Raw genomic sequence first — 72,089 nt, 5'->3', positions numbered from 1 at the left:
GTTTCCTCCGGGTGCTCCGGTTTCCTCCCACAGTCCAAAGATGTGCAGGTAAGGTGAATTAGCTATGTTAAATTGCCCATAGTGTTAGGTGCATTAGTCAAAGGGAAATGAGTCAGGGTGGGTTACTCTTCGGAGGGCTGAAGGGCCTGTTTCGGCAATCTAATCAACTGTTTTGTAGAAAATTCACGAATAAAGTATATTTTTGCGAAGGAAAAGATCTCCTTGTGGCTCAGTGTCTTTTGTTTTACCTGTGAGGAACCTTGGAATATTTCATTCTATTAAAGAGGCTACGTAGGTAAAGTTTGTTTTTACTGTTGTTATAAACCTCTCTGTCTCTCCACTACCCTCCTCCCCCAACTTTTTGACTCTCCTGCCCAACATTATGGCTGTTCTGAAAATTTAAATCTTTTAGAGTATACTAGTCATCACCCTGACTCTCTCCTTATGTGTTTTGGTGTCACATTCTGTCCAATCCCACCACTGGGAAACACCTCGCCATAAAATGCGTTTGATGCAAATGAAATGTCAAGAACTCATGACTGACAAACATGTGACTTGTGCGACTGTGATTTCACCATCAGTAATGATAAAGGAAGTTGGTTACCCCTGTGTCAGACAGAAGTCCCATTTCATCATGTTGTTTTCTCACAGATTGGCTGAGTGAATAGAAAAAATGAGGTCAAAGTGTTTCACAAGTTTATTTTTCAGGGCTTTTAACATGAAAATGCTTCATCACTTCCTGCTTTCTGAACGTCTCTTGCACGGACAGTTGAAACTGTAAAGCTCACATTTAAACAGTTTCTGTAGCCAGTTTGTGTCAGGCGAAGGCCTTGAAATGGTGCAAGCATAAAAACATATAAGAACCCAGCTGCGGTCTCTGGAATTATTGGAGGAGATAAGTGAATATGGGCAGACAGCAGAGGTAGTCTAACGTCCAGCAGCCCATGTGCAAGGTATTGACCCCAGTTGGGCGAGTCTTAAACAGTCAAAATTAGAGTGATGCTGGAAAATCGCAGCAGGTCAGGAAGAATCTAGGAAGCAGGAAAATCGACGTTTCAGGCCAAAACCCTTCATCGGGAATGAGGCTTTTGCCTGAATCATCAATTTTCCTGCTCTTCAGATGCTGCCTGACTGCTGTGCTTTTCCAGCACTACCCTAATCTTGACTATAATCTCCAGCATCTGCAGTAGCCACTTTCTCAGTGTCTTAAACAGTGTCAATTGTAGGGCAACACTGTGGCACAGTAGTTAGCACTGCTGCCTCACAGCGCCAGGGACCCAGGTTTGATTCCAGCCTTGGGTTACTGCCTGTGTAGAGTTTGCACGTTCTCCCCATGTCTGTGTGCTGTGCTGCGGTTCCCTCCCATAGTTCAAAGATGTGCAGGTTAGATGGGTTGGTCATGCTACTTTTCCCTGCAGTGTCCAGGGATGTGCAGACTGGGTGGGTTAGCCATGGAAAATATGGGGTGAGAGAATAGGGTAGGGGGCTGGCTCTGGTTGGAATGATCATTGGAGGGTAGGTGCAGTTTTGATGGGTCAAATGGCCTCTCTCCACACTGTAGGAATGGGGATGGGTGGTGGTGGGGTCAATCCCCCTGCTCCCAGCTTATATCAACCGCAGACTTCCCCAGGCTTGAGTTCAGATACATCCATGATTGATGGTGAAATTTGAATTCAATTTAAAGGGCAGCATGATGGCTCAGTAGTTAGCACTGCTGCCTCACAGTGCCAGGAACCTCAGATGACTGTCTGTGTGAAGTTTGCATATTCTCCCTGTGTCTGTTTGGGTTTCCTCCCACAACCCAAAGGTGTGCAAGTTAGGTGAATTGGTCATGCTAAATTTCTCATAGTGTTCAGGGGTGTAGGTTAGGTGTATTAGTCAGGAGTTAATGGGGAATGGGTCGGTGTGGACTTATTGGGTCAAATGGCCTGTTTCCATACTGTAGGGATAATATATTTTTAAAAGTTGCAATTAAAGAAAGCTGGCCCAATGGTGACCAGGTAGCCATTGTTGATTGTCATAAAAACCCATCTGGGCCATGTAAACCTTTTAGGGAAGGAAATCTGCCATCCTTACCTGGTCTGGCCTATGTGTGACTCCAGACCCACAGCAATGTGGCTGACTCTTAACTGCCCTCAGAAATGACCCTGGCAAGCCATTCAGGTCAACAGGCAATGAAGAATGGGCAATAAGTATTGACCCAGTTGGTGACACCCACAGCCCATATGCAAATAAAGCAAAAAGACACTCTGATTCAGCAAACCTTGAAAGTATTCACAAACTGGGGATGTATTTGGAGGTGATAATAACATGCTGACAAACAGGCATGCCAGCAAGAATACAATTCAATCATAGAATTATAAGTAGTAGAGATGGTGGTGAAAGATTAGGCAGTATCCCTGTCTCTGAGCTTGAAGCTCCCACTCTAGGAAGAAGGATACAAACCAAATGCTAGCCAATGGGACTAGGTTAATTTAAGATATCTGGTCAGCCTGGACGAGTTGGACCAAGGGGTCTGTTTCTGTGCTGTACAATTCTATACTTACATGCTTTTATGGTCAAGGAAAGTGCATTCAGAATACCGCCAAATAGTCCCAGCTTACAAAATCTCTTCAAGCCACACCAATGGTGGGCATTAGGAGAGGGAGAGATTCCTGGTCAGTCAGGTGATGGAAAGAAATTGGAGCCTCCACCATAACAGCATAGGAACATTGAAATTAGGAGCGGGAGTAAGCAATTCAATCCTTTCAGCCTGTTCTGCTCGTTAATATGATCATAGCTAATCTTATCCCGGTCTCAACTTCACTTTCCCACTTGCTTCCTATAGACCTTTATCCTGCTTTTCATCAGAAACATATCTGTTTCTTTCTTGAATCTGTTGATTGATTCTGTCTGTCCTGAAGAAGAGTTTCACCCGAAACATTGAATTCTCCCCCTTCTGATGTTGCCTGGCTAGCTGTGTTCTTCCAGCCTCCTGCCTGTCTACTTTGGACAATAACATCTGCAGTTTTTTTTGTCTCCCCAGGGCAGTGAGTTCCACAGATACACAACCCTCTGAGATAAGTAGTTTCACCATCACTGTCCACAGCTCTGGAGTGCAGGATGCATGTAAAAGTGCATATTGCCAGAATACCAGAGACTCCCTGGATGGGCAGGTTAATGTGGATGAACCAATTGGCTGGACTACTAGTGTGGAGCAGATTGGTGCCAACAGCATGGGGCTTGATACCCATTTTAGATGGCATGGATTTGGCATTGCTTCCTTGCCATACTCGTGGTGAAAGTCATGTTGCTGTGGTTTGGACCGCCTTTGGGTCGAGAATTGAAGAAGAAATGGTAGGGCACAGTCAGAGCCCATTCTGAATCCTTTCTCATTATACTGAGCAAGATCTCACATGGATGCAGTTTGAATTCCATGCTGCAGAGGATAAACTCCTGGAGTGAGTACAAGTTAGATTATTGAAGGACTAAACTGAAGAGCCATCAAGGGACTGAGCTATTTTTGACCTAGTATAATACAATGAGAAAGCACTAATTAATAATTTTACTGTAAAGGAACCTTGGCAAAGAGTGATCATGACATGATAGAATTGTGCATTAAGTTTGAATGTGATTTAGTTCGACAGAATCCAATGTCTTAAATCTGAACAAGGGAAACTAAGCTGACAAGAGGCAAGTGGCATTATGCCACATAAGTGCCAAGCAATGACCAACTCCAACTGGAGTGAATCTACCCATCTCCCATTAATGTTCAATGGGATTGCCATCACTGAACGGAGTTATTAATGAGATATTGAGTAGGGCCAGCCATATCGTTATCATGGTCACAGGAACAGCCAGAAGCTAGGAATCCTGTAACAAATAACTCACCTCCTGACTCTCAAAGCCCAGCTACCATCTATAAAGCCTTGTCAGGAGAATGATGGATTATTTCCTACTGTCTTGGATGAGATTAGTTCCAATAACCCTCAAAATATTTGACACCATTCAAGCAAATTCAGCCTATGCATTTGACATTACATCCACAAACATTCATTCTCTCTACCAACAAGTAGCAGCAGTGTGTACTATTTACGGATGTACTTCACCCAATGAAGGAGCAGCGCTCCAAATGCTTGTGATTTCAAAAAACCTGTTGGACTATAACCTGGTGTCTTGTGACTTTTGATTTTGTACTATTTACAAGCTGTATTGTTGAAATTCACCAAGGCGCATTTGACAGTATCTTCCAGACACATGGCCACTATTGTCTAGAGGCAGTAGATACATGGGAACATGATCAGCTGCAAGTTCGCTTCAAGCCACTCACCATCCGGATTTGGAAATATGTCGCCATTCCTTCAGTGTCACTGAGGCAAACCAGAGCATGGACTGCAAAACAGAGCAAGAAAGCAGCTCACCACCACTTTCTCCAAGGTAATTAGGGACTGGCAATAAATACTGGCCAAACCAGCAAAACCCACAACTCATGAAAGAATAAAATGGGCAAGTGGCCATTGTGGAATGGTGATTGTGGAAATGAACTAATATATATGATATTCAACAGGCATTGGTTTGTATTTACCTCGAGATAGTCTCCCAAAAATTAACATTCCTGTCAGGCAGAATCACTGAATAGGAATGGTGAATGAGTCGTAACTAACCGAAAGTAGTTAAAGATTGCATTTGACTAAAAAAGTGCCTGATAATGATGTCAGAAAAAATGGTAAGCCAGAGGATTGGGAGCAATTTTGAATTCAGCAAAGGATGACCAAGAAACTGATAAAGAGAATGGAAAAAAATATGAATGCAAACTCGAACGAAACATGAAATGTTTCTTAGATATGTAAACAGATAAAGAAGATTGGCTAGGAAAAATGTGGAACCATTATAGGTGGGATCAGGAGAATTTAGAGTGGAGAATATCAAAATGGCAGAAAAACTAAGCAATACTTTGTGCCTGTGACAATCAAAGGAGATACAGAAAACCTGACAGAAATGCCAATTGACCAAGGGGCCTGTGAAACTGAGAAATTGAAAGAAGTTAGTATTCATAAGGAGTTGAATTCATGGAAGTATTAAGGCACAGAGAGAGGCCATTCAGCCATCATATCCACACCAGACTTGAAATGTTTACTGGAATGAAGATTGATAAATCAATTGGACCAGATGTGCTAAAGCCCAGAATGTTGAAGGAAGTATCTGTGAAGATAATAGATGTATTCCTTCAAAATGCTACCGATTCTGGAAAGGTTCTTGCAAACTGCAATTGACAAATGTAATCCTGATATTTAGGAAGGGAAGGAGAGGGAAAATAGAGTACTCCAGGCACGTTTGCTTGACGTCAGTAGCAGGGAAAATGTTCAGATTTATAATAAAGGATGTGATAACTGAATCCATACAAACTAATGTTAAAATTGAGCAGAGTCAATCAGGATTTATGAAAGGGAAGGTGTGCTTGCAAAACCTGTTGGAGTTATATAAGAATAATACTAGATGTAGAGTAATTTCAGAAAGCTTTGATAAGGCCTTACACAGGTTCGTAAACTAAATTAGAGTGTGTGGGATTCGGGATAGTTTTCCATTGTGGATTGGGAATTAGTTAACATACAGAAAGTAGAAAGTAAAAATAAACAGGTCATTCTCAGGCTGATAGGCTGCTACTATTGTAGTTCAAGGATCAGTGTTCAGACTAATGGGTGGCACAGTGGCTCAGCGGTTAGCCCTGCTGCCTCACAGCTCCAGGGACCTGGGTTCAATTCCAGCCTCGGGTAACTGTCTCTGTCGAGTTTGCACGTTGTCTGTGTGGGTTTCTTCCCACAATCCAAAGATGTGCAGGTTAGGTAAATAGGCCATGCTAAATTGCCCATTGTGTTCAGGGATGTGTAGCTTAGGTGCATTAGTCAGGGGTAAAATGTCAGGTGGGTTACTCTATGGAGGATCGATGTGGACTTGTAGAGCCAAAGGGCCTGTTTCCACACTGTATGGATTCTACAACTGCTCAGAAACAACATCAAGGATTTTGATGAGGAGAGCAGTCGCAATATTTCCAAATTTGCTGAAGACACCAAAGTAGCTGGGAAAGTAAGTATAATGATGATGCAAAGAGGCTTCAAGAAGACTTGGTCTGGCAAAGGAATGGGACAAACTGTGGTAGATGGGATATATTGTAAATAAATATGGAGCTATTAACTTTGATAGAAAAGATACCAGAATACACAAGCATTGGTGAGAGGCCAGGTGTCCATTTACAAGTCACTAAAAGGTAGCATGCAAGCACAACATTCCAATAGAAGGCTGAGTGGTATGTTGGTCTTCAACACAAAAGGATTTGAGTAGTGATTTAAAAAGTGTCTTGCAGATGTTAGAGCTTTTGTGAAACTTCACCTGGAGTAACCGTACAGTTTTGGTCTTCTTACCTAAGGAAGGATATACTTGCTAGGGAGAGAATGCTCACCAGATTAATTTTACAGATGGCTAGACTGTCTGTATGGAGATACCGAGGGAACTGGATAATCATTCTCTAGCGATTTGAAAAATAACCGCTAATCTCACGGCAAGTTACAAAGTTCTTAGAAGGCATGGCAGGATATACAGGAAGGATGGTTCCCTTGGCTGGTGACTCTAAAATCAAGAGACACAATCACAGGGTAAGGGGTTGGACACGTAATTTGAGATAACAAGGAGTTTCTTCTTTCCGAGGGTGGGGAGTGCTTGGAATTCTGCACCACAGAGAGTTGTGGAAGCTCGATCATTGAACAGGTTCAAGACAGACAGAGATTTCTGGAGACTCGTGCCATGGAGTGGTCTGGAGATAATCTGGAAAAGTGGGATTGAGACAGACAATCTGCTGTAATCTAATTCAGGCATCAAAATTATCACATGGCAGGCAGAGAGAAGTGATGGTTACCACAGCAATAAACATGGACTTCATTAACAAAATCAAAAACAGGAAATTGACCATTTAAACGATTCATAGAAATTGACCATTATAAAAAGTGCCAAGGGACAGAGATTAATAATTAAGCCACTTTTTGCAGATGCAGAGCTGGTGGGAGAAAAATCGTAATCACAAGGAAAAGGATGGTGACTGGGGCCACTCTGTGGGATTCGATTTATCTAAAGTTGGCCTTATTTTGCATCTGATTTGGGCACATTGTTGGCAGATGCAAGTCGGGTCAGAAGTGAGTTGACTTTCAGCCGATAGTTTCCTCCTTTAACAGCCTACTTCCTCGCTTTCCCTCCATGTCCCCCCAAACACTCTTATCCCTCTCCCTCTTTCTCTCTCACCCCTTCCTCCCTTTCTCTTACCTCTCTCATTCTGTCCATCTGCTCTACCCACCTTAAATTTTAAAAAGTCCGTGGAGATTACAGCTCCAAAAATTTCCACCAGCCCATCATAATGATGGGGAAAATAGTACTGGAGTAAATAGGTGTTTGATGACGAGTCAGGCCATGATGGGTCAAAAGGTAATCTTTTCATGCTGTAAAACTCTATGACCATTTTTTAGGCCATGGTGAGTCATCTTGAACTGTTCAATGGTTGTGTCATGAGGAAACTCTCAGTGCTGTTCAAGACAGAGTTATTGCGTTTGGGAGCAGTGAAAGCGACAGAAACAATAATATATTTACATGTCAGTATGGTGTATCATTTGGAGGGGAACTTGCAGCCATCCTCCTGCTGCCCTTGTCTTCTAAATTGAAGACAGCCTGGGTTTGGAAGCTGCTGAAGAAGGAGCTTGGATGTGTGGCTGCAGTGGACCTTGTTGAAGGGATACATTGCTGCCACGGTGAGTCAGTGGTGCAGGGAGTGCATCCTGAAGTGCATTTGGTGCTAACCGAGTGGGTTGCTTTGACCTGGATGGCATTGAACCTTTCAAGTATGGCTGGAGTTGCATCCATCCATTCAAATGGGGAGCATTCCAGCACACTCCTGACTTGCGTCTTGTAGATAGTGGACAGGTTTTGGAGAAACATGACGTTAATTGCCTGCCGCAGTTTTCCTGACATACTCTTGTAGCCACATCCATATACAGAGGAATCTCAATTATCCGAAGGACATAGGTGGGGCGTATTTTGTTTGGTAATATATATATGGATGATGCAGTTCACTTGCTGGTCAATGGTAACCTGCAGAATGGTTGTCATGTCATCTCCTATTCTCTTGACAATAGCTTTAAATCTATGTTGACTAGCTTTCAACCCTAATGGAAATCATTTCTCCTCATTTATGTTACCAAATTCTTACATGATTTTGAGCACTCTGTCAAATTCCCTCTTGGCTCTTTTGGTCTCCTCTCAGGGCAGCACAACCTCCCATCAATCCCCAAATCCTGGCCAAAATGTGCATTCTGAACAAATAAAAACAAAAAAAAATTGGAAAAATTCAAAGACTGCTTCTGTTGAGGGAAACAGAATTTTCATTTTCTCTCATTGTTTACATTCTAGCCAACATGCACACATCAACCAACATCATAAATCCAGATGACATTTATTTTACTAACATGGAATCCTGACAGTGGAGATAGAGGCCATTTGGCCCATCAAGTCTGTTGCTGGATTTATGTGCTGGAATTCTCTCCCTCAAGGCATTGTGGGTCAGCCTACCATGCAGCAGTTCAAGAAGGCAGCTCACCACCACCTTCTCAAGGGCAACTAGGGACAAGCAATAAATGCTGGCCCAGCTTGTGGTGCCCATGTTCCACGAAGGAATAATAAATAAAATATTGACATTTATGGAACCTTGCTGTGCACAAATTATCTGCTATGATTTACGACTTTGCAACAGTGACAATGCACTGGGTGTATTTGTTGTAGTATATTTTTGGCATCTGAGTTATGTGCTATACAGTTGCAATTTTTCTGTTTTTCTCTCTCTCTCAGCAGATTATATACGTATTTTTGGCTTTAATTTCAAGCCGTTTAATAATGAAAACCTGAGTATCTATGTCCCATTTATTCCACAATAATGTTCACTGACGTGCAGCTAATATCGTTAGTTCAGCTCAAAGAATTCAGGTCAGTGTGTCAGTGGCCCAGGAACATCCTATCTTGCTGAGGTAAAAACAGCGAGCCTGACTTTCCGCACTCCTTCTGGCTTCTCCTTTCAAACCTACACTCACCAGTCAGTCAATCATACACATCAGGAAAAAAATTATCGAAACAACTGTAGATGCTGGTAATCTGAAACAAAAACAGAAACCACTGGAAAATCCCAGAACATTCTGAGGAAGGGTCACTGAACCCAAAATTTTAACTATGATATCTCCCCACAGATGCTGCCAGACCTGCTGAGCTTTTCCAGCAATGTTTTTGCTGTACATCGGGAATCTATTCCCTATAGTGAAGGACAACATAGGTTGAAATTGTGTTACAAACCATTATAGCACATACAAAGTGCAAGGACATGCACTTGAGATGCCACAAATTAAAGGAGATCTAAAAGTGCGATTAGACTGGAGGGCTACTTGTCTGCTAGCATGGACATGATGGGCTAAACAATCTCCTTCAACACTGTCAATCTCTAAGATGCTATCTGAAACCCACAAAATGCTGGGTGACAAGATCAATAAGCAGAGGATTCACCAATTATCTCGTGACCGTGTTACAATTCTTGAGAGTGTGAAGCAGGATGCCAATCATATACAAAAACAGAAGTTGCTGGAAAAACTCAGCAGGTCGACACTGTGGCTTAGTGGTTAGCGCTGCTGCCTCACAGCGCCAGGGTCCCAGGTTCGTTTCCAGCCTCAGGTGACTGTCTGTGTGGCATTTGTACATTCTCCCTGTGTCTGCGTGGGTTTCCTCTGGGTGCTCTGGTTTCCTTCCACAGTCCAAAGATGTGCAGGCCAGGTGAATTGGCCATACTAAATTGCCCATAGAACATAGAACATAGAACAATACAGCATTGAACAGGCCCTTCGGCCCACGATGTTGTGCCGAACATCTATCCTAGATTAAGCACCCATCCATGTACCTATCCAATTGCCGCTTAAAGGTCGCCAATGATTCTGACTCTACCACTCCCACGGGCAGCGCATTCCATGCCCCCACCACTCTCTGGGTAAAGAACCCACCCCTGACATCTCCCCTATACCTTCCACCCTTCACCTTAAATTTATGTCCCCTTGTAACACTCTGTTGTACCCGGGGAAAAAGTTTCTGACTGTCTACTCTATCTATTCCTCTGATCATCTTATAAACCTCTATCAAGTCACCCCTCATCCTTCGCCGTTCCAACGAGAAAAGGCCGAGAACTCTCAACCTATCCTCGTATGACCTATTCTCCATTCCAGGCAACATCCTGGTAAATCTTCTCTGCACCCTCTCCAAAACTTCCACATCTTTCCTAAAGTGAGGCGACCAGAACTGCACACAGTACTCCAAATGTGGCCTAATCAAAGTTCTGTACAGCTGCAACATCACTTCACGACTCTTGAATTCAATCCCTCTGCAAATGAACGCTAATACACCATAGGCCTTCTTACAAGCTCTATCCACCTGAGTGGCAACTTTCAAAGATCTATGTACATAGACTCCAAGATCCCTCTGTTCCTCCACCTGACTGAGAACCCTACCGTTAACCCTGTATTCCGCATTCTTATTTGTTCTTCCAAAATGGACAACCTCACACTTGGCAGGGTTGAACTCCATCTGCCACTCCTCAGCCCAGCTCTGCATCATATCTAAGTCCCTTTGCAGCCGACAACAGCCCTCCTGACTGTCGACAACTCCACCAATCTTCGTATCATCTGCAAATTTACTGATCCACCCTTCGACTCCCTCATCCAAGTCATTAATAAAAATTACAAACATAGTGTTAGGAACATTAGTCAGAGGGATATGGCACTGGGTGGGTTACTCTTCAGAAGATCAGTGTGGACTGGTTGGGCCAAAGGGCCTGTTTCCACAATGTAGGGACTCTAACCTAAGGTCTGGCAGCATCTGTGAAGAGGAATCAACATTAACGTTTTGATTCTGATGACCCTTCCTCATAATTTTCAGAGGAAGGGTCACCAGACCCAAAACATTGACTCTAATTTCTCTCCACAGATGCTGCCTGACCTGCTGAGCTTTTCCAGCAACGTCAGTTTATGTTCCTGATTTACAGCATCCGTAGTTCTTTTGGTTTTTATTTAGTGCCAATCATATAGCTTATTTCAAGCAGGAGGTCACGGGAGAGCTGCTGTAAGTGTACAAGAGGAGCAACAGCTATTGAAACACAGGTAATCAATTTGAAACCTTGTAGAATTGAGACCGAGAAGGATTTAGATTCAGGGTCAAGGCCGGAGAGTACAGGAGAACGAGCATGTCTTGTAATATGGTACACCAAATAAACATCTTAAGTCACTGGCTCTGATAACATTACTCCACAAATCCCTGCTGTGGAACCTTTGGTTGGCGAACTTACAAATATACTTGAAAATTAATAGACCCAGGGAAATAAACCCACATGCAATTGTGAAGAACAGAATCACAATATGGTTCAACTTGTCATGGGCAGGATAAAATCCAACAGACATGATGTAATCAAGCATCACACCAAGCCCCAGACATTACTGCAAATTACACTTGAAAGTGGTGCTATCTGTATCAATCCTAATCATTGCCTCTTTTCACAGACAAATCATTCACTCCACAGTGGTATTGGGAATCAATCTTTGGAAAAGCCATTATGAAAATATGCCTTCCAGAAATAATGATAGCAATTTAGATGCTGAAACCAGTAATGTGCCATTCTGCTACTTTAATGCAATTGAATGAACTCAAAAAAATTTCCAATATCTAAACACATCGCTACAATATAGTGCATCTGATCTATTTATCTCTCTCACCTCTCCCTATTTCTTTCTGTATATATAGTGTATATAAGATACATTTATCAAAAATGTCAACTTTGAAGTGTTGAAAGCATAAAAAAAAGGAAAACAGGCATTGCCTGCTGGTTTCCTTACAGTTGGACCAGGGAACTTATAAGCAGCAGTTACTTCATTAACCCATGATCTGTGCCATCTCGAAGGATACGGGTAGCAGATAAATGAGAATACCATCACCTGTAAGTTCTCCTCCATTCTGACTTGGAGCTATATTACTGTTCCTTCACTGTTGCTGGGTCAAAATCCTTCCCTAACAAGAATGCACAATAAATGTTGGCCTAACCAGCTGCACCCACATAACAGGAGCAATTCACTTTTCACTGTATTATAGCAAAATATACATGACAATAAGTAAATAAATAGAATCAAATAATAAATAAAAGCATGATTCAATGACTCATCGTTCTTAGAACCTATTGTCTTAATGGTACAGGCCAGGTTACAGATGACTGAACCTATCTTGCTGCAGTTATACAAGGCCTTAGTGAGGCCACACAATGAGTCTTGGGTGCAGTTTTGGTCTCCTGAACTGAGGAAGGACATTGTTGCTATTGAAGGAGTCCAGCAAAGATTCACCAGACCGATGCCCGGGATGGCAGGACTGACATGTGAAGGAAGAGTGGATTGACCAGGCTTGTATTCACTGGAATTTCGAAGAATGAGGGGGGGGATCTCATAAAAACAAGTAAAATCCTGATGAGACTGTACAGGCTAGATGTGGGAAGAGTATTCCCAATGTTGGGGAAGAAGAGAACAAGAAGTCACAGTCTAAGATTAAGGGATGAGCTATTCAGGACTGAGATGAGGAAGAATTTATTCACCCAAAGCATTGTGAACCTGTGGAACTCTTTCCCACAGGAAGCTGTTGGGGCCAGTTTGTAAGATATATTCAAAATGGAGCTGGACAAGGCCCTTGTGGCTAAAGGGATCAAGGGGAATGGGGAGAGGGCGGGAATAGGATATTGCGATTGCATGATCAGCCATGGTTACATTGAATGGTGGTGCAGGCTCCAAGGGCTGAATGGCCTACTCTTGTGCCTATTTTCTGTGTTTCTACGTAACCCTGGCATTACAGGCAGGTATGTCAGGTGACACATGGGGTGAACCTTCTAAACCTTATCAGCTGACTTATCAGAAAGAATACAAGAATAAAGTTGTTCCAGTGCTCTTTTGAAAATTAGGAAGGTTAAAGCTCCTGCAAAATTTCACCTACTTGCTTGGTCAAGCCGTAGTTACCCAATACATTCATGCCACCTGTCTTTTTGCCATGTGGAGTTATGAAGAAGCGGACTGGTACTGACTCCCTGCCAACACTTTCTCACTCCTAACTTTAGGTTCTTTACCCAAGGAATGGAAACACCTCTGGAGTGTCAGCATTTATTGAGCAGAAGTGGGGGCTGCAAATGCTGGAGATTAGTCAAGATTAGAGTGGTGCTGGAAAAGCACAGCAGGTCAGGCAGCATCCAAGAAGCAGGAAAATTGATGTTTTGTGCAAAAGCCTGATTCCTGGTGAAGGGCTTTTACCCAAAACGTCGATTTTCCTGCTCCTCGGATATTGCCTGACCTGCTGTGCTTTTCCAGCACCACTCCAATCTTGATTTTCAGCATTCATTGCCCATCTTTAATCGCCCTGAAGAACTTATGGTGCTACAGTCCACACAATGTAGGTACGGCCACAGTGCTGTTAGGGAAGGAGTTCCAAGATTTTGACCCAGTGACAGGCAAGAAAACATTCTAGATTTCCAAGCCAGGATGGTGTGTGACATGGAGGGTCTCTTGTATGAGATGGTGTTCTCTTGCATCTGCTGCTCTTGTCCTTGTAGGTAATAGTGGTCATGGGTTAGTTGTCATATAATAGACAGCCCACTCCCCTCCCCATTGTTAACCTCGCCCACTTCCTACAGCTTGGCAATTCTGTCCAGTTTTGGAACACATCACATGAAGAATGTACTGCTGAGACTGTATAGGATTCAGGCCAGACCACATTTGGAATAGGGAGTTAAAGGTAGGAGGAGCTAAGATGGTGGATAGATCAGCCATGATCTTAATGAATGGCGGAGCAGGCTTGACAGGCTAAATGGCCTACTCCTGCTTCTATACTAAGATGTTATGAATATTGTGAGCAGTTTTGAGCCCTGTGCTCAGGTAAGACATGCTGGTATTGGAAGGGGGTCCAGAGGAGGTTTACAAGAATGATCCCAGGGATGCAGGGTTTGTCTGATGAGAAGTGGTTGAGAACTCTGGGTCAGTACTTGATGGATTTTAGAAGGAGGAGGAGGAGGGATCTAATTAAAACCTACAGGATACTGAGAGCTGAATAGAGTGAATGTGGAGAAGATGATTCCACCAGTAGGAGAGACTAGGACCCAGGGGCTCAACTTCGGGGTGAAGTGATGACCCTTTAGAACTGAGATGAGGAGGAATTTCTTCTGCCAAATGGTGGAACTCTGCGCAACTCATTGCCATAGTGTGTTGTGGTGGCCAAGTCATTGAGTATATTTAAGACAGAGATAGGTAGGTTCTTGATTAGAAAGGAGATCAAAGGTTATGGGGAGAAGACAGAAGAATGAAACATTTCATGATCAGAAGGTAGAGCAGCCTCAATAGGCTGAATGACCTAATTCTGCTCCTATGTCTTATGGTCTATGGTCTATTCTGTTGGAATGGAATATTTGCTACATTATTGAACCTCACTACGACATCCAGTAAACCACAAACATTGATCTCCAATAGCATTAACAGGGAAGTGGAGAACATTATTTGTTTACATTGGAAAATTTTTCCACAATCTACAGCAGCAAACCTTTGTGTGAGCTGGATGTAGATGTTGCCCATCTCATGTCGAGTCAGAAAGTCACAGGTTCAAACTCACTACAGTCGATAAAATGTCAAACTTTTAAAATGTGTTGGCTGTAATATGATTACATTGCCAACACTTTAAGTGCTATTTCTAAAGCACAATTTTTCTATAATGTGGGGTTGGACAAGAACACATCTATTGCGATGTAAACATAGAACATCGAACATGACAGCGCAGTACAGGCCCTTTGGCCCTTGATGTCACGCCAACCTGTGAAACCAATTTGAAGCCATATGTTGTAGAAGAACTGACTGTAATAGAGTTCTCTGAAGTGAGTCTGCAACAGACACAGAGATGAGGAACGGAAAATCTTCAGTAGTGAAAAGCCGGGGGATTCATGAAATGAAAGAAAACTTTCTCCCTGCTTGCACATTGAAACCAAAATCTTATTGGGTAAAACCCATGACGTAGTTCCATATATATATATATATATATATATGTATATATATATATACAGGTTACTCATCCAATGTGTAAATGTTCTCCTGGTCCCCTTTCTTTCTTGGAGGACATGCCTCATTGTTCTTCTTTTTCTTGTCCAGATGTTAATCAGGGTGCGGTGAGGTTTACTAACTGTTTCAGCTTTTTAAATTCCCCTTTTTTGTTTCAGATTTTGAAGTTTTTTTAACGTCTTTTCTTAACTCGTGGTTATTTTCATATTTTGAAATTGGACTTTGTCCACAGACTGGGCCAAAATATGGAAAGGCCAGTGGTTTGGAACACCTTTAGGCGCATTAACCCAACAGAGGATCAGTGGAAGCCGATGGTGCCTCTCCATTGTGACTTAGTGGTTAGCACTGCTGTCTTGCAGCACTAGGGTCCCAGGTTCGATTCCACCTTTGGGTAACGAGGGTTGGCCATGCCAAATTGCTGACAGTGTCACAGGGATGTGTAGGTTAAGTGGGTTAGCTATGGAATAGGGATAGAAAGGTGAGTCTGGTTGGGATGCTCTTCAGACGGTTGGTGTGGACTCAATGGGCTGAATTATACCTCTTCCCACCCTACTTCCTGCCATCCCGTATTCCCAATTCCTCCGCCTCCACCGTATCTGCTCCCAGGAGGACCAGTTCCACCATAGAACACACCAGATGGCCTCCTTCTTTAGAGACTGCAATTTCCCTTCCCACGTGGTTAAAGATGCCCTCCAACGCATCTCGTCCACATCTGACACCTCCGTCCTCAGACCCCACCCCTCCAACCGTAACAAGGACAGAACGCCCCCGGTGCTCACCTTCCACCCTACAAACCTGCGCATAAATCAAATCATCCGCTGACATTCTGCCACTTCCAAGAACACCCCACCGTCAGGGATATATTTTCCTCCCCACTCATTTCCGTCTTCCACAAAGATCGTTCCCTCCGTGACTACCTGGTCAGGTCCACGCCCCCCTTCAACCCACCCTCCCATCCTGGCACTTTCCCCTGCCACTGCAGGAACTGTAAAACCTGCGCCCACACCTCCTACCTCACCTCTATCCAAGGGCCTAAAGGAGCCTTCCACATCTATCAAAGTTTTACCTGCACATCCACTAATATTATTTATTGTATCCATTGCTCCTGATGTGGTCTCTTCTACATTGGGGAGACTGGACGCCTCCTAGCAGAGCGCTTTAGGGAACATCTCCGGGACACCCGCACCAATCAACCACACCGCCCTGTGGCCCAACATTTCAACTCCCCCTCCCACTCTGCCGAGGACATGGAGGTCCTGGGCCTCCTTCACTGCCGCTCCCTCACCACCAGGTGCCTGGAGGAAGAACTCCTCATCTTCCGCCTTGGAACACTTCAACCTCAAGGCACCAATGTGGACTTCAACAGCTTCCTCATTTCCCCTTCCCCCACCTCACCCTAGTTCCAAACTTCCAGCTCAGCACTGTCCCCATGACTTGTCCGGACTTGTCCTACCTGCCTATCTCCTTTTCCACCTATCCACTTCACCCTCTCCTCCCTGACCTATCACCTTCATCCCCTCCCCCACTCACCCATTGTACTCTATGCTACTTTCTCCCCACCCCCACCCTCCTCTAGCTTATCTCTCCACACTTCAGGCTCACTGCCTTTATTCCTGAGGAAGGGCTTTTGCCCGAAACATCAATTTTGCTGCACTTTGGATGCTGCCTGAACTGCTGTGCTCTTCCAGCACTACTAATCCAGAATCTGTTTTCCAGCATCTGCAGTCATTGTTTTTACCTCAATGGGCTGAATGGCCTGCTTCCACACTGTAGGACTTCTTTGACTGTCTGTGTGGCATTTGCACATTCTGGCTGTGTCTGCGGGGGTTTCCTCTGGTTTCTTCCCATAGTCCAATGATGTGCAGGCCAGGTAGGTATAGGATAGGGGTTGTGTCCGGGTGGGATGCTCTTCAGAAGAGTGATGTGGACTCGATGGACTGATGAAGGGCTCTGGCCCGAAACATCGAATTTCCTGTTCCTTGGATGCTGCCTGACCTGCTGTGCTTTAACCAGCAACACATTTTCAGCTCGATGGACTGAATAGCCTACTTCCACACGATAGGGATTCTATGATTCTAACCACTCACAAGCTCCTTCTGCTTTGTGTCACGTCATTGGTCAAAAAGGTCAACAATAGCAGCTGCATGGTGGCTCAGTGGTTAGCACTGCTGCCTCACAGCGCCAGGGACCCGGGTTTAATTCCTGTCTCAGGCAATGGTCTGTGTGGAGTTTGCACATTCTCCCTGTATCTGCGTGGGTTTCCTCCGGGTGCTCCAGTTTCTTCCCACAGTCCAAAGATGTGCAGGTTAGGTGAACTGGCCATGCTAAATTGCCCGTAGTGTTAGGTGCATGAGTCAGGGGTAAATGTAGGGGAATGGGTCTGGGTGGGTTGTTCTTTGGAGGGTCAGTGTGGACTTGTTGGGTCGTAGGGCATGTTTCCACACTGTAAATCATAGAGTCATAGATCTAATCTAATATTAGAGTTCAGCTTGTTGGTGCCAATTTGGAATCTTATGCTAATCCAGCAAAAGAAAAGCATTCAGCAAAAAAGAAAATAGCTGAGAGGTGTGGAGAAACACGTTTAACATTGTTTTGAATTTTAACAAAAATCAACGGAATCTCAATCTCTGGAAGTTGTGTGGAGGGTTTCTCTTCATGAGGCCTGATGAGCTTTCTTGTGCTATTCTCCACAGCTTGTCTCATTGACTGTGCACCACACCTCAATGGTGCCTCACTTGTGCTCTCATTCAGTCAGCGGGGGCAGACGTGCCATGCCATGTCTAAAACCCAGCCGTTTACCAGATCAAAGTGCTGCTGACCAGGAGGTGCCCTTCACATGGCATATGGTGTGATAGGCATGTGAAAGAAAGGTGGCATTTTGTTGTAAACATAAGCACACATTCATACATGTATTACTAGCTTCCATTATCCCCGACCTGATCGACAGAATCAAGTTCCACAGGCCACTCATCTTTAACAATACCCAATCTTGGAATTCAGTCTCTTCCTCTTTCTGTTTAATATGAGACCATTACAAACCGGGGAGCCTTCAAACAATTTGAAATGTTCACTTTTGTTTTAGTAGCTGCAAAAGTGAAGAAAAAACCAAACAAAAACAATGGTGCTTCTGGGACTATTTGCCTTTCAGTCAACAGCAAATTTACATCCAATGGATGATCTGTGGTCAGGTGACCAATGACCTCCAGGATTGTTACAGAAATATTAACATTTTTCATGAGCATGGATAAACACTCAAATGTGGAAGCCAAGTTTAAACTCAGCCAGATTCTGTACTATTCAAACCATAGAGCTGCGACAGAGAGTATTCACACAGCTGGACCTTAGGTGTCGAAATGAGACAGGCCAGGAACTGCTCGGCCAGGGGCTAATGACCACATTGTTTCAGAATGAACTGTTGTTTCCACCTCCAGTGAAGATGCTTTGTTAGAAGGATGTTACACAGACTGTGTGGCTCCCAGCTCAGGAAGAGGCCAGAGGTACAGCATGGCAATGACTCCCTAGGACTTTACCATTAAGTGTATAAGTCCTGCTAAAATTTACTTTACCAAAATGCAGCACCTCGCATTTATTTAAATTAAACTCTATCTGCCACTTCTCAGCCCATTGGCCCATCTGGTCCAGATCCTGTTGCAAGAGGAACAGAAATCACTTCTCTAGCTTGCCAGATAGTTCTCAGGTACACCTGATCAGATCCTGGGGATTTATCCACTTTTAACTGTTTCAAGATATCCAGCACTTCTCCTGTATAATCTGGACATTTTGCAAGATGTCACCATCTATTTCCCTACAGTCTACATCTTCCATATCCTGATGCAAAATATTCATTTAGTATCTCCCCCATTTTCTGTGACTCCACACAAAGGCTGCCTTGCTGACCTTTGAGGGGGCCTCTTCTCTCCTTAGTTACCCTTTTGTCCTTAATATATTTGTAAAAACCCTTTGGATTCTCCTTAATTCTATTTGCCAAAGCTATCTCATATCCCCGTTTTGTCCTCCTGATTTCCCTCTTAAGTATACTCCTATTTTCTTTATACTCTTCTAAGGATTCACTCAATCTATCCTGTCTATACCTGACATATGCTTCCTTCTTTTTCTTAACCAAACCCTCAATTTCTTTAGTCATCCAGCATTCCCTATACCTACCAGCCTTCTCTTCCACCCTAACAGGAATATATTTTCTCTGGATTCTTGTTATCTCATTTCTGAAGGCTTCCCATTTTCCAGCTGTCCCTTTACCTTCGAACATCTGCCTCCAATCAGCTTTCGAAAGTTTTTGCCTAATACCGTCAAAATTGGCCTTTCTCCAATTTAGAATTTCAACTTTTAGATTTGGTCTATCCTTTTCCATCACGATTTTAAAACAAATAGAATTATGGTCGCTGGCCCCAAAGTGCTCCCCCACTGTTACCTCAGTCACCTGCCCTGCCTTATTTCCCAAGAGTAGGTCAAGTTTTGTACCTTCTCTAGTAGTTACATCCACATACTTAATCAGAAAATTGTCTTGTACACACTTAGGAAATTCGTCTCCATCTGAACCTTTAACACTATGGCAGTCCCAGTCAATGTTTGGAAAGTTAAAATCCCCTACCATAACTACCCTATTATTCTTACAGATAGCTGAGATCTCCTTAGAAGTTTGTTTCTCAATTTCCCTCTGACTATTGGGGGGTTTATAATACAATCCCAATAAGGTGATCATCCCTTTCTTATTTCTCAGTTCCACCCAAATAACTTCCCTGGATGTATTTCCCAGAAAATCCTCCCTCACTTCTGTTCTCAGCTGTAGCCGTCTCAGATCAATCTCTTTCCTCAGTATCTTTCTGGGTTCCCCCTACCTCCACCCCCCCACCAACCACCTTACTAGCAAATTTCCCTGCTAGTATATTAGTCCCCTTCCAATTTAGGTACAATCCGTCCTTCTTCTACAGGTCACTTCTACCCCAAAAGTTGAAGGTTCAAATTCATGTTCCATGACCTCCAATTATAGAAAGTAGTCACCTCATTGGATCTGCCAATTTGGAGGGTTGGACCCTCTTGAATTGTCCTACCTTCCTTCCCACCTCTCCATTCTACCCTCTACTCCGCCATATCACCATCACTCCCCCCCACCTTCATCTACCTATCGCCTTCCAAGCTACCTCCTTCCCAGCCCCACACCCTCCTATTTATCCCCCTTGGGCCCCCCTCACATTCCTGCTCCTTGGATGCTTGCCTGACCTGGTGTGCTTTTCCAGCCCCACACTTTTCCAACCCCCCCCGATTCTCCAGCATCTGCAGTCCTCACTCTCTCCACCTCAGTGGACCTTCCTAACCCCTGCCCTATGCTAGTATTGAACAGAGGCCACAGAATATTTGCAAATGGTGCAAAGGGGGGATAAAAGGGGCAACTTGGAGCCCCCACTGGCTCTGCTTTTTGCACCTTTTCAACAGCATCTCCACTGACTGGAACCAACCTGCACAGCATCTCCAGTAACCTGTACCACATGGCCAGCGTCATCAGACTGACCAGACCCAGAGAGACCAACTCAGTAAGACAATGGGATTGACTGATTGATTCAATTTATTGTTACGTGTACCTAAGTACAGTGAAAAGTTTTGTTTAGGAGCAGTACAGGCAGATCATAATAAGCAAGGACACATGGATCATGGGGAGGAAAGAAACCTGCTCAGATTGAGGCACACACGTTAATTGCACCAGACATGCGCAAGGGAAGATCAACATTAACACGATCAACATTATTTGAAGTTAGAGAGGTCCATTCATCAGTCTAATAATGGCCAGGAAGAAGCTGTTCTTGAACCTGCTGGTGTATGTGTTCAAGCTTCTGTATCTTCTGCCCGACGGAAGAGGTTGAGGAGAGCATTACCGGGGTGGGAGGGGTCTGTGATGATGTTTTTCCAGCCTTTCTACAGCAACGAGGAGTGTAGATGAAGTCCATGGATGGAAGGTTGGCTTCTGTGATGGTCTGGGCTGTGCACACAACCTTCTGTAGTTTCTTACAGCCCTGGGTAGAACAGTTGCCGTACCAGGTCGTTACACACCCTGACAGTATGCTTTCAATGGTGCATCTGTTGAAGTTGGCAAGGGTCCTTTTGGACATGTCAAATTTCCTGATCTGCCTGAGGAAGAAGAGGCACCGTTGTGCCTTCTTGACTGTCGCATCTACGTGGGAGTACAGCACAGGTTGTTGTCACTCCGAGGAGATTGATGCTCTTCACCCACTTCAGTTCTTTAGTTCTGCCAACATTGAGAGAGAGGTAGTTCTCATTGCAACACGTCGCTAAGCCCTCTGTCTCCTTTCTGTATTCTGACTCATCGTTGTTTGATGCCCATCCCGCCATGATAATGTCATCAGCAAACTTGTGGATAGCATTTGGTCACAATTTGACTACACAGTCGTCGGTGTACAGGGTGTACAGTAGGGGGCTAGGAACACATCCCTGGGGGCCTCCAGTGATGAGCTTTATGGTGGAGGAGGTGCAGTTGTTTATCTTCATTGATTGTGGTCTGTGGGTCTGGAAGCTGAGGATCCAATTGCAGAGTGGAGGAGCTGTGACCAAAGTCTCAGTGATCAGTCTGGAGGGGATAACGGGTTGAAGGTGGAGCTGTAATAGATAAGCAGGAGCTAATGTAGGTGTCTTTGTTGTCCAGTTGTTCCAGGGATGAAGGTAGGGCTAGGGATATAGCATCCACTGTGGACCTGTTACACAAAGACAAGAGACAGCCCAAGGCAAGAGGGGAAGCCCAAATTGACAATCCTTTCTGTATTCTGACTCATCGTTGTTTGGTGCCCATCCCGCCATGGTTGTGTCATCAGCAAACTTGTGGATAGCATTTGGTCACAATTTGACTACACAGTCATCGGTGTACAGGGTGTACAGTACGGAGCTGGGAACACATCCTTGGGGATGTAACATCAGCCAATGCGCAAAGATGGAGGAACAGCCTGATTGAAACTAGCATTACCAATTCTTTCAAGCAAACAATTCACAGACGGTAGTAGGGACCTGTGAATAGGGTGCAGTGAGTCCTCCGAAGCATAAGCATTTATACAATTGCTACATTTAAGAGACATTTGGAGGGTATATGAATAGGAAGGGTTTGGAGGGATATGGTGCCGGGTGCTGGCAGGTGGCACTAGATTGGGTTGGGATATCTGGTCGGGCCGAAGGGTCTGTTTCCATTCTGTACATCTCTCTAACTCTATGACTCTATGTCAGAAGAAAATAGCTAGTATAGATTTGAAACTGTTTACTTAGAGATTTAAGAATATTTACTGGTGTGCTGTAAAGAGATTGATAGAGTTTAATGTACGATTGTAGAGGTTGATATTGTTGTTCCTTGAAGAATTGTTTAATAAAGTTGTTTTGGACCTTCCCCTGACCCTTGCCCACTTTGTCTATCTCACTGTGAAACTCACTTGAGTTAATTGGTCAAGGTTAGTTAGGGTACATTTACCCAGCGTTCGAACGACAACAGATATACCATAGGGTAAAAACAGTGACTGCAGATGCTGGAAACCAGATTCTGGATTAGTGGTGCTAGAAGAGCACAGCAGTTCAGGCAGCATCCGAAGAGCAGTAAAATCGACGTTTTGGGCAAAAGTCCTTCATCAGGAATAAAGGAATAAATAATAATATCGAATCTTTATTCCTGATGAAGGGCTTTTGCCCGAAACATCAATTTTACTGCTCCTCAGATGCTGCCTGAACTGTTGTATCTTTGCAGCACCACAGTCTCGACTCTAATCTCCAGCATCTGCAGTCCTCACTTGTGTCTCAATTCAGTCCTGCCTGGCATGATGCGCCCAAGGCTGTGCCAGTCTATCATTGCTGAAGTGATGTTGCTCCTGCTGTGTGGCCTCAAGTTTCTCCTCGGAGAGACCTCTCCTGCTCTCCCAGTCCTTCAGCTTCCATTACATACCCCTCTTTGCCTGTGCCGTTGTGCTCATAAGAAGTGACACACTCTGTTTGGGGTGTACAACCCAGTCAAACACCCAAACCTCATGGTCAGGAGATTTCCTGTTGTCTGCTCCACCCATGACCTGGTCGAAGAATGGGCTGCACTGTATTGACCTCAGTCAGGGGTTTGTATAACAGAGTATACAGCCAAGCTTGAACAGGGTTGCCTGTGATTCCCAGGAACCATCCTTGAAGGAGATCTGGTCTCCGAAATGTATCAGGAAGATGAGAGTTCTCAAAGATGGAGTTCCTGCTGTACTTGGTACAAGCTATGGTACTGATGATCACAGATGACTTATACATTGATGGAATGGAACTCTTTTCTGCTCTGCTAATGATATGGAGCCCACATGTGTACAGTCTATAGCACCCTGCAGGCAGGGGAAGCCAGCTGTGTTGGCAAAACTGACTGCTCTGGTCGCAGCACAGACTCTGTCACCGGGAGACCAGATGAAGCTGTGTGATCAGAAACAAACTGCATCCATAACAGCCTTGAAGCATTTGTGGGTTGAGGTTTGTGGGTTCATGGAAAGGATCCTTGGAAACAACCAGCTGCATAAATGTTTGGCGTTGCTGTAACCTTTCCAGCTACCAAGCTAGGGTGGGGGGTTGTTCACCCCTTCACTTCACAGGTCCCACGCTGCATTGTTCTATGACACCATCCCAGGACATCCTCAGTCTGTGGTAGCAATGACCTTTGCTCGACAGGAGGGAATGGCCTTGACGACAGTAGTCTGGGCTTTCTGTAGCTCCTCTGAAGGAATCTTCAGCTGCAATATGTTCATGCGTTTGGCTGTCTGGTGGCCACTGGAGGCTGCTGTTAGTCCTGGGATTGCCAGCTCATGTGTTCCTCCAAAATCTTTTGTACCTTCATTGATGCACAGCCACAGAGATGAGGGTCCCTTCAGTGGCTGGATCCAGTGGGCACGTCTCCATTGAACCTGTATGGGGAGAGTCAGAAATAGAACAGTTCCTTAGTAATGGTGCAGTCAACATTCATGTCACACACAGTTAACAGTTCAGCATACTCCATACAATCTGACATTGGAAAACTCTGACACAGAATGTTTGTGAATGGACATTTCACAAAAGAACTCTTTTCCGAAGAATGCAGAATAAGTCATGTCGTATACATACAGTACGAGATTACGGAGGTTGGAGTGCAGGTTCATAGCTCCTTGAAAGTAGACTCGCAGGTAGATAGGATAGTGAAGGTGGCATTTGGTATGCTTTCTTTTATTGGTCAGAGTATTGAGTATAGGAGTTGGGAGGTCATGTTGAAGCTGTACAGGTCATTGGTTAGGCCAGTTTTGGAATATTGTGTGTAATTCTGGTCTCCTTTCTATTGGGGGAATGTTGTAAAACTTGAAAGGGTTCAGAAAAGACTTACAGGGTTGTGCCAGGGTTGGAGGATTTGAGCTAGAGGGGAAGACTGAATAGGCTGGGGCTGTTTACCCTGGAGCATCAGAGACTGAGGGGGTGACCTTACAGAGGTTTATAAAATTATGAGAGGCATGGATAGGATAAATAGACACGGTCTTTTCCCTTGGGATGGGATGTCCAAACCTGGAGGACACAGGTTTAGGGTGAGAGTGGAAAGATTCAAAAGGGACCTAAGGGGCAATGTTTCCATGCAAAGGATGGTATGTTTGGAATGAGCTGCCAGAGGAAGTGGTGGAGGCTGGTACAATTACAACATTTAAAGGGCATCTGGATGGATATATGAATAGGAAGGGTTTAAAAGGACTTGGGCCAAGTGCTGACAAATGGGATTAATTAGTTTAGAAAATGGAGTCAGCATGGGCGAGTTGGACCGAAGGGTCTGTTACCGTGCTGTATATCTCTATGACTCTAGGACTTGCTCCACCCATTCACTGAAGTAAAACAGAAGCAGAAATAACTGGCGAAACTCAGGAGAACTTTATCAGTCCTGATGAAGGGTCACCAGGCTTGAAACATTTACTCTACTTTCTTCCCACAGATGCTGAGTTTTAGCAAAGTAATTTCTATTTTCCTCTCATTTAAGAAGGTGCAATATGAGCGAGGGTTAGAGCAACTGAGGAGTGCTGATGTGTGCCCTAATTGAATCCAGGAGGGGGGTGGTATTTGCACTTTTGTACAGACTGTCTTGGTACCAACATTACGGAAAAATGTGCTAATGCTCTCCAAAGTGCCGCACAGAATTGGAGAAGGGCACTGAAATGAGTCAGTGATGTGCCACGATGATGTGGTGAAGCTGGTGCATTCTGATGGCACCATCTATGGACTGAAGGTGCAAATGGTCACTGTCCATGAAGAGTATCCTGAGATGCTGGGGGCTTCTGTCCAAAATGCAGGCCCAGAGCAGCATAGGAGAGCTGAAGTCAACGATTCCAACCAGGAACTGGCATTGTCTAGTTTCAATCCAGAGCTTGAGAGACTAGAAATCAGCAGGTAAATGAAGGAATATTCAGAACTAATGGCACGGAAATGCAAACAGGCAGTTCACGCACAAGATTCTCGACTTGCCATTAAAAACATCGTTTCAGAATCAGACGTTTCTCATTGACATCAGGAATATTGTTTTTCCATTCTTGTCACATTTTCCCAACTCGATCTCACTGTTCATGGGTTGGAAAATTTCTGCACCTATTTGTTAAATCTCTCCCTGGATTTAGATGAGAAAGAGGTTGCATTTTTAAAGTTTTGATCCATCCAATCAGACCTCTGCGATCTCAGTTCCGCATTTTGAAAGAATGTTTATCTTAGCAAATCAAATTCTACTCACCACTTCCTCTTTGATTTTCTCTTGCACTGTTTGAAATGTCTTGCCTCTACTGTTTCTCAACTTTTTGTCTGCTGGGGCACCCTCTTTGATTCAAAGCCCAACTCCATTGATGAGAACAAAACATAATTTGGCACTGCCCACCCTATACTGCCAAATGCAGCACTGAGGGAGTGCTGTAGAGTCAAGAGAGGCTCTCTTTCAGATACGATCTTAAACATAGGCACCAACTATCCTTTCAGCTGGCCATAGAACACCCAGTGGTCCAGAGAGCAGGAGCAATCCATCAGAAAGGTTCTAGTCCACATCCGTCCCAAACCACATCAATGATAATCAGAAAACTCTTAATTAAGGGTAAAGAAGGGGTCAGGAAGGGAAGTTAGAACCATGATGAGATGGTGGGATTCATTGAAGCTACAAGACCACATTTTGAAGAAGAGGGATGATAATTGGCAAAAGGATCAGAAAGAAGGTGGAATCCCTTCTTTTTAAATGCAACAATTTGCTATTACCTTGAATATTCTATTTGTTAGAGCATTGGAATTATACTTAATAACTTCCAAAAGGGAATTGGTGAATATTCGAGAAGACAAAATTTATAGGGCTTCAAAGAAAGGACAAGGGAGTAGGACTAATTGGTTAGAATCATAGAATCCTCTTGCGTGTTGGAGGAGGCCATTGGCCCATTGTGGCCACACCCTCCCGCATCCCACCCAGACCCTGTATTTGCCACAACCAATCCACCTAGCCTGTGGGAGGAAACCAAGGTAACTAGAGGAAATCCACAGAGGTGCAGAGAGAACGTACAAACTCAGACAGACAGTAATCAAAGGGTGGAATTGAACCCGGTCCCTAGCACTATAAAGCAGCAATGCTACCTGCTGAGCCACCACTAGCTCTGCCTCAGAAATATAACAGGAACAATAGATCAGCCAGCTGCATGGTTCTATACATTTTTAATGTTATCCTTTTCAAACACTTAACCCATTTTATGTTTAAATAAGATTACATCCTCATACAAGCTCTTGTGCTATACAAAATTGTTATGGTTGCAATGATACACTTTTAAGAAAAAGAAAATTTTCCCAGTTTTTAATCACGAGTGGTGATCACCTTTTTCGGTGATTTGACAACTAACAGTTTCAAAAGCCTCAGTTTAGTTCCCCTTTAGTTTTCCCTGAAAAATATTTTTTGAGCTTCTCTTTATGACTGTACTGTCTGTATGCAGTGAGTTTTGTGACTACACCTCGCCATGGTTCGTTTGTGTCAGAACTTTCAACTTTGACCACAGAATGCTGATAAATAAGAGGAGATCAGAATGAGAAATCAATTGAAGGCAATGTTTATTTCATATCGGATGATGAATCTCTGAGCATGGTCAATTCTGCTAACACTAGTGACTAATGGCAGTATTATCTGTATGATTATTAGCTGACATTGCATAAATTTTGCTTCAGGACATGAAACATGACTGGTTTCCTGAGACTCTGACAGGATGACCAACATTTACGTCTGACTGGTGTGTCACTTGTACCGAAAGTGTTCCGATCCCAGTTCCTAAACTACTCTAGGGTGTGGTTCACTGGCAATCGTTGCTTGTAAAAACTGTTTCACAATGATTCATGGAGGAATTTTCAGTTAGAATGATAAAGGGCCTAGAGGATATTGCTAACAAGCTGTTTGATCAGTGGAATGTGTTTGAGCTGATTGAAAGCATGACTCATTCTCATCATTATGTTATTAGCACAGGGCCGTGGGATGTTTACTCACTGTGAATTTTTAAAAATTCTATCTGGATATGTGGGCCTTGTTGGCAAGGCCAGTACTTGTTTCCCATCCCTAATTCTCCTTGAAAGGAGTGGCTAGGCCTGGAAAAAAAAACAATAAGACTGACGATTGTGACATAGAGTGGTTATGGAAAAGCATAGCAGGTCAGGCAGCGCCTGAGGAGCAGAAAAATCAAAGTTTTGAACAAAAGCCCTTCAACAGAAATGAGACTGGGAGCCTCAGGGGTAAGGAGATAAATGAGAAAGGGGTGGGTTTGGGTGGGGGAAGGTAGCTGAGAGTGTAATAGGTGGATGGAGGTGGGGGGTAAAGGTGATAGGTCGGAAGGGAGGGTGGAGTGGATAGGTGGGAAGGAAGATGGACAGGTAGGACAGATCATGAGGTTGGTGCTGAGCTGGAAGTCGGAACTGGGATAAGGTGGGGGAAGGGGAAATGAGGAAACTGGTGAAGTCCACTTTGATGCCATGAGGTTGAAGTGTCCTGAGACAAAAGGTGAGGTGTTCTTCCTCCAGGTGTCGGATTGTAAGAAAGTGGCGATGGAGGAGGCCCAGGATGTGCATGACCTCAGCAGACTGGGTGGGAGAATTGAAGTGTTCAGCTATGGGTGGTGTGGTTGATTGGTGCGGGTGACCCAGATATTAGATTAGATTGCTTACAGTGTGGAAACAGGCCCTTCGGCCCAACAAGTCCACACCGACCCGCCGAAGCGCAACCCACCCATACCCCTATATTTACCTCTTACCTAACACTACGGGCAATTTACCATGGCCAATTCACCTGACCCGCACATCTTTGGACTGTGGGAGGAAACCGGAGCACCCGGAGGAAACCGGAGCACCCAGAGGAAACCCACGCAGACACGGGGAGAACATGCAAACTCCACACAGTCAGTCGCCTGAGGTGGGAATGAGGCAGCTGTGAGGCAGCAGTGCTAACCCCTGTGCCACCCACAATGTTCTCTGTTCTATATTCTCTGAAGTGTTCCGCGAGTAGGCGTCCAGTCTCCCCAGTGTAGAGGAGACTGCATCTGGAGCCTCTGAGGCGCTCTGCAAGTTGGTGTTCATTCTCCCCAATGTACAGGAGATTGTAACATGCTCGTCTGACTTGTTTGGAAGCACTAGCTTTCGAAGGACTGCTTCTTCATCAGGTGGTTGTGGAGCAGAAGATGAAGAACTACCTGATGAAGGAGCAGCACTCCGAAAGCTAGTGCTTCCAAATAAACCTGTTGGACTATAACCTGGTGCTGTGTGATTTTTAACTTTGTCCACCCCAGTCCAACACCGGCATCACCACATCATAATCTCTCTTGCGTTCTCTAAAATGGAGGACTGGAACCGCTCATTTTCAAAGATTACTGTAGGAGGCGAGATCATCAAGTTCATTGATAAGACCAGAAGATATAGGAGTAGAATTAGTCCCATCATTTGTCCCATCAAGTCTGCTCTGCCTTTCGATCATGGTTGATATGTTTCTCAGCCTCATTCTCCTGCCTTCTCCCCTTACCCCTTGATATCCTTACCGATCAAGAAACTATCTGTCTCTGCCTTAAAAATACTCAATGACTTGGAACCACAGCCTTCTGCAGCAATGAGTTCCACAGATTAATCACCCTCTGGCTGAAGAAATTCCTCCCCTTCTCAGTTCTAAAGGGTCATCCCTTCACTCTGAGGCTGTGCCCTTGGGTCCTAGTCTCTCCTACCAGTGAATTTGACACAAAAAGTGGTAGTGGGTGGTAAATAGTATGAAGGAAGGCAATATTTTACAGGACACATGTGCTGAAAATAGCAAATGGAGTTTATTCCTGAAAAGTGTGAGGTGATGTATTTTGGTAGGATTAACAAGGCAAAGCAGTACACCGTTGAATGGTAGAACCCCAGGAAGTACAAAGGATCTGAGGCACCCTGATACACAAATCTTTGAAATCAGGTAGGTGGATAAGATGGTTAAGAAGGCATATAGAATACTTGCCTTTATTAGTAGTCAAGGCGTTGAATACGAGAACGGGGGTATGACGAGCTGCATGTAACACTAGTTAGACATCAGATGGAGTACCGTGCACAGTACTGGTCACCACACTACAGGAGAAATGTGATTGCACTTGAGAGAATGCAAAGGAGATTCACCAGGACGTTGCCTAGATTGGAGTGATTGAGCTAGGAAGAGACACTAGATTGGCTGGAGTTGTTTCCCTTAGAGCAGTGAAGGCTGAGGGGAGGGGGAGGGGCTGGATGTATCTGACTGAGATGTACAAAGTTCTGAATGGGATTGAGAGGGTACATAGGAAGAACGTTTTCTATTTAGTGGAGGGGATCAGTAACCAGAGATGCAATTTTAAGGTAAGGAATGCAAGGTTACAGAGGCTTCGGTGCTTTTTATTTGTCACTCTCAGTTATTACGGGTATTTGGAACTCACCTGCCTAAACTCAGGCAGGAACCCTCAAGACATTTAAGAACCAATTGGATGAACTCTTTAAATATCACGTTTTACTAGATTATAGGCCAAATGCTGGTAAAATAGACTTAGACTTAGACTTAGACTTACAGTGTGGAAACAGGCCCTTCGGCCCAACAAGTCCACACCGACCCGCCGCAGCGAAACACACCCATACCCCTACATTTACCCCTTACCTAACACTACGGGCAATTTAGCATGGCCAATTCACCTGACCCGCACATCTTTGGACTGTGGGAGGAAACCGGAGCACCCGGAGGAAACCCACGCAGACACGGGGAGAACGTGCAAACTCCACACAGTCAGTCGCCTGAGTCGGGAATTGAACCCGGGTCTCAGGCGCTGTGAGGCAGCAGTGCTAACCACTGTGCCACCGTGCCGCCCACATTTCTTTTAAATTTCCCCCTTGAAGTAGATGTAAGAAGGAGATAGACAGGTGGTTGTGAAGCAACCTGATGAACCACCTGATGAAGGAGCGACACTCTGAAAGCTAGTGCTTCCAATTAAACCCATTGGACTATAACCTGGTGTTGTGTGATTTTTAGCCCTATACCAACCATCCACTTCAATCAGGTTAAAATTCTTCCCTCACACTGCAACTCCCAATGCTGTTTCTTTTTGTTCTGAAAGTTTATAAAATTCTGCAACTTTTTATCTTTGAACAGGCATCTGCTGTGAAGAATTTCTGTTCTCTCAGCATGATCCAAGTGAGACAGTTTGCTTTTAATCTTTTCAAGAAAGTTATTTTTTCCAATTTTTTAAAGGCATTACCATTACCGCATCTATGCTTTGGTTAGACCACATTTTGAACACTGCGCGCAGTTTCTGGCTCTATGTTAAAATAAAATGAGTCTGCAGGAGAAAGTGCCAAACAAATTTACAAGGATGATACTAGAACTGAGAGATTATACTGATTTGGAGGAATAATAAAGTACAGGCTGGATCTATCTCCTCTAGAATAGAGAAACAAAGTGAAAAAAAAATTATGAAAAGGTTGTGTGACAGTACTGTGCCTTTAAGAGAGTTGTGTTCTGTCCTGTTATAGAGTCATACAGCACAGAAAAGGTCCTTCAGCCCATTAAATCTTTGTTGTTGGTTAGCATAATCTTCCATATGCTTCCCTAAAGATTAGCCAGTCTGTTGGAAATTGAAGGTCCAGTCTTTCCAGTCTTCAGCTGATTGCAGTTGTAAATCATTATCAGAGAGGTTGCTAGGTAAAGCAGGGCAAAAGCAACAAAGAAGCAAGGAAGTCAGGAGAGGTACAGCCGGAGGAGACAGAAGGCATGTGAAAATTGAAGAGGAAGGATGCTGTCAAGGATAAGATCTTCATGGAGATTCTGGATGAAACCATGCTGGTGGCACTGGGAAATTAAATCATTGCTGGAGATGCTCAGAGTATGATTGAATAGGGATGAACAGAACCCAGTGAGTGCATTGAAATTGACAATGGAGGACAGATATTGGAGGAGCCTCGAGTAGTCAGCCAGGTCAAAAGGTAACACATGGGCATGAGTTTGATTCATTTTCAGTGACGACACCATCACCTATGCACGCCTGGCTCCCAGATGTTCTAAGTTTTATAAAATCACCGGATGTTGATTACTCCATGTGATTATACCGTATATACATCGAGTAACTCGTTCATCACTCTTAACATGTATTTCACACTCGTCAGCGGTATTCCTTCAGTGTCTTATTACAATACCCGCTATTGTCAGTGGGTATTGGCAGAGACTTTCTCTGGGACAAGTCTTAATAAATCTAGGACATGCAACTAATTTCAATGCTATTCATTGTTGTAAAAAAGTCTGAAATTGGAAATATGGGTGATTTACTGATGGTGGTTAATAGATGGGAAAAGTACCACAGTAATTTGGTGATGGGGAGAAACCCATTTAGTTGTGTTGACAAGCATTTCTGGATATAAGAAAATAAAGTAAAAAAACATTCAATTCACTAATGTCAAAGAATCTCTACAGTGTGGAAATCAGTCCATACGAACCCTCCAAAAGGCTTCCCACCCAGACTCTTGCATTCCCATGGGTAATCCACCTAGCCTGCACATCTCTAGATACTATGCAATTTAGCACAGCCAATCCACCTAACCTGCATGTCTTTGGACTGCGTGAGGAAACCAGAGACCACTGAAGCAGACACTGAAGGAGAATGTTCCAATTCCGCACAGTCAGTTCCCAAGGCTGGTATTGAACCAAGGTCCCAAGTGCTCTGAGGTAACAGAGCTAACCACTGAGCCATCATGCCACCCTTAAGGGAAAGAAATACGGAGCTTACTGGGATGTACCCAGATATTACCTTGTCTGGCCTCCACGTGACTCCAGACCCAACATCATGTGACTGCTCTCTGAAATGGTATAGCAAACCCATTCAGTTTGGGTATAGTTAGGGAGGGAGAGGAAGTGCAGGCCTTGCTAGTGAAACCGACGTCCCATGAAAGAATGACAAAAATGCCATTACTATGTTATCCTCAAGACTGATCTTGTATTTATATCACCTCTTTTGTAGCCTCAGCACAATTCACAATGTTTTGCAGGCACTATTTCTGGCGTGACTGTGGAGAGAAGCAAAGGGAATATTGATGACCCTTTATTGGAGTAGTTCATGAACCAGAAATGTTAACATGGGTCTCACTCCACTGACAGGCTTGCTGAACGTTGACTGTCCTTCTGGTCTGAATGTTGCCTATACTTCCTATATTTCCGTTGGGCAACATGAGATTTTCAAATTTCTTTCCTTTGATGCTGTTTCTGTCAGAGCACTTCTGAAATGGATTTGGATTGTCAGCTGTTGATATAACACTGACAGCTAGTTCAGTCAGTATAATCCTTGCCTCCATGTTAAACCATCACTAGTTTAGTTCAGATCTGAGACCACAAAATCAGAACGGCAGTTCACAGCAATGTGCCAACAAGTGTCACATTGCTACGAGGTGTTGTCTCTTGTACGAGTCATTAAACTGAGCTCCTCCTCTCCCCCTGCCTATAAATATTCAAAATCCCATGGCAATATTTCTCAGAAGTCTTTCTGATACCCTGGCCACCATTTATCCCTTAACCTACATCCAGAATATATTATCTGATTGATACCTCATTGCTATTTATCTGCATGTAAAATGGTTACTGCTTTGTCCATTACAACAGGGACTACACTTCAAATGGATAGGCAAAAACAGTGTAATCTGGGCCTGAGAAATATAAACATGAAATGCAGTCAATTCTCATCAGTTCTGGCTGTATCTATGAACCATGTAATGTTTCCAGTACATACGCTCTATTGTCTTGAACTGGTCTGATGAAAAGTCATTGATTTGTGTTAATATTGTTGGTGCCATGGACTGTGTTGTCTCCGTGGACTCAAGCCTGCATTTTACTGTCATAGACTCTGCCTACAAAGGTCTCAGGGCATTGGTCCCTGTATTGCACTCTTGAAGCTGCTGTACTTAGCCAGACTGAGCCCATTCTGAAATAAACACAGAGAATGCTGGAGAAACTGAATGTGGACATGGAAACAGTTAACATTTCAAAGTTAGAAATCACACAACACCCAAGTTATATTCCCGAAAAGTTTATTTGGAAGCTAGTGCTATAACCCAGTGTTATGTGATTTTGAACTTTGTCCACCCCAATCCAACACTGGCTCCTCCACATCATTGTTAACATTTCAAGTCTGATGTGATTCATCTTCAGAACCCCATATTCTCTTACATTCTGCAAAAGAGTCACACCAGACTCAAAAACTTAACTCTGTTTCTCTGTCCACAGATACTGCCAGACATGCTGAGTTTCTCCAGAATTCTAGGTTTGTTTCTGATTTCCAGCATTCACAGTAATTTGCCTTGACCCTACTCTGGGTCTGTTGTACCTCTCTGTCTCTCTCTCTCTGTCTCTCTACCTTATATAACGGCAACTATTGTCTGGGCAAAAGTGAGAACTGTAGATACTGGAGATCAGAGTGGTGCTGGAAAAGCACAGCAAGTCAGGCAGCATCCAAGGAGCAGGATAATTGATGTTTCGGGCAAAAGCCTTTCATCAGGCTTTTGCCTGAAACATCGATTTTCCTGCTCTGTGGATGCTGCCTGACCTGCTGTGCTTTTCCAGGTAACTATTGTCTGACTGTCATTGGGTCCTAGGTAAAAACAAGGACTGCAGATGCTAGAAACCAGTCCTTTGTCCTGGTGAAGGGCTTTTGCCTGAAATGTCTATTTTCCTGCTCCTCAAATACTGCCTGACCTGCTATGCTTTTCCAGCACAACTCTAATCTAGGCTGTCATTAGGTCCTATAAACGCTTTTTCTTTCATTCTAATATACAGAATACCAGCTCTCAGATCTTCACAGAGTTTTAACAGCATGGAACCTTTGGTGACAAAGTGACAGGATCATGTATATTATTATCATTAGAATATACATTTCAAAAGTGGTCACTGTAAAATGTTCATGTTGTGTGGAGGCCATAAACAGTTCTAAATGAATAAAAAATCCTTCTTAAGGGCTTTATCAACCAAGTGTTCTTGTCAACATATGATTTCGTCCCATTCATTTTGATGTATAGAGGAAGCATGGGCTGGTGAGAGGAAGTCCTGACCATAGAACCATCAGACAATGAGCTGCTTCTTGTCTTTCAACCAGCTGATAATATGATCATGTCAATGCAAATGGTTTCGTTTATTCTAAATGGGGCTGAAGAAATCTTGCCTCAATCTGCAGCCAGGTCATTTTAGATCGTACTTCTTCCTTTTTTAAAAAAAACATTTTAGCCCATATAAGGGCTCACATATAACCATCATAGGGACAGGGCAAGACCATTCAGCCCTTTGAGCCTATTTCGCTACTCACCGAGATCATGGATGATCTGTGACCTAACTCCAAAAAACTGTCTTTAGTCCCATATCCCTTAATGCCTTTTCCTGGCAAACATTTATCTGTCTCAGATTCAAAATTATCCTGCATGCACTGCTGTTTGTGGAAGAGAGTTCCAAACATCTACCCACCCTTTTGTGTGTAGACTACTTCCTAACAGCAGTGTGGCGGCTCAGAGGTTAGCATTGCTGCCTTACAGTGCCAGGGATCTCTAGTTCAATTCCAGCCTTGGGTGACTGTCTGTGTGGGGTTTGTATATTCTCTCTGTGTGGGGGTGCTCTCATTTCCTCCCACAGTCCACAAATGTGCAGATTAGGTGGGTTGACCATGTTAAGTTGTCCATAGTGTTCAGGCTAGATGGATTACCCATGGGAAATGGGCAGGGGGAAGTCTTTATGGGGTGCTGTTAGGAGGGTTGGTATGAGATAAATGGCCTTCTTTCACACTGTAGGAATTCTTTGATCTCTCCAAAACACCCTGGCCCTAATTCTCAGACTATGTCTCTAGCTCTAGAATCCACAACCAGTGGAAAGATTTTATCTGCCCTGCCTTTTTCTATTAATAGCTTGAATACTTTGATCAGATCACCCTTAACCTTCCAAACTCCAGAGTAAACAGGCTTAATTTGTACAATGGCTCCTCATAATGTAAGTCCCCTTGAGGTCCAGGTTTCATTTTTGTCAGCCTATATTGTACTCCCTCCAAGGCCAATATATTCTTCATAAAGTGTGGTGCCCAGATCTGCTCCCAGTGCACCAAATGGGGTCTAATCAAGGTTTTGTACACCTTTAGCATAATGTCAGTGTCCTTATACTCCAGTCCTCTAGATCTAAAGGCCAGCATTTCATTACCCTTCTCAATTATATTCTACATCTCCTCATAGCATTTTGAAAATCCATGCATCTGAAGTCCAAGTCTCTTTGGAACTACACTGTACTTAAGTTCATACCATCCAGGAAACACCCTGATCTGTGCTTTCCCAGTCCAAAATGGATAAGCTCACATTTGCTTACATTGAAGTCCAGAAGATGATGATGATCCATATCAGACGATGTAAGTTAAAATTTGATAGTCTATATGTTTCACTATCATGATATTCTTTGGTCCATTTAAAGGACAGGTGAGCAGCAGGATGTCGGACTGGAGTCACATATTGATGGAAATCTCTGGCTTGTTTCTTTAATGGAACTGGAACTAGCTGGTTTTAACATTACTCAAAAAGTGTGGTGCTGGAAAATCACAGCAGGTCAGGCAGCATCCAAGGAGCAGGGGTTTAACATTTTGGGCATAAGCCCTTGATTCCTAATGAAGAGATTATGCCCAAAACATTGACTCTCCTGCTCCTCAGATGCTGCCTGACCTGTTGTGCTTTTCCAGTGCCACACTTTTTGACTCTTACTCTCCAGCATCTGAGTCCTCCCTTTCTCTCTGGGTTCAACAATAGTCTGGCAGCCTGCATGCTCATCTATTTATCTAGTACTGGTCATGATTTACCAAATTTATTTTGGTGTTTAAACTTACAACTCCTGAGTTGCTAGTGTCACTCTATAATCAATACATCATTATCCCCTAAATCTAAGCAGTTCACAAATCTCAAATTATTGACTGGATTGGAAATGTACCTGTCTCTTTACAGATTTCCTCGACTAGCTGAGTAATGAGGTCATTAAGAACCTGACGCTTTCCCTTCTGAACTAATCCAAAGTGTTGCTTCATGTTAATAAAACAAAAATGAACCAGAATACAAAGTAGATCTGGCAGCATTTTCCTTAGAGTAGAGAAGGCTGAGGGGTTACCTGACTGAGGTGAACAAAATTATGAGGGAGTAAAGACAGGGTAGACAGAACATGGAACATTACAGCACAGTACAGGCCCTTTGAGCTTCGATGTTGCACTGATCTGTGCAACCAACCTGAAGCCCATTTAATCTACACTATTGCATTTTCATCCATATGTTTATCCAGTGACTATTTAAATGCCCTTAAAGTTGGCGAGTCTACTACTGTTACAGGCAGGGCATTCCATGTCCTTACTACTCTTTGAGTAAAGAAACTACCTCTGACTTCTGTCCTATATCTCTCACTTCTCAATTTAAAGCTATATCCCTTTATGCTAGCCATGACCATCTGAGCAAAAAGGCTCTCACGGTCCACCCTATTTGACCTTCTCATAATTTTGTATGACTGTATTAAGTCATCTCTTAACCTTTTTCTCTCTAATGAAAACACCCTCAAGCCACCCAGTCTTTCCTCATAAAACCTTTCCAATGCTTCCACATCCTTCCTACAATGCGGCAACCAGAAATGTATGCAATACTCCAAGTGCAGCATGGCCTCATGGCTCCGAAATTCAATCCCTCTACCAATAAAAGCTAACAAACCATACAACTTCTTAACAACCCTATCAATCTGAGTGGCAACTTTGAGGGATCTATGCACATGAATAACGAAATCTCTCTGCTCATCCACACTACAAAGAATCTTACCATTAGCCCAGTACTCTGTATTTCTGTTACTCCTTCCAAAGTGAATCAACTCACACTTCTTGGCATTAAACCCCATTTGCCACCTCTCAGCCCAGCTCTGCAGCTTATCTGTGTCCTTCTGAAACCTGCAACATCCTTTCATACTGTCTACAACTCTACCAAGTTTAGTATCATTTGCAAATTTCTTAACCTATCCTTCTGCACCCTCATCCAAGTCATTTATAAAAATAACAAACAGCAGTGGCCCCAAAACAGATTCTTGCAGTACACCACTAGTAACTAAGCTCCAAGATGAATCTTTTCGATCAGCCACCACCCTCTGTCTTCGTACAGCTAGCCAACTTCTGATCCAAACCGCTAAATCACCCTCAATCCCATGCCTCCGCATTTTCTGTACTAGCCTACCATGGGGAACTTTATCAAATGCTTTACTGAAATCCATATACACCACATCAATGTCTTTACCCTCATCCACCTGTTTGGTCACCTTCTCAAAGAACTCAATAAGGTTTGTGAGGCAGGACCAAAACTTCACAAAACCATGTTGACTATCCCTAATCAAATTATTTCTTTCTAGGTGATTATAATTCCTATCTCTTATAATCTTTTCCAACACTTTACCCACAACTGAAGTAAGGCTCACTGTCTATAATTACAGAGATTGTCTCTAATCCCCATCTTGAACAAGGGGACAACATTTGCTATCCTCCAGTCTTCAGGCACTATTTGTGTAGACAATTATTACATAAGTATCAAAGTATCTGCTCTCTCCTCTCTAGCTTCTCAGAGAATCCTGTAATAAATCCCATTCAGCCAAAGGGACTTATCTATTTTCACACTTTCCAAAATTGCTAACACCTCTTCCTTATGAACCGCAATCCCATAATCCCATCTAGTCTAATAGCCTGTATTTCAGTAGTCTCCTCAACAACATTGTCTTTTTCCTGTGTGAATACCGATGAAAAAAATTCATTAGCGCCTTTCCTATCTCTTCAGACTCCACACACAACTTCCCATGACTGTTCTTGACAGGCCCTTCTCTTACCCTAGTCATTCTTTTATTACTGACATACCTATAGAAAGCTTTAGGGTTTTCCTTGATCCTACCTGCCAAAGACGTCTCATGTCCCCTCCTTGGTCTTCTTAGCTCTCTCTTTAGGTCTTTTCTGGCTAACCTGTAACACTCAAGTCCCCTAACTGAGCCTTCGCATCTCATCTTTACATAAGCCTCCTTCTTCCTCTTGACAAGGGATTCAACTTCTTTAGTAAATCATGGCTCCCTTGCTCGACCACCTCCTCCCTGTCTGACCGGTACATACTTATCAAGGACACACACCAGCTGTTCCTTGAACAAGCTCCACATTTCAATTGTGCCCATCCCCTGAAGTTTCCTTCCCCATCCTATGCATCCTAAGTCTTGCCTAACCACATCATAATTACCTTTCCCCCAGCTATAAGTCTTGTCCTGCAGTATATACTGACCCCTTTCCATTGTTGAAGTAAACATAACGGAATTGTGGTCACTATCACCAAAGAGCTCACCTACATCCGAATCGAAGACCTGGCCGGGTTCATTACCCAGTACCAAATCTGATATTGCCTCGCCTCTTGTTGGCCTATCTACATATGTGTCAGGAAACCCTCCTCCACAAATAGGAAGAATGGATTCACTCCCCTCCCTGCATTAGATAACTGAAGTAGGGGTGGGGGAGGGAACAAGTGGGGGGCATAGATTTAAAGTAAGAGTCAGCAGGTTTAGAGGGGATATATGAAGAATGTTATCACCCAGAGAGTGGCAGGTGTCTGGAACCCACTGCCTCTCAGGATGGTACAGGTAGCAACCAGCTTAAAATTTCAGAAGCGTTTGGATGATCACATCGAGCCATAGTATACAATGCTGCAGGCCAAGGGCTGGGAAATGGAACAAGAGTAAATGGGTGTTTGATGGCCAGCTTGGACATGATAAGGTGATTGGAGTCTTTCAATGCTGTAAAAATCTGAGTCTCTATTACTGGTCTGGAAGGAAACTCAAAAACAAGTCAATGCCATTTCATCAGAATTGGAAATTATTAAAAGTTTTTTCTCAATAGTCCAAATTGACCATAATTGATGAGCATCTCCCCTTAGTCCTGCTGCTGTCTTCCCTGGTCAACACTGATTACCCACCTCTCACTGAATCAATTATTAAATGCTTTCTCTGCTTCCCCCACCATGCGTTTGCTCCTTCAATTCTATACCTGCCTTCCAAATGCTTGCCTCCTTGAAAACTAAACTGTTGTTAATTTCCCATTCCACCACCCATCGCTGCGAACATTTCCTGCATGGGTAACACTCAAGGCACCACAGGTGGTGAAGAGCACTTCCTGTCTTGCAGCATCTGAAGTGGCGCACAGCTGGACTTTAATATGGCACCAGTGGCATGAGCAGTGCAAAGGCCTGGCAGTAGTGAACAGCTTCTGCCTCTCCTACTGCCCAACTCCATCAGATGGGAGCTGAAGTGGACAGTTGCCATTAATGAGATGAAGAGTAGAGGATCCCATGAGAAAAGTCAACCTTGGCCATGGAGCAGTCACCATCTCACTCAGAACTAAGGAATGCAGCCCTTTGTAATATTTTGTAAATGTGCTCAAACCCATCGGCAAAATGTTGCGAGTCTCTTTACGTTAACACCAAGGATTTAATAAGTCAAGATTAGATGGTGCTGGGAAAGCACAGCAGGTCAGGCGGCATCCGAGGAGCAGAAATATCGACAAAAGTGCTTAATCAGGAACAGCCTGAAACGTTGATTGTCCTGCTCCTCAGATGTTGCCTGACCTGCTGTGCTTTTCCAGCACCACTCTAATCTTGAGTAATTCTCCAGCATCTGCAGTGTCCACGTCTGCCAAGGATTTATACAGCCTGGTGTTGTGGTACAAAATAGCCATGTGTGGATCTTTGTCGATAAAGTCTGGAGCTGGAAAAAGCACAGCAGGTCAAGCAGCAGAAGAGGAGCAGGGGGAGTCAATGTTTCAGGCCGGAACCTTTCATCAGGCCTGGCCAGCTCCACACTTTATTGACTCTGACTTCCCAGCATCTCCAGTCCTCACTATCTCCGAGCATTTGGATCTGGTAAAACCGTGGCTTCAGTTTGCTATCCATGTAATTCAAGGGAAGGTCATGTGATGCACTGGTCAGCGTCACTATCTCTGGGCTAGAAGCTCTGCGTTCAAGGGCCTTTCAGGATCCCGATGGCCATCCAAAGCACTGTCCACAGCATGGCCAGGCAGGTTGATTGTCAGCCTGTAGATCCTTCCTGATACATCGAGGGCAGAGTGGGAAAGTCTGCTAGTCAACCATGCTTGATGTGATAAGTTTCGTCAACAGGCTATGGAAACAGATGGGAGGACATACTTTGTGTGCGTCATGCACCACTAGTTGTGAGAAAAGAAAAAAAGAACAGAAGTTGTTACAACAGCACCCACCATAATGCAAACCAGGAAACAGCTTACTCCTATTTCTGGGTTCAAGATAGTCAGCTTAATCGAAAACAGTCCAGGTTAATACTCTGGATTCAGATGTAATCTTACACAATCTTAAAATTGAAACCAATGAATAAGATTAATAACTCAAACGTCACTGTAAAAAAAAATGGAAAAACTGAAGTCATTGATGAACTCTTACTGAGCGACCACAGTCTGTCATAACACATGAAAGTGATACTAACAGTGAGAGTGTGGGGGAGGGGGCATTAACCTGCCAATGGATTTATTTGTAATCAGAGTCACAGAGTCATAGCGATGTACAGCATGGAAACAGACCCTTCAACCCAAATCGTCCATGCCAACCAGATAACCTAACCTAATCTAATCCCATATCCCTCTAAGGAGAAAATGAGTACTGCAGATGCTGGAGTTCAGAGTCGAGAGTGTGGTGCTGGAAAAGCACAGCAGGTCAGGCAGCATCCGAGGGGCAGGAGAATCAACGTTTTGAGCAAAAACCCTTCATCAGGAATGAGGCTGGGAGCCTTAGGGGTGGAGAAAAAAATGGGAGGGGGATGGGGCTGGGGGGAAGGTAGCTGAGAATGGTAGCAATAGGAGGTGGGGGTGAAGGTGATAGGTCAGAGAGGAGGGTAGGATGGAGCAGATAGGTGGGAAGGAAGATGGACAGGTGGGACAGGTGATGAGGGCGGTGCTGAGTTAGAAGGTTGGACTGGGATAAGGTGGGGGATGGAAATCAGGAAACTGGTGAAATCTACATTGATGTCATGTGGTTGGAAGGTCCCAAGGTGGAAGATGAGGGGTTCTTCCTCTAAACATCAGGTGGTTAGGTTGTGGCGATCGAGGAGGCACAGGACCTGCATGTCCTCCGCAGGGTGGGAGGGGGAATTGAAGTGGTTGGCTACGGGACAGTGGGATAGGTTGGCATGGGTGTCCCAGTGATGTTCTCTGAAGCACTCTGAGAGTAGGTATCCTGTCTTCCCAACGTAGAGGAGACCACTTCGAGAGCAACGGTTCAGTAAATGACATTGTGGAAGTGTAGGTAAAACTCTGATGGATATGGAAAGCTCCTTTGGGGCCTTGGACAGACGTGAGGGGGAAAGTGCAGGTTTTGCAATTCCTGCGGTGGCAGGGGAAGGTGACGGGAGGGGAGGGTGGGTTGTTGGGGGTCATGGACTTGACAAGAGAGTCGCAAAGGGAATGGTCTTCATGGAAAGCAGGTAGGGTTGGGAAGGGATATATATCACTGCTGGTGGAGTCCGTTTGTCTAAATCCTTCCTATTCAAATACCCATCCTAATGCCTTTTAAATATTGTAATTGTACCAGCCTTCACCACTTCCTCAGGCAGCTCATTCCATGTACGCACTACCCTCTGCATGAAAAAGTTGCCCCTTAGGTCACTTTTAAATCTTTCCCCTCTAGTTCTATGCCCTAAACCTATGCCGTCTAGTTCTGGACACTCCACCCCAGGGAAAAGATCTTGTCTATTTATCCTCTCCATGTCCCTCATAATTTTATAAACCTCTATAAGGTCACCCCTCAGCCTCTGACGCTCCTGGGGAAAACAGCCCCAGCCTTTCCTTGTAGCTTAAATCCTCCAACCCTGGCCTCATCCTTGTAAATCTTCTCTGAACCCCAGAGATCAGAATTGCATGCAATATTCAAAAAGTGGCCCAACAAGTCTTCTGGCATCTCACCTGTGAATATCTCAGCAAGGGGGCTAGCAACCACTTCCCTAGCTTCCCAATGAGTTCTAGGCTACACCTAAGCAGGTCGTGGTTATTTAACCACTTTTATGCATTTCAAGATATCCAGTACCTCCTCTTGTGTAATATGGATATTTGTCACCATCATGTCCTTCTCCACAGTAAACACTGATGCAAAGTACTTGTTTGGTATCACCCTCATCTCCTGCAGCTTCACATATAGGCTGCCTTGCTGATCTTTGAGGGGCCCAATTCTGTCCATAGTTACACTTTTTTCCTTAATGTATTGATAAAATCCCTTTGGATTCTCCTTAACCCTTTTTGCCAAAGCTATCTCATGTCCCCTTTTTTGCCCTCCTGATTTCCCTCTTAAGTATACTCCTACTTCCTTTATACTCTTCAAAGGATTCACTCGATCTATCCTGTCTATACCTGACATATGCTTCCTTCTTTTTTTTCCAAAAAGTCATCCAGCATTCCCTACACCTACCTTTCCTTTCACCCTAACAGGAATATACTGTCTCTGGACTCTCCTTATCTCATTTCTGAAGGCTTCCCAATTTCCAGCCATCCCTTTAACTGCGAATATCCCTTTCCAATCAACATTTCAAAGTTCTTGCCTAATACCATGAAAATTGGCTTTCCTCCAATTTTGAACTTCAACTTTTAGATCTGGTCTATCCTTTTCCATCATTATTTTAAATCTCATAGAATTATGGTCGCTGGCCCCAAACTGCTCCCCCACTGACACCTCAGTCACCTGCCCTGCCTTATTTCCGAAGGGTAGGTCAAGTTTTGCTCCTTCTCTAATAGGTACATCCACATACTGAATCAGAAAATTGTCTTGTACACACTTAACAAATTCCTCTCCATCTAAACCCTTAACACTATGGCAGTCCAAAACTATGTTTGAAAAGTTAAAATCTCGTCCCATAACCACCCTATTAATCTTACAGATAACAGATCTCCTTAAAAATTTGTTTCTCAATTTCCCTTTGAATATTAGAGGGTCTGTAATAATACAATTCCAATAAGGTGATCATCCCTTTCTTATTTCTCAGTTCCACCCAAAAAACTTTATTGGAGGTATTCCTAGGAATATTCTCCCTCAGCACAGCTGTAATGCTATCCCTTATCAAAAATGCCCCCCTCATCTCCAACTCCCTTGCTCTTTTTTCTATCCTTCCTGTAGCATTTGTATCCTGGAACATTCAGCTGCCAGTCCTGCCCATCCCTGAGCCATGTTTCTGTAATTGCTATGATATCCCAGTTCCATGTTCCTAACCATGTCTTGAGTTCATCTGCCTTCCCTATTAGTTCTCTTGCATTGAAATATCAGTCCTACTTTGTTCTCTGCTTTGTTCCTGCCTGCCCTGACTGACTCACTCCTTTTCCCAACCTTACCAGTTTCAGATTGATCTCTTTCCTCACTATTTCCCTGAGTCCCAACCCCCCTGCTACCTTAATAGTTTAATTCTCCCGAGCAGCTCCAGTAAATCTCCCTGCTAGTATATTAGTCCTCTTCCAATTTAGGTGAAATCCATCCTTCTTGTACAGGTTACTTCACCCCAGAAGAGGTTTCAATGACCCAGAAGTATGAATCCTTTTCCACTGCACCAGTTCCTCAGCCACGCCTTCATCTGTGCTATCCTCCTATTCCTACCCTCATAAGCTCGTACCACCAGGAGTAACCCAGATATTACTGCCCTCAAGGATCTTTTTTAAATTCCTGTCTAACATTTTCTCTAATCTCCATTCAGAATCTCATCCTTTTCTTGTGGTTCTGTTCTCCGAGCTGGGAGTTTTTGTTGCAAACGTTTCGTCCCCTTTCTAGGTGACATCCTCAGTGCTCCTGTGAAGTGCTTCTGTCATGTTTTCTTCGGCATTTATAATGGCTTGTCTCTGCCGCTTCCGGTTGTCAGTTGCTGTCCGCTGCAGTGGCCGGTATATTGGGTCCAGGTCGATGTGTTTGTTTATAGAATCAGTGGATGAGTGCCATGCCTCTAGGAATTCCCTGGCTGTTCTCTGTTTGACTTGCGCTATAATAGTAGTGCAAGATAATAGTAGAACAGAACCACAACAACGAGCACCCGAGCTACAAATCTTCTCCCAAACTTTGATCTCATCCTTTTCCCTTCCCATGTTATTAGTTCTAAGGTGTACAATGATCTTCTGCTGGTCCCTCTGCCTTTTGAGAACATTCTGCACTCTCTCTGAGATATCCTTGATCCTGGCACCAGGGAGGCAACACACCGTTCTGATTTTTGTTCATGGGATTTGGGCATCACTGACTAGGCTGTCACATATTGCCTATCTCTAATTGTCCAGAGATCAGTTAAGAATCAATAACATTGCTTTAGCAGTGAAGTCACATGTAAATTGACCAGGTAAGGATGGCAGATTTCCTTCCTGAAAGAACATTAGTGAACCAGATGGGTCTTTACAACAAACAACATCAGTTCTAAGGATGGGTCACCAGACCTGAAAGGTTAACTCTGATTTCTCTTCACTGATGCTGCCAAGCCTGCTGAGCTTTTCCAGCAACTTCTGTTTTTGTTTCTGATTTACAGCATCTGCAGTTCTTTCAGTTTTTATTCAACAATAGTTGTATAGCTGCCATTAAACTATTCATTAATTCCAGGATTTTATTGAATTAAAATTTCACCATCTAGCCTGATGTTTGCGATTGCTTGTCTAGTGCTTTGTCACAATGCCACTAACTTCCCTTTGCAAGTAAACCAAACTAGAATAAAGTTAAAAATAACACAACACCAGGTTATAGTCTAGAAGATTTATTTGGAAGCACTAGCTTTTGTATAACCACCTGATGAACGATCACCTGATGAAGGAGCAGCACTCCGAAAGCTCATGCGTCCAAATAAACCTGTTGGATATAACCTGGTGTTGTGTGATTTTTAACTTTGTACACCCCATTGCAACACCAGCACCTCCACACCACACTAGAATAAAGTGAGATAGTACCACTCTGTGAGAATTGCTGAAGTCAAGCCCATTCTTCTGTTCTCTCTGACTCCTGTAAAGATAAATCTTTCCATCACATAAATAAGAAACAATGAACTCTTCATGACTTCAGGACATTTCAAAATACGTTTTGGCCAGTGAATATTTTCTTTTACAGTGTAATCACTGTTGTAAAATAATAAACCTTGACGTCAATTGGCTCTTTGCAAGCTTCCATAAACACTGATGTAATAATGATTGCCCTGCTGATCATTTCTAACTGATGTTGACCCAGATGCCAAGGAGAACATTCCTGCTTATCTATGAAGTGGTGGCATGACTGAGGCAGCTTGGTGGTACTTACCAGCAAGTCTCACCAATGTTGGCATGTGCATGCTTTGATGTTTGATAGTTTCAGCATGGAATCAAGTCAATTTAACCCATTTACACAATTCCCAGTTTGCTCCTATCAGTTCTTTTTACACTTTAACAAGAGGTACATTATCACACGTGTACATTGGTGATTTCACCAAAAACAAATGCATCGTGAGATCAATGTTACATTTAACTAATGCTAGCATAAAGATTTTCAGTACAGAAGGAGCACATTCATATTTTATTGTGGTGTAGCGATATAAAACTTGTCTAGTAATCTAGAGGGCCAGGTTAATGCTCTGGATAACACGGGTTCAAATCCCACTGTGGCAGCTGGTGAGATTTAAATCTACTTAATAGAAATCTAAAATTGAAAGCTAGTCTGAGCAATGATGACCAGGGAACAATAATCACAGAAATATCACAGTGTGGAAGGAAGGAAGCCATTCAACCCACTGTATCTGTAACAATTCTTCAATTAAGCATTAATCCATACTGCGAATCTCCTGCCCTTTCTCAATATCCTTGCATCTAATTTCTATTCAAACAATCATCTAATACCCTTTTCAATGTCTTCTGAGTCTGCCTCCATCACATATCCAGAAAGTGTATTCCATTCTCTAACTACTCACTGTGTTTTCATTGATTGTGGGAAAATCCACCTAGTTATCAAAATCCCTTTAGGGAAGGAAATCTGCTGCTCTTGTCCAGTCTGGCCTACAAGAGATTTCAGGCCTAAAGGAATGTGATTGACACTCCACTGCTGTCTAAACTGGTCAGTTCAATGCCAGCTAGAGGATGGGCAACAAATGCTGGTCTTGCCAGATATGCCCATGACTGAAAAAAGGCATGGATGAGTTGGACCAAAAGGTCTGTTTCCGTCCTGTACATCTCTATGACTCTATGACTCTAAGTGTAGCCAATGCTTGAATGGTGGACAAGCAGGAGACTGGAAGAATACAGCAAGCCAGGCAGTATCAGGAGGTGGGGAGGTATTTGGGCATAACATTTTGCATATAACGCTTTTTCAGGTTATACCCCAAATGCTGCCTTCACCACCTCCTGATGCTGCCTGGCTTGCTGTGTTCTTCCTGCCTCCTGCTTGTCTACCTTGGTTGACAGGATCTGCAGGTTTTTTTTGTCTCCACATTTTGAATGGGACATTCTTGATTTTGACTCTCTGCCCAAAAACAAGTCTGACTCACAGCACAGTAGTGTATAGGACAAGAAGGCAGGACCTCAGAATATCCTAGCTGGAAACAGGGATCGAAACGTCTTCTGGGTTACACCAATCTACTTCACATTTGCCATCCTGTCATCTGAGACAACATGATCAGAAGATCATAAAACATTAGAGCAGAAGCAGGCCATTCGAGCCATCAAGCCTTCTCCACCATTCAACTGATCATGGCTGGTCTGATAATCTCAACTTTCTTGCCTTATCCCATTGATCCCCTTATTGATTAGAACTCTGTCTACCTCCACCTCAAATATACCCAACGATCCAATCTCAACTTCATTCTTGAGCAAAACTTTTGCAGATTGACTAGTCTCTGAGTGAAAAATACTCCTCCCCATCTCTAGCATACATTATGCCCTCAGGTCGTAGACTCCCCAAAGGGGTAAACAACCTCTCCCTATCTACTTTGTCAAGGATCCTAACAATCCTCTATGCTTCAATGAAGTCTCCTTGCATTCTTCTAAACTAAAGCTAGTACAAGCTCAACCAACTCAACCTGTTGCCCTAAGAAAATCCCTTCGTACCCAGAATCAGCTGATTCACATTCGCTGGACTCCCCTACAATACCATCATGTCTTTCCTGAGACAAGGGGACCCAATCTATTCACAGTACTCCAGCTGTGGTCTGAGTAATACCTTGTACACTTTTAGTAAGACTTCCCTACTTTGGTGTTCCATTCCTTTTGAAGTAACAGCCAGCAACTGCCTTCCCTATTACCCGTTAAATATGGAAGCTAGCTTTCTGAGATTCAGGCACTGGAACATTACAAATCCTTTTGTGCTGCAGCTTCCTGATTCTTTCTCTATTTAAATAAATATTCAGCTCCTCAATTCTTCCTGCCAAAGTGCGTAACCTCACATTTTCCACATTGGCTGAGCCAACTGGCTTATGTCATATTTTGTTTTGTGCTGTGTGAAATGCATCGAGCTATTTAACTATATTGAAATAATTATAATTACATAATTACAAGTTGTTGGCTGTCTTTTGCAATATATGGCTCCAAATACTTTCAGCAACCCTTCAGAGGATAGATATGGCCTCACCTTAGCTTGCCTGCTGAAGGATGGCACCGCTGCCAGTGGTGTTTTCCATCAGTAGAGTCATAGAGATGTACACCACAGAAAAGGAGCCTGAGGTCCAATTTGTCCATGCTGACCAGATAACCTAAATCAATCTCGTCCCACTTACCAGCATTCGGCCCATATCCCTCTCAACCCTTCCTACTCATAGACCCATCCAGATGTTTTTTAAATGTTGTAATTGTACCAGCCTCCACCACTTCCTCTGGCAGCTCATTCTATACAGGCACCACTCTCTGCATGAAAATGTTTCCCCTTAAGTCCCTTTTAAATATTTCCCCCTCACTTTAAACTTATGCCCTCTATTTTTGGACTTCCCTACTCTGGGAAAACAAACCTTGGCTGTTCACTCTATCCATGATTTTAAAAACTTCTGTAAGGTCACCCCTCAGCCTCTGATACTGCAGGGAAAATAGTCCCAGTCTATTCAATCTCTCCCAATAGTCAAACCCTCCAACCCTGGCGACATCCTTATTAATCTTCTCTGAACCCTTTCAAGTTTCACAACATCTTTCCTGTAGCAGAGAGATAAGATTTGAGCAGAATATTCCAAAAGTGGTCTAAGCAATGTCCTGTGCAGCTGCAACATGACCTCCTAACTCCTGTACTCAACGCTCGAAGCAATAAATGCAAGCATACCAAATGTCTACTTCACTATCCTCAGGTAAAAAAATGAGGTCTGCAGATGCTGGAGATCACAGCTGAAAATGTGTTGCTGGTTAAAGCACAGCAGGTTAGGCAGCATCCAAGGAATAGGAAATTCGACGTTTCGGGCATAAGCCCTTCATCAGGAATGAGGAGAGTGTGCCAAGCACACTCTCCTCATTCCTGATGAAGGGCTTATGCCCGAAACGTCGAATTTCCTATTCCTTGGATGCTGCCTAACCTGCTGTCCTTTAACCAGCAACACATTTTCAGCTACTTCACTATCCTGTCTAACTGCGACTCCATTTCCAAGGAACTATTAATCTGAACTCCAAAGTCTCTTTGTTCAGCAACACTCACCAGCCTTTACCATGAAGTGCATAAGTTCTGGGCTAATTTGCCTCTCCAAAATGCAACACTTCACATTTACTGCTTTGAAGTGTCAGCAGAGATTACATGTTCAAAATCTGGGTGAAAATGGCTTCACTTGTAGCCATGGAAAGATACACATTACTGAAGGCCTTTTTTTATTAGCCAATTCCTGCAAAAACATGTTTGCTTGGGAAGGAAACCTCTAAAGAGCAAATTTCTTAATAAATTCCTGTATACATTGTCTTATCTTCAATCACACTCGTGACTACACAGAATATATAACTCCTATCATGAGTTAACAGTAACAGCTTCTATCAGGCAATCAACTTATCCATTCAAAGACATGCTAAAAAGTTATTGTCTGTCTTTGAAATTTCATTTGGTTTTGTAATTGCACCGAGACTGACTAATGCATTTAAAATACTGTGGAGTAAGAAACCTTTTCAAATCGAATTAATGCGGCCTCAGATGAGACACAGCACCTTAAAGGATGTTCCAATGAATAATGCATCCCATATTGAGATAAAGAGTGAGTTAGTTTAGATAAAAGTTAGTGAGTGTCTCCAAATGCGTGTTAGTGATGCTGTGGAAGAATGGGGGTAGGGAGGGCTAGTTTGTGAGACGCGGCAAAGTGGTCTTGTTATTCCGGCTCATGCTTAAAATGTTTTTGCCATCAAATGAAGGGACACATCAACTGTTCAGTAGAGTTTGGAGCCAGTAAAAGGATGTTTAGGCAGATTTTAGCTTTAACAAGGGTTTTGTGTTTCTGTTAAGGAGGGAGAAATAAAACTTAGTTTGTTTGAATTTATTCTTTGTTTTATTTGTTCTTTATTAATTTAAATATCAAAAGCCAACAAAGGATCCACTGGTGGGCAGCAAGGTGGCTCAGCGGCTTACACTGCTGTCTCACAGCACCAGGGTACCAGGTTCAATTCCAGCCTTGGGCAACTGTCTGTGTGGGGTTTGCACGTTCTCCCTGTGTCTGTATGAGTTTCCTCCAGGTGCTCTAGCTTCCTCCCACAGTCCAGCTGTGTGCAGGCCAGGTGAATTGGCCATGCTAAATTGCCCATATTGTTAGGCGCATCATTCAGAGGGAAATGGGTCTGGGTGGGTTATGCTTCAGAAGGTCAGTGTGGACTTGTTGGACCCAAAGGGTCTGTTTCCACACTGTAGGGAATCTAATCTAATTCTAGCTCTTGGCTTTGCTTTTGAAAGGACTTTGTTTCAACACGTTTCCATTTGTAGTTAGTGTGGTGGGTTTTGAGTGCATGACCCAGGGTGAAGATGCAAGTCATAAAGTGGCTGTGGCAGGTTTTCATTGTAATGCAGAGAGAGATATCTCCCCTGAGATACCTATGAGGTCCTTGCATCTGCTTATTTTCTCAGCGGAAGATCAGAGAAGTGGAAGGACAATATAATAATATGGCTGCAGGACCAAACTACTGCAGATGCTGGAATGAATTTGGACTCAAAACGTTAGCTTGTCATTTTCTGCATCGATGCAGTCTAACCCACTGGGATCTCCAGCATTTGTTGTTTTCAATGTAAACAGGGTTAGTTGGGGCTTTAATAAGATGCAGGTATGTTGAGGTATGGACAAGCAAGGCTTGAGAGGAAAGTGGCATGTTTCTTTCTTGGTGTTGAGAATTTGTTATTTCATTCTCATCTTAGTTTATATCACCACACCAAGGAAGGGGAAGTCCTGCTCACAGTCTGGATCTATAATACAGTTTGGTGATACGGATTCCACAGAACATGCTGGAATTGGGATTACGTGCACTTGGAGGAGGCCCTTCAGCCCATTGTGTTTGCATCTACCCTCTGTGGAGCTTTGCAATTTATCTCATTCCACTGATCTTTCCTGTTGGCCTTCAAGTATTTATGTAATTCTCTTTGTAAGGTTAGGATTGAATCTGCTTCTAAGATCATGTTTCAGGGAAGACATTGCAGATCATGTCAACATATGACTTAAAGCATGTTCCTTCAGGTCACTTCTTGTGTCTTTGTCAACTTAAATCTGTATCCTCTGGTTACTGATCCTCTATGATAGGTTTTGCCCAATTTATTCTGTTGTAGTAGGTCATGATTTTAAACTGTTTTTGAGATAAGGAGCGGAAACTTTTCATTCTCAATGGAAATACCTCTACCAATCAGAGTCCAGCACCAAGATCCAGAACAGGGAAATGCAGAATCCGGGTTTAAAGTTTAATGATACATTTCAGACTGAGATGAGGAGAAATTTCTTCACCCAGAGAGTTGTGAGCCTGTGAATTCTCTGCCATAGAAAGCAGTTGAGGTCAAATATTGAATGCTTTTAAGAAGGAGCTTGATAAATTCATTGGGCTAAATGGATCAAAGTGAATGAGGAGAAACCAGGAACAGGGCATACATTGGACAATCATATCAGATGGTGGAGCAGGGCAAAATCACCTATTCCTGCGCCTGTACTACGTTCCTATGAGTTAACCTGTCAACCAATCAACACCATCTTCTCATGCAGTCGGAGGTATTGTTCTGTTTGAGATATTCTTGTGATTGTGTCCTGATGAGAATAAAATGAAAAACTGACAGCTCATCTCTATCTTGTACAGTACTCAAAGTTCTGTAATACCAAGCGACTAACTCTTGAAGGCCAATATCAATAAGTTGCTGACAATCTTATGATCTATGACTGCAGTAATGAATTCCAAAAGGTTGTTCAACCACCTGAGAGAAACTCCTAATAGTTTCAGTCTAGACCTCATTTACTATTTCCAGCACAGAAGTGCAGAACCAGAGGGCATAGGTTTAGGATGAGAGGGGAAAGATCTAAAAGAGACCTAAGGGGCAACTTCTTCATGCAGAGGGGGTACGTGTATGGAATGAGCTGCCAGGAGAAGTGGTGGAGGCTAGTACATATGCAACATTTAAAAGGCACCTGGGTGTATATATGAATAGGAAGGGTTTGGAGGGATATGGTCCGGGTGCTGTCAGGTGGGACTAGATTGGGTTGGGATATCTGGCCGGCATGGATGGGTTAGCACAAAGGGTCTGTTTCCATGCTGTACATCTCTATGACTCTATGACTTGGAAGCAAACCTCCCAACACCATAGTCAGGAATGCTAAGGCTGGCTCTGACTAAACCATTTGGAGACAGCTATCAGATCACCTTGGTAATGGTGGCATAGAGGTAATGTTACTGGTCTTGCAATCCAGGGTCATAGTTTCAAACCCCACTGTTAACGGATGGTGACATTTGTGTTTTGTTTAAAAAAAAATCAAATTCTAATGACAACCATGGACCAACTATAGATGGTCACTTTAGAGAAGGTGATCTTTATCTTTATTTGGTCTGGCCTCCATGTGACTCCAGACCCACATCAATACAGTTGATTCTAAATTAATGATGAGCATCAAATACAGACGTAGCTAATAATGTCCACAACTCATTAGTGAATTCAACAAAAATGCACATATGATCCCCTTTTAGAGGTGTTGTGACCGGGGCCAACAATAATAGAGCAAATTTGGATAGAAATCTGTTCCCAGTTGGTGGAACCAACCTGCTTGCAGTTAGAAGCAGCACTTTCTGCTTCTATTTAAGCCCTGTGGCTTTAACCTTACACTGTCTGAATATTTACTTAATGCAAAATTGTGGCTACAAGCCCTTGTACATTCAACTAATTAATGCCACTTAAAAATAATGAATAAGGAATTTCAAACAAACTCATTAAGTGCTCATAATCTTAATGCAATCATTTGGGATTGCAAGGCCTGAGAGATGGCTGACACATTGGCCTCAGCAGCTGACAGACAAACAATGTGTTTGACAGTATCACAAATGTTGGATGAAAGTGCAAGATTCCCCAAATTTTTATGGTACAGGTGATTTATGATTTAAAGATTTCTCAGTACTGTTCATGGACTAGAAAGCTTTTGTATTGCAAATTGTAAACTGGCAGCATTTACTTTGACTAAACAGAAATGGGAGGTAAGGACAGATCATGCATTGTTTAGGTTAAAGGTTTGGCAATTTTTCCAACTGTTCTATAAAGATATTTATAAACCATGGCTGCCTTGCATTTCACACCATTTTCTTTCATCATTGCAAAAACAAACAGCAGCCTGCAAATAATTCCCAGACAATACAAACCTCAGGGCCTTTTAAACCGAAAACTATCCTTATTCCCAGCTGAGGAAAGTCGAAAGGTTCAAACAGAAATATCACAATGAGGGAGGGGGAGAGGGAATAAATGGGAAAGCTGCCTTGTCCACTGAGACTTCAACAAGCATTTTTCTGTTTGTCAGATTTGGATTTCAGATGTTGAAAACCATGCCCCCACAATCCCTAGTACTATCAACTTGGAGACTGATTAAGCCTTATCCTGGAAAAACCTCAGAAAACAGGGACTCCACTGAGATTGACAAAACTCCCAGTCCATCACACACAAGATCCCCAGTGCCTAAGCTATGTACAAGCCCACTGGTCAAAAGTATTTATCTTGCATGCTTTTACATCTTTCGATTAGAATGCTCTATAACTTCCTTCTCATCTCACCCAGCTCTCTATCTCCATGTGCAATTGAAAATATATAAATGGCAACAAATTTAGTTTATGTAGTTACTTGCACACAATAAATGTACTGAGGTAACTTGCAAGGGAATAATCAAATAGAATGTGGTGCTGAGAACAAAGAATTGATAGTCACAGGTGAGGTGCCAGAAGACTGGAGGTTGGCAAACGTAGTGCCACTCTATAAGAAGGGTAATAAGGACAAGCCAGGGAACTATAGATCAGTGAGCCTGACCTCGGAGGTGGGCAAATTGTTGGAGGAAAGCCTGAGGGACAGAATGTACATGTATTTGGAAAGGCAAGGACTGATTAGGGATAGTCAACATTGCTTTGTGCGTGGGAAATCATGTCTCACAAACTTGATTGAGGTTTTTGAAGAACTAACAAAGAGGATTGATGAGGGCAGAGCAGTAGATGTGATCTATATGGACTTCAGTAAGGCGCTTGACAAAGTTTCCCATGGAAGACTGACTAGCAAGGTTAGATCTCATGGAATACAGGAAGAACTAGCCATTTGGATACAGAACTGGCTCAAAGGTAGAAGATAGAGGGTGGTGGTGGAGATTGTTTTTCAGACTGGAGGCCTGTGACCAGTAGAGTGTCACAAGAATTGGTGCTGGGCCCTCTACCTTCTGTCATTTACATAAATGATTTGGATGCGAGCATAAGAGGTACAGTTAGTAAGTTTGCAGATGACACCAAAATTGGAGGTGTAGTGGACAGCAAAGAGGATTACCTCAGATTACAACAGGATCTTGACCAGATGGGCCAATGGGCTGAGAAGTGGCAGAAGGAGTTTAATTCAGATAAAAGCAAGGTGCTGCATTTTGGGAAAGCAAATCTTAGCAGGACTTATACACTTAATGGTTAGGTCCTAGGGAGTGTTGCTGAACAAAGAGTGTAGGTTCATAGCTCCTTGAAAGTGGACTTGCAGGTAGATAGGATAGTGAAGAAGGTGTTTGGTATGCTTTCCTTTATTGGTCAGAGTATTGAGTACAGGAGTTGGGAGGTCACGTTGCGGCTGTACAGGACATTGGTTAGGCTACTGTTGGAGTATTACATTAAATTCTGGTCTCCTTCCTATCAGAAAGATGTGTGAAACTTGAAAGGGTTCAGAAAGATTTACAAGGATGTTGCCAGAGTTGGAGGATTTGAGCTATAGGGAGAGGCTGAACAGGCTAGGGGTGACCTTATATAGGTTTACAAAATTATGAGAGGCATGCATAGGATAAATAGTCAAAGTCTTTTCCTTGGGGTCGGGGTGTCCATAACTAGAGGGCATAAGTTTAGGGTGGGAGGGGAAAGATATAAAAGAGACCGAAGGGGCAACGTTTTCACACAGAGGGTGATACGGGTATGGAATGAGGTGCCAGAGGATGTGGTGGAGGCTGGTACAATTACATAATTTAAGAGGCATTTGGATGGGTATATGAATAGGAAAGGTTTGGAGGGATATGGGCCGGGTGCTGGCGGGTGGGATTAGATTGGGTCGGGATATCTGGTCGGCATGGACGGGTTGGACGGAAGGGTTTGTTTCCATGCTGTACATCTCTATGACTTTATGATTCTAATGAAGAGAACATAGAAAAGTATCGCACAAAAACAGGCCCGGCCCTTTGGCCCTCCAAGCTTGTACCGATCATCGTGCCCTAACTAAACTAAAAAACCAAACCTTCTAACCTTTATCAATCCGTATTCCTCTACTTCCTCCCTACTCATGTAAACATTCAGATGCCTCTTAAAAGTCCCCATGTACCTGCTTCCACACCTTTTCCGGCAATGCGTTCCAGGCTCCTACCACTCCCTGCGTGAAAAACTTCCCTCACACATCTCCCTTAAAACTTCCCCTCTCACTTTGAACCTGTGCTCTTCATAATTTAAACTTCAACCCTGGGAAAACGCCTCTGACTATCTGACTATCTACCCTATCTATGCCTCTCATTATTTAGCTGCCCTTTATCAGGTCTCCTCTCAGCTGCCATCTTTCCAGTGCAGGTAAAAACAATGACTGCAGATGCTGGAAATCAGATTTTGGATTAGTGGTGCTGGAAGAGCACAGCAGTTCAGGCAGCATCGGAGGAGCTTTCCAAAATCTTTCCAGTGCAGACAATCCAAGTCTTTTTAACCTTTCCCCATAGCCAATGCCCTCGAGACCAGACAACATCCTGATGAACCTTCTGTGCACTCTCTCCAAAGCTTCCACATCCTTCTAGTAGCGTGGTGACCAAAACTGCACACAATACTTCAAATGTGACCTAACAAGGGGTTTATATAGCTGCAACATGGTTTACTGACTCTTTTACCCCATGCCCTGGCCAATGAAGGCAAACATGCCATACGTCGCCTTAATCACCTTGGCCACCTGTATTGCCACTTTTAGGGAACCATGGGCCTGTACACCCAGATCCCTCTGTCCTCTAATGTTCCCAAAGTTTCTGCCATTTACAGTATAATTTATACATAAATTTGATTCTCCAAAATGCATCACATCACATTTGTCCAGTTTAAACTCAGTATCCATTCTGAGCCCATGTTGCCAATCCTGTTGTATCCTTTCACAATCGTCGGCACTATCAGCAACTCCACCAATCTTTGTGTCATCTGCAAACATACTAATCAGACCACCCACATTTTCCTCCAGATCATTCATTTGTGTTTAAGAGTTGTGAGGTTCTGCTGCACTCTATAGAGCCCTGGTTAGACCACACTTGGAATATTGTGTTCAGTTCTGGTTGCTTCATTGCAGGAAGAATGTGGAAGCTTTACAGAGGGTGCAGAGGAGATTTACCAGGATGTTGCCTGGACTGGAGGGTATGTCCCATGAAGAAAGGTTGAGGGAACGAGGGCTTTTCTCATTGGAGTGAAGAAGGATGAGAGGTGACTTGATAGAGATGTACAAGATGACGAGATGCAAAGATAGCCAGAGACTTTTTCCCATGGCAGAAACAGCTATCATGAGGGGGCATAATATTAAAGTGATTGGAGGAAGGTTTGGGGGAGAAGTCAGAGGTAGGTTCTTTACACAGAGAGTGGTTGGTGCGTAGAATGCACTGCCAGCAGAGGGGACAGAGTCAAATACATTACGGACATTGAAGCAACTCTTGGATAGACACATGGAAGATAGCACAATGAAGGGCATGTCAGTTAGTCTGATCTTAGAGTAGGATAAAAGGTCAGCACAACATTGAGGGCCAAAGGGCCTGTACTGTGCTGTACTCTTCTATTTTATATATACGACAAACATCAAAGGACCAAAGACTGATTCCTGTGGAACATCACTAGTCACCAGTCTCCATTATGAAAAACACCCTTCCACTACCAACCTCTGTTTTCTATGACCTAGCAAGATTTGTATCCATCCAGGTGCCTACCCTGAATACCATGTGATTGTAGTTTTTGCATTAATCTGCCATGTGGGACTTTATCAAATGCCTTACTAAAGTACATATAAACTATATCCACAGTCCTTCCCTCATCAATTATCTTTGTCAACTCTTCAAAACATTCAATCAGATTGGTGAGACGTGAGACCTTCCCCGTACAAAACCATGTTGCCTGTCACAAACTAGTCCATTTCCCCGAGTTATTTTCCCAAATTAAATGAATAATCTAGAGTATCGGCGGCTGATGGGAATGTGGGATTGATAGAAATCAGGGCTACTCAGAAGACTGGTGTGAAAGGAATGATGAACCTCAGGATTACAAGGTTGGATTCCAAAGATAGGGAGGAATGAGGCCATGGAGGGATTTGAAAGGAGGGGTAGGAATGATAAATTTGGAGCATCACTGGATCTGAAGCTAAGATAGGTCAGCACAAAGCTGGAGCAAGAGTGGATCTTGATGTTAGTTAGGACATGGGGAAACAGAATCAGATGAGCTCAAGTTTGCGGAGGATGAAAAACAGAAGAACTGGCTATTGCACAAACAGAGGGTAGTGGAGGCTCATTCTCTGGATTCATTTAAGAAAGAGTTGGATAGAGCTCTCAAGGATAGTGGAATCAAGGGTTATGGAGATAAGGCAGGCACAGGATACTGATTAAGGATGATCAGCCATGATCATATTGAATGGTGGTGCAGGCTCGAAGGGCAGAATGGCCTACTCCTGCACCTATTGTCTATTGTCTATCGTCTATTATCAGGCATTCGATTATCCAACGTTCAATTATCTGCACAAAATACCTACAGCCCTTGCCTCGTTTGGATAATTGAGATTCTTCTGTATACAGCAGAGATTATACTTGGAGAGAGAAACAACATTCTCTAATCCTGTACGACTCTTCTTCAGGGTTTGGAACTCAAAACGTTCAATTGTTTTTCTCTCCACAGATGCTGCCAGATCTGCTGACGTCTTCCTTTTATTTCAGATTTCAAGCATTTACTTTAAATAAAAAGATTCATTTTTATGGGGGATCCTGCTTGACCTATCATGATTTTATATTTTTAACTTGTGAAATTGTGAACATTTGCTTTGCTACAATGGTTAACAACTGACTTCACATTCTGGCATCAAGAAGGGAATGCAGACTCTTAGCCTCCAATTGCTAATCAGGAATCCTTAAAATCCTAACACAAGGGGATAAACATCTGATAATGTCTGTGCAATAGATCTAATTGACTGAAGATTACCCAAGCAAAGCGGATAACGACATTTCTATGAACAGTATCAATAACTTTATTTAATCACCATGAAAATTGGGTATAATCAAGATTACCAGCCTAATGGGAATCAAGTGGAATAAAGGTCAATACAATTTCCAAATTTCTTAGAAATTTATTGGATTCTGAATCAACTACTAAGCAAAAGTCTGCTTTTAGTTTGAGAGAGTTAGTATTTGTGTTGGTTAGGAAAGCTCTTGAAAACCAAAAAGTAATGCTTTCCCATTGAATACTAAAAATAATGTTCTGAAAAACAGAATGGTTTGTTCTTTCTGGATTTTTCATCTATGCATCACTGGTGATGCAACAGTTGCTGTATTAAGGCCAATTTTGGGTATTGTAGTTTAGGAACAGTGAACCTCAGAACTGTTACAGATAGATCATGTTATTATCATCTTAAGCCGAGGTTAACAATGATCTAGTGGTGTTATTGCTAGACAATTAATCCAGAAATTCAGGGAATGTTCTGGGAACTTGGGTTTGAATCCCATCAAGGTAGATATTGGATTTTGAATGCAATAAATATTGAGCACGGTGGCACTGCTGCCTCACGCCTGCGTTCGATTCCATGGGAATGCAGGAATTGATGGGGGGTGTGAGTTGGATGCTCTTCAGAGGGTCAGTGTGGACTTGATAGGTTGAATATCCTGCTTCCACACTTTAGGGATTGTATGATTCTGTCTTGAAGTAAGAATCTAGTGATCACCATGAAATGATTGGTGAAAAAATTCCCCTAATGCCCTTTAGGGGAAGAAACTGCCATCCTTACTCGGTCTGGCCTCCATGTGACTCCTGAGGTTAAGCCTGAAATGGCCTAGCAAGCCACTCAGTTTGCTTCAAGGTCTCAACAGAAAATAAAACCGACAGCCACCTGGCATCAACCTAGCCACTGGAAAAGACATTGGCAGAAACAGCCCTATTGATGCTGCAAAGTCCTCCTTACTAATATCTGGGGGCTATGGCCAACTGGGAGAGCTGCTTCACAGATTCATCAAGCAACAGCCTGACATAGTCATACTCATGGAATCATACCTATAGACACTGTCCCAGACACCACATCACCACCCTTGGATATGTCCTGTCTCACCAGCAGGATAGACCCAGCAGAGGCAACAGCACAGTGGGATACAGTCAGGAGGGAGTTGCCCTGGAAGTACTCAACATTGACTCTGAAGTCTCATGGCTTCAGGTTAAACATGGACAAGGAAACCTCCTGATTGCCACGTACCATACTCCCTCAACTGATGAACCAGTACTCCTCCGTGTGGAACAACACTTTGAGGAAGCATTGAGGGTGGCAAGATGCAAAATGTACTCTGGGTGAGGGATTTCAATGCCCACCAAAGAGAGTGTCTCAACAGCAGTATTACTGATGGAGCTGGTTGGGCCCTAAAAGATATAGCTGCTAGACTGGGTCTGCAGCAGGTGGTGAGGGAACCAACAAGAGGGAAATAACATAATTCACCTCATCCTTACCAATCTGCCAGCTGCAGACGCATTTGTCCGTGACCGTGATGGTAAGAGTGACCACCAGTCAGTCCTTGCGGAGCCAAAATCTCGCCTTCACATTGAGAATAACCTTCGTCATGTTGTGTGTGGCACTGTCACTGTGCTAAATGGGACAGACTTCATACTGATCTAGCAACTCAAGACTGGACATCAATGAAACACTGTGGACCATCAACAGCAGGAGAATTGTACTTCAGCACAATCTGTAACCTCATGGCCTGGCATATTTCCCACTCAATACTACCATCAAGCCAGAGGATCAACCCTGATTCAATGGAGAGTGCAGGAGGGCAGTCCAGGAGCAACACTAGGCATACCTCAAAATGAGGTGTTAAAATGAGCTACCAAACAGGGCAACCTGCATGCCAAACATCATTCGCAACAAGTTACTGACAGAGCTAAGTGATCCCATAACTGATCCCACAGATCAGATCTATACTCTGCAGTCCTACTACATACAGTGATGGACAATTAAGCAATTCGCAAGAGGAAGTGATTCCATAAATACCTAACTTGCAATGATGGAAGAGCTCAACATATGAGTACAAGAGAAAAGGCTGACACATTCGCAGCAATCTTCAGCCAAAAGTGCAGAGTTGATGATCCACCACAGCCTCTTCCAATGGTCCCCAGCATTACTGATACCAGTCTTCAGCCAATTCAATTTACTTGATGTGATATCTACAAATATTAGGTACGGCAAGGCATACTCTGTCAACTGTACTGAGGGCTTGTGTTCCGGAATTTGCCATTCCCCTAGCCAAGCTATTCCAGTACAATAACAACACTGGCATCTATCCAACAATCTGGAAAATTGACCAGGTAAGTTAGGTACACAAAGGGTAGAACAAATCCAACCCAACCAATTACCGCCCCATCAGTCTCCTCTGACTATCAGTAAAGTGAGAGAAGGTGTCATCAACAGTGCTACCAAGTAGCACCTGCTCAGCAATAACCTGCTCAGTGATGCCCAGTTTGGGTTCTGCCAGGGCCAATCAGTTCCTGACCTCATTACAGCCTTGGTACAAACATGAACATAAGGGCTGAATTCCAGAGGTGAGGTGAGGGTGAGCACCGTTGACATCAAGACTGCATTTGACCAAGTATGCCATCAAGGAGCTCAGTGAAACTGGAATCAGTGGGTACCAGGGACAAACTCTCCCTGATGGTCATGTTTGTTGTAGGTCAGTTATCTTAAGTCCAGGACATCTCTGCAGGAGTTCCTCAGGTTAGGGTCATTGGCCCAACCATCTTCAGCTGCTTCATCAATGACCTTCCCTCCATCTTAAGGTCAGAAGTGGGGATGTTCGCCAATGATTGTACAATATTCAATACCATTCATGACTCCTCAGATACTGAAGTGATTCCTGATCAAATGCGAGAAGTGGACAATATTCAGGCTTGAGCTGACAAGTGACAAGTAATAATTGGGCCACACAAATGCCAGAGAGTGACCATTACTAATAAGAGACAACCTAACCACCACTCCTGAACATTCAATGGTGTAATCATCACTAAATTCTACACTACCAACATTCTGGGAGTTACCATTGACCAGAAACTCAACTGGACTCACCACACAAATAGAGTGACTACAAGAGCAGGTCAGAGGCTGGGAATACTGCAGCAAATAACTCACCACTATCTGTAAGGCACAAGTCAGGAGAGTGATGGAATACTCCACATTTGGATGATTGCAACTCCAACAACAGTCAAAAAGCTTGACACCATCCAGGAAAAAGCAGCCCGCTTGAAGGACATCACTTCCACACACATCCACTCCCCGCACCATTAATATTCAGTAGCAGCCGTGTGTACTATCTACAAGATGCACTGCAGAAATTCACCAAAGATCCTGAGACAGCACTTTCTTAATCCATGATCACTTCCATCTCGAAGAGCAAGCACAACAGATGCATTGGAATACTGCCACCTTCAATTTCCCCTCCAAGCCACTCACCACCCTGACTTGGAAATATATCACCGTTCCTTTACTGTTGCTGGGTCAAATTCCTAGAATCCCTTCCATCAGGGCATTGTGGGTCAATCTACAGCACATGGTCTGCAGTGATTCAAGAAATTAGCTCACCACCACCTTCTCAATTGCAACTAGAGACAGGCAATCAATGCTGACCAGCCAGCAACTCCCACATCCCATGAATGAATGAAAAAAATTTGGAGAAGCAGAAGTTGTTTACCTTGGAGTGAAGGGGATGGTGGGGAGATTTGTCAGAGTTTATGACAGGTTGAGGTAAGGTACAAAAAGAAAATCTGTTCCCGTTTGCCAAAGGTACATTTACATCCTTCCTTATATAAGGAGACCAAAATTGAGCACAATATTCAAAATGTGATTTAGGTAAGAACATAAGAAATAGGAGCAGGAGTAGGCCATCTTGCCTATTGAGGAAAAAGTGAGGACTGCAGGTGCTGGAGATCAGAGTGGAGAGTGGGGTGCTGGAAAAGCACAGCAGGTCAGGCAGCATCCGAGGAGCAGGAAAATCGATACTTTTGATGAAGGGCTCTTGCCCGAAATGTCGATGTTCCTGCTTCTCGGATGCTGCCTGACCTGCTGTGCTTTTCCAGCACTGCACTGTCATCCCGCCCATTGAACCTGCACTGCCATTCAATAAGATCATGGCTGATTGTTTTCATTGACCCAGCTCCACTTACCCGCCAGTTCATCAGAACCCTTAATTCTTCCAATACTCTATTTATTTTTTGCCTTGGGATGGAAGGGGAGGGGGTTGGTGGTTGGGAATCCCACAGATTCACAACCCTTTGAGTGAAGATGTCCCTCCTCAACTCAGTCCAAAATCAGCTCCCCCTTATCTGCTGCCTAGTTTGTTGTGTTCTTCTAACCTCCTGCTTGTCTACTTTGGATTCCAGCATCTGCAGTTTTTTCTTGTCTGTCCCCTTATTTTGAGACGATGCCCCCTAGTTCTAATTTCACCCGTCAGTGGAAACAACCACCCTGCTTATTTATTCCCTTCATCATTTTATATATGTCTATAAGATGTCCCCTTATTTCACAGCATCCTACAGTTCCTTTCACACAGACACCTTAGTGAATCAATTGAGTTTTTACAATAATCCAACAGCTTCATGCTCAATTCCAACTTTTTAATTTTTCAAACTTTCTGAAGATTCTAAACTTCCAATATTGGGGCTCACATTCCTGGAGTGATTAGTCGAGGTCTCTGGATTACTTGAATGTCATCATTTAACGGTGCTCTCTGACCAAGTATTGTCCTTTCAGACATTTCCGCAGCTCTGTGAAAGCACTTCTGCTGTAATGCACTCCATAATGAAATGCTGATATTTCACAAACTTTCTGCAACTCACTCATGCATGGCCAGAACATTGCAGGAACCAGCGAACATTTCCCGTGCAACTCAATTTAACTTCATTAAACTGTAACTTAAAGGGAAAGGCCATTTAAGTGAGTTACAGGAAACATTTTTCAGATGTTCATTCTTGGAGTCATTATTTTATCCACATGGTGACAAAGTAGGCATTTCAACATTGCTAAAAGTTATCGCGCCTCTTTCTTTTCCTACAACGTGTGAGATTCTACCCCTAGCTGCATGGAGGGATGGTATAAAATAAAGGCTACTATTACAAAATATATGCAGGGGCTGGTTGTGCATGTGCTGAAAATGTGTTGCTGGAAAAGCGCAGCAGGTCAGGCAGCATCCAAAGAGCAGGAGAATCGACGTTTCCCTTGGGGATTCCTTGGGGCCTTGGAGGGAAGATACGAAAGGATCCCTTGGGGCCTTGGAGGGAAGATATGGAAGGTTCCCTTGGGGCCTTGGAGGGAAAGGGATCTTTCCATATCCACCGCAAATTCACCTGCACATCTACACACATCATTTACTGCATCCACTGCACCCGATGTGGCCTCCTCTATATTGGGGAGACAGGCCGCCTACTTGCGGAATGTTTCAGAGAATACCTCTGGGACACCCGGACCAACCAACCCAACCACCCCATGGCTCAACACTTCAACTGCCCCTCCCACTCCACCAACGACATGTAGGTCCTTGGCCTCCTCCATCACCAGACTATAACAACACGACAGTTGGAGGAAGAGCGCCTCATCTTCCGCCTAGGAATCCTACAACCACAAGGGATGAACTCAGATTTCTCCAGTTTCCTCATTTCCCCCCCCCCCCCCCCCCACCTTGTCTCAGTCCCAACCCTCGAACTCAGCACCACCCTCCTAACCTGCAATCTTCTTCCTGACCTCTCCGCCCCCACCCCCACTCCAGCCTATCACCCTCACCTTGACCTCCTTCGCATTTCCAATGCCCCTCCCCCAAGTCCCTCCTCCCTACCTTTTATCTTAGCCTGCTGCACACTTTACCCATTCCTGAAGAAGGGCTCATGCCTGAAACGTCGATTCTCCTGCTCCTTGGATGCTGCCTGACCTGCTGCGCTTTTCCAGCAACACACTTTCAGCTCTGATCTCCAGCATCTGCAGTCCTTACTTTCTCCTGGTTGTACATGTGCACAAATCCTTCAAGATGGCAGGACAGATAGTGAGAGCTATGAATAAAGCATATGGTTGTCTGGGAAGGAATAAATTACGGCAGATGTTGGAATCTACTGAAATCAAAAAATGCTGGAAATCAGAGCGGGTCAGGCAGCATCCATTGGAGAGAGAGCAAGTTAACACTGCAAGTCCAGATGACTCTTTATCAGAGCTGATGTGAAGTGTGGAAAGGGCAGCATTTATGCAATAGTGGGGTGAAGGAGGTGGAGTGCTGAAGGAGAAAGGACATTGATAGTTCAGATCAAGTGATCAGACTGTGAGAATGGCAGACCAACGGTGTGTCTAACTGCCGGGCTGCAAAGAACAGACAGTCCCACTCGGGTGGGGGAAGGGAAGAGAGGACATGGTGACAGACAATGTAACAAAATTAGATTAGATTCCCTACAGTGTGGAAACAGGCCCTTCAGCCCAACCAGTCCACATAGACCCTCTGAAAAGTAACACATCCAGACCCATTTCCCTGTGACTAATGTACCAAACACTATGGGCAATTCACCTGACCTGCACATCTTTAGACTGTGGGAGGAAACCAGAGCACCTGGAGGAAACCCACGCACTCACAGCAAGAACGTGCAAACTCCACACAGTCGCCCGAGGCTGGAATCAAAGCTGGGACCCGGGTGCTATGAGGTAGCAGTACTAACCACTGAGCCACCGTGCCGTAAAGCAAAAAGGAAGGGAAGAAGTGGGAGTGGGTTCACAATCTGAAGGTCTAGTCTTAAATTAGGTTTAAGTCTATGCTGAAGTTGCATACGGCACTGGTTAGCCCTCATTGAGAATATGTGTACTGTTCTGGATGCCCCACAACAGAGAGAATATGAATGTATTGGAGACAGTGCAGAAAAGGCTTACACGAATGTGTTTGGGATGAGAAGATTTTGTTGAGCAGATAGATTGGAAGAGCTAACCATTTGAATACAAATTAGGTTCGAAGGTAGGAGACAGAGGGTGGTGGTGGAGAGTTGCTTTTCGGGCTGGAGGCTTTTGACCAGTGGTGTTCTGCATGGATCGGGGCTGGATCCACTGCTCGTTGGGGTGGCATGGTGGTTCAGTGGTTAGCACTGCTGCATAATGGCACCAGGGATCCGGGTTTCATTCCAGCCTCGGGTGACTGTCTGTGTGGAGTTTGCATGTTTTTTAGATTAGATTACTTACAGTGTGGAAACAGGCCCTTTGGCCCAACAAGTCCACACCGACCCGCCGAAGCGCAACCCACCCATACCCCTACACTTACCCCTTACCTAACACTATGGGCAATTTAGCATGACCAATTCACCTGACCCGCACATCTTTGGACTGTGGGAGGAAACCAGAGCACCCGGAGGAAAACCACGCAGACACGGGGAGAACGTGCAAACTCCACAGTCAGTCACCTGAGGCGGGAATTGAACCCGGATCTCTGGCGCTGTGAGGCAGCAGTGCTAACCACCGTGCCATCCACTATGTTCTCCCCCTGTCTGTGTGGTTTCCTCCCACAGTTCAAAGATGTGCAGGTTCAATGAATTGGCCATGCTAAATTATCCATAGTGTTCAGGGATGTGTAGGTTTAGGTACATTAGTCAGGAGTAAGTATAGGGTAGGGGAGATGGATCTGGGTGGCGTGGACTTATTGGGCTGAAGGGATTCTTATGATTTGCCATGTATACAAATAATTTGGATGTGAATAGAGGAGGCATGGTCAGTAAATTTTCAGATGGCACCAAAATTAGTGATGTAGTGGATAGTGAAGAAGGTTATCTCAGAGTACAATGGGATCTTGATTAGCTGGGCCAATGGACTGAGGAGTAGCAGATGGAGTTTATTTAGATAAATGTGAAGTGCTATATATTGGTAACGCAAATCAGGGCAGGATTTATACACTTAATGGTAAGATCCTGGGTGTGTTCTGAACAAAGAAACCTTGAAGTGCAGGCTCATAGTTCCTTGAAAGTGGAGTCACAGGTAGACAGGATTGTGAAGAAGGCGTTTGATAGGCTTGCTTTTATTGGTCAATGCATTGAATTTAGGAGTTAGGAGGTCATGTTGCAGCTGTATAGGACATTGGTTAGGCCACTTTTAGAAACCATGTTCAATTCTGGTCTCCTTGCTCTGGAAGAATGTTGTTAAACTTGAAAGTGTTTGGAAAAGATTCACAAGGATGTAGCCTGGGTTGGAGGGTTTCAGTTGCAGGAGAGGTTGAATAGGCTGGGGTTGTTTTCTCTAGAGTGTCGGAAGCTGAGGGGTGACCTTATAGAAGTTTATAAAATCAGGAGTGGCATAGATAGATTGAATAGTCAAGGTCTTCTTCTCAGGGTAGGGGAGTCCAAAACTATAGGGCATAGGTTTAGGGTGAGAGAGGAAAGATATAAAAGGGACCTAAGGGAAAACTTTTTCACACAGAGGGTGGTGCGTGTATGGAATGAGCTTCCAGAAGAAGTGGTGGAGGCTGGTACAATTGCAACACTTAAAAGGCATTTGGATGGTACATGATTAGGAAGGTTGGATATGGGTCAAATGCTGGCAAATGGAACTGTATTAATTTCGGATATCTAGTCAGCACGGACAAGTTGGAGCAAAGAATCAATTTTCGTGTTGTATAGTTCTATGACTCCATGATCAAAATGTTACGAATGAAGTTGTCTGGGTTTCCCACAGTGGTCAACCACTGTGAACACAAGCTAGAACCAGCTTTGTGAATAAACAAGTTACAATAATCTTTGATATAAACATGTTATCTCTAATCCTATTTGGCCCCTTAAGCTTACAATACTTACTGAGTCTCTTGTGGATATGCGCAGTCGCTCCCTGTCTCTGTGGGACTGTAAAGCTGCTTTCGCTTTTCCTGTCTCTCTTAGATGGTTAGTGGATCTTTGCCTTCGGCCATGCTGGTCTCCTCAGTAGGTCGAAGAGAGCAGTCTGCAGGTGAAACTCTGTTTTTGTATCTTTTGGATGGTTTTCTGGAACTTCCTGGTCAGACACACTTAATAGTTTGAAACATTGTCAATCATTCTTCCTTTGTGTGGCAGGACTTGGTGACTTTCCGTCTGCCCCCTCCTACCCCGCACCCCCCCCCCCCCCCCGCCCAACTTTGTTTGGTGGATAAGTTATTGGGGGTTTGTCTGTCCAGGGTAACTGTTACCATTTACATTATACTAATGCCATTAGCACCTGGCTGCCCTGTCTGGTGCATAAGGTTTGTGACTTCAGATCTTTATTTGACCAGCGTACCCAGCATCCATTGCAATTTGGCCATGTTAGTGATCTATCTGTGTTTTAGCAGCCAAGGGCTACACTGCCCCTTCGCCATAGCCTTTGATTCCATGACTGACCATCATATATATATGAGGACTCTGCCTCCAGCTCCCGGTACCAAGGAGTTCCAAGGTATCACAACCCGCTGAGAGAAGAAATTTCTCCCTCACCTCTGTCTTGAATGAGCAACCTCTTATTCTGTGTTTATGACCTCTGGTTCTCAACTATCTGACAAGGGAAACAACCGAGAATTGCAGAATCCCTACAATGTGGAAATAGGCCATTCGGCTCAACAAGTCCATACTAACCCTCCCAGACCCATTCCCCTACCCTATTACATTTCCCATGACTAATGCAACAGGGGTGGCTCAGTGGTTAGCACTGCTGCCTCACAGCGCCAGGGACCCAGGTTCAATTCCCACCTCAGGCAACTGTCTCTGCGGAGTTTGCACATTCTCCCTGTGTCTGCGTGGGATTCCGCCGGGTGCTCCCACAGTCCAAAGATGTGCAGGTTAGTTAGATTGGCCATGCACCCATGCAGACACTAGGAGAATGTGCTATCTCCACATAGACTGTCGCCTGAGGCTGGAATCAAACTCAGGCCTTTGGCATTGTGAGGCAGCAGTGCTAGCCACCGTGCTGCCTGCACATTTTCACATTCACACTGACACTGTCACGTCCCCAAAGAACCTTGCATACTTCAATAGGCCCACTGATACCAACTCGCTCCCCCAGCCGCCCCAACCTCCAGCCAACATGACAGTAGCCAGGATGCAACCTGGGCAGTCATATATTGAGTAGCTCCCTTTACAGCAATGTTCAGAACATCATACAGAAGGAAAACACCACAGACGCTTGAGGTTTGAAACAAAAACAGAAAATTTTGGAAATGATCTGCAGGCAGCAGCCATGCTACGAAAACAATCATTGATGATTCATGCCAGTCACCTTCATTGTGACGTAGTGTCACTGATCTGGAACTTTAACTCAGTTTCTCTCTTCATGTAACATTGCCCAACCTGCTAAATGTTTGCAACGTCTTCTGTTGTGACTAGAGGTGCATTCACCCACTTGTGAGTCACAGCCACGCAGCAGGGAGATCGGATGCTGCAGTTTTAATGTTGCAAATCGCTGGTGTGCTCATTGCACTGAGGTTTCCCACAGAACAAACAAATGGCTTTCTCAACAGGAAGGGGTTCCACTCCCTCACAGTGCAAGATCACATGTGACAATAACTCGAGAACTCTCCAAGGTAGTTCTCAAGGAGTTTGCCGTGATGACCTTATCCAGCCTCAGTCAGCAGCATGTGGGCATCTTCAGGAAAAGAGAATCAGATCAATAGCTGGAACTGAGGTAGCAAATTCTCCATGGCTGGTGTTCCAGCCTGAGAGTCTTAAGCATATAAAATTCGAACAGGGCTAGCAGACTAGATGCAGTGAGGTTAGGACCAGAGGACACAGTCTCAGAATATGGGGTAGACTATTTCACACTGAGACGAGGAAAGATTCCTTCACTCAAAGGCTGGTGAACCTTCTACCACAGAAGGCCAAGTCACTGAATAAATTCAAGAAAGAAAAAGATAACTGTTTTAGATATTATGAGCACCAAGGGATATAGGGGGAAAGCGGGAATATGTCATTGAGATGGAGGATCAGCCATGATTATATTGAACAGTGGAGCAGATTTGAAGGACTGAATGGCCTACTCCTGCTTAAATAGTTTCTGTTTAAGCTAAGGTGAAGGACTGAGACCATGTTAAAATTCACACAACACCAGGTTATAGTCCAACAGCACTCGCTTTCGGAACGTTGCTCCTTCATCAGGTAGTTGTAGACCTGGACCATAAGACACGCAATTTATAGCAAAACAATACAATGTCATGCAACTGAAATGATATCCTGCAAAAAACCGAGATTAAATCTTTCATCTTTTAGAATGGGTTGCAGGTTTCATTGATATGTAAATCCCAGAATTTCTTTTAAGTCACATTCTCGAGATAACATAAGGTTTTATACAAAAAGGTGGCATCTCAGCTTAGACAATGCATTAAAGGTGTGAGGTTGGAGTCCAAACAAATGATGCATGCAGAGGCTGTACAGCCAATCCTTCCAGTGATAGAGCCGCTACACAATCCTGCTTTTCCTCATTGCCTTGCAAACATCCCCTTTAAGTATCTATCTATCTGCCTTTCAAAGTTATGATTGAGTCTGCTTCCACCCTCTTTCCAAGTCATGTATTCATAATGGCTCGATGGTTAGAGTCATAGAGATGTACAGCATGGAAACAGACCCTTCAGTCCAACCTGTCCATGCCGACCAGATATCTCAACCCAATCTAGTCCCACCTGCCAACACTCGGCCCATATCCCTCCAAACCTTTCCTATTCATATACCCATCGAAATGCCTCTTAGATGTTGCAATTGTACCGGCCTCCACCACATCCTCTGGCAGCTCACTCCATACACGTACCACCCTTTGCGTGAAAAAGTTGCCCCTTAGGTCTCTTTTATATCTTCCCCCTCTCACCTTAAACCTATGCCCTTTAGTTCTGGACTCCCCAACCCCAGAGAAAAGACTTTGTCTATTTATCCTATCTATGCCCCTCATAATTTTGTAAACCTCTATAATGTCACCCCTCAGCCTCCGGCGCTCCAGGGAAAACATCCACAGTTTGTTCAGCCTCTCCCTGTAGCTCAAATCCTCCAACCCTGGCAACATCCGTGGACATCATTTCTGAACCCTTTCAAGTTTCACAACATTTTTTTGACAGGAAGGAGACCAGAATTTCAGGCAATATCCCAACAGTGGCCTAACCAATGTCCTGTATAGCCACAACATGACCTCCTAACTCCTCTACTCAGTACTCTGACCAAAGGAAAGCATACCAAACGCCTTCTTCATTATCCTATCTACCTGCGACTCCACTTTCAAGGAACTTGTACTCCAAGGTCTCTTTGTTCAGCAACACTCCCTAGGACCTTATCATTAAGTGCATAAGTCCTGCTAAGATTTGCTTTCACAAAATGCAGCACCTCACATTTATCTGAATTAAACTCCATCAGCACATTGGCCCATCTGGTCCAGATCCTTTTGTAATCCAAGGTCTCCGCTGTCCACTACACTTCCAATTTTGGTGTCATCTGCAAATTTACTAACTGTACCTCTTATGCTCGCATCCAAATCATTTATGTAAATGACAAAAAGTAGTGGACACAGCACTGATCCTTGTGGCACTCCACTGGTCACAGGTCTCCAGTCTGAAAAACAACCCTCAACCACCACCCTCTGTCTTCTACCTTTGAGCCAGTTCTGTATCCAAATGGCTAGTTCTCCCTGTATTCCACGAGATCCAACCTTGCTAATCAGTCTCCCATGGGGAACCTTTTCGAATGCCTTACTGAAGTCCATATAGATCACATCTGCTGCTTTGCCATCATCAATCTTCTTTGTTACTTCTTCAAAAAACTCAATCGAGTTTGTGAGACATGATTTCCCACGCACAAAGCAATGTTGACTATCCCAAATCAGTCCTTGCCTTTCTAAATACATGTACATCCTGTCCCTCAGGATTCCCTCCAACAACTTCAGTCAGGTGAATTGGCCATGCTGAATTGCCCATAGTGTTCGGTAAGGGGTAAATGTAGGGGTATGGGTGGGTTGCGCTTTGGCGGGTCAGTGTGGACTTGTTGGGCCGAAGGGCCTGTTTCCACACTGTATGTAATCTAATCTAATCTAATCTAATCTAATCATGTAATCTAATCTAACTTGCCCACCACCGAGGTCAGGCTCACTGGTCTATAGTTCCCTGGCTTGTCTTTACCGCCCTCCTTAAACAGTGGCACCACGTTTGCCAACCTCCAGTCTTCCGGCACCTCACCTGTGACCTTCGATGATAGAAGTATCTCAGTAAGAGCTCCAGCAATCACTTCTCTAGCTTCCCACAGAGTTCTTGGGTACACCTGATCAGGTCCTGGGGATTTATCTACCTTTAACCGTCTGAAGACATCCAGCACTTTCTCCTCTGTAATCTGGACATTTTGCAAGATGTCACCATCTATTTCCCTACAGTATATATGTTCCATATCCTTTTCCATAGTAAATACTGATGCAAAATATTCATTTCGTATCTCCCCCATTTTCTGTGGCTCCACACAAAGGCCGCCTTGCTGATCTTTGAGGGGCCCTATTCTCTCCCTAGTTACCCTTTTGTCCTTAATATATTTG

This window comes from Hemiscyllium ocellatum, chromosome 13 (assembly GCF_020745735.1).
Source record: "Hemiscyllium ocellatum isolate sHemOce1 chromosome 13, sHemOce1.pat.X.cur, whole genome shotgun sequence".
Classification (NCBI taxonomy): Eukaryota; Metazoa; Chordata; class Chondrichthyes; order Orectolobiformes; family Hemiscylliidae; genus Hemiscyllium; species Hemiscyllium ocellatum.
Note: the sequence above shows the minus strand (reverse complement) of the source record.